At 31.4% G+C, this 60504-nt stretch overlaps 6 protein-coding genes across 8 annotated transcripts; 3 read left to right on the forward strand and 3 right to left on the reverse strand.

Moving 5' to 3' along the window:
• Positions 1–1774: 1774 nt before the first annotated feature.
• On the reverse strand, positions 1775–5469 carry LOC113874844. The gene is made up of 4 exons (XM_027513057.1): positions 5415–5469; positions 3530–3694; positions 2247–2921; positions 1775–2148 (listed from the first exon to the last, which is right to left on the reverse strand). The coding sequence occupies exons 1-4, from the start codon at positions 5467–5469 to the stop codon at positions 1775–1777; spliced, it is 1269 nt and encodes a 422-aa protein (XP_027368858.1).
• LOC113846874 (FKBP12-interacting protein of 37 kDa) lies at positions 5193–16879 on the forward strand. Of its 3 annotated transcripts, none has more exons than XM_027475590.1 (15): positions 5193–5372; positions 5504–5547; positions 5623–5662; positions 5748–5815; positions 5910–5977; positions 6087–6123; positions 6391–6478; positions 6604–6668; positions 6764–6841; positions 9688–9735; positions 13142–13195; positions 13930–14091; positions 14466–14535; positions 14814–14869; positions 16560–16879. In XM_027475590.1, the coding sequence occupies exons 2-15, from the start codon at positions 5521–5523 to the stop codon at positions 16713–16715; spliced, it is 1017 nt and encodes a 338-aa protein (XP_027331391.1). In that variant the 5' UTR covers positions 5193–5372; positions 5504–5520; the 3' UTR covers positions 16716–16879. The 3 variants fall into 3 exon arrangements, with proteins under 3 accessions (XP_027331391.1, XP_027331389.1, XP_027331390.1); XM_027475588.1 differs by having other exon boundaries at positions 5193–5336; positions 5476–5547; XM_027475589.1 differs by having other exon boundaries at positions 5193–5336.
• A 4954-nt stretch (positions 16880–21833) lies between these two features.
• LOC113874845 (galactinol--sucrose galactosyltransferase-like) lies at positions 21834–25279 on the forward strand. Its single transcript, XM_027513059.1, has 4 exons — positions 21834–23045; positions 23961–24138; positions 24241–24608; positions 24716–25279. The coding sequence occupies exons 1-4, from the start codon at positions 21834–21836 to the stop codon at positions 25277–25279; spliced, it is 2322 nt and encodes a 773-aa protein (XP_027368860.1).
• A 13394-nt stretch (positions 25280–38673) lies between these two features.
• On the forward strand, positions 38674–45292 carry LOC113874846 (tryptophan aminotransferase-related protein 2-like). The gene is made up of 6 exons (XM_027513060.1): positions 38674–39350; positions 39447–39725; positions 42948–43251; positions 44042–44322; positions 44709–45010; positions 45105–45292. Exons 2-6 carry the CDS (start codon positions 39475–39477, stop codon positions 45290–45292), a joined length of 1326 nt encoding a protein of 441 aa, XP_027368861.1. The 5' UTR covers positions 38674–39350; positions 39447–39474.
• A 768-nt stretch (positions 45293–46060) lies between these two features.
• On the reverse strand, positions 46061–46825 carry LOC113874847 (oleosin 18.2 kDa-like). The gene has a single exon (XM_027513061.1). The coding sequence runs from the start codon at positions 46823–46825 to the stop codon at positions 46061–46063; it is 765 nt and encodes a 254-aa protein (XP_027368862.1).
• A 7182-nt stretch (positions 46826–54007) lies between these two features.
• Positions 54008–54571, reverse strand: LOC113847879 (protein LATERAL ORGAN BOUNDARIES-like). Its single transcript, XM_027477179.1, has one exon. It carries the CDS (start codon positions 54569–54571, stop codon positions 54008–54010), a length of 564 nt encoding a protein of 187 aa, XP_027332980.1.
• Between the last annotated feature and the right edge of the window lie 5933 nt (positions 54572–60504).

Consider the following 60504-nt stretch of genomic DNA (forward strand, 5'->3'; position numbering starts at 1 on the left):
CTTATATGTTTTCAAGTATGTGAGTGGCACCAACTTGATAGAGTAATGCGTCAGTTTAGTATGGATCGACACATACCAAGGGCTCCTTATCAGCCTGACCAGCTACATGACCTAACCCTTAGAGGGAAGACTGGAGAAGATTGGTCAGTGAAGTTCAGTGTTATGTTAGAAATTTGGGACAATAGACGACTTTGGGTGATGACTAATGAGCTTCAATATGGTTTACTGAGCTCAAATTCAGAGTACATGCGGTGGTATGTTAGTCACACTCGTCGTTGGATGACCAGGAATGCAACATTATCAGCTTTATCAGTATGTTGATATAGTATTATAAATTTTGTTTACTATTAGTATTTTTTATATACAAAATTACACTACTTATTACATTTTGTTTTTTTTAGGATGATGTGATGGAGAGATTGCATTACTTGAGTACTGATGGACAAGATTATTTTGCCTTTAATGAATTAAAGGACTTGTTTGAGACTCTCCTGTCATTGAAGAAGGAGCAGGATCGCATATTAGAGCCTGTTTCATCTTCATATCCTCTAGTACAAAGTGGTAATCCCGTCGATCTAGACTTACACATAGACCAGCCGCGTCAACGAAGAGAAGGAAGAGGTTTGGCACGTCAACGAAGATAAGTGCAGGCAACAGAGTGGGCTGTCCCGACTATGCCAGAGCGACCTGATAGTGTCTTCCCTATACCATCACAGTTCCCTTTTCAGGCATCTCATTTAATTACTGTCCCGACTTATTTCCATTCATCACAGGGTACCCATCATCAATCACAACCCCCATCTTCACCATTTATAGGATCAGAAGATTACAGCCCACGACCTGATTTCTTTTTCACACCTCCTCACGAGCACCATTCCCTTTTCACTCCAGGTGCCCCATACATTCAAGATGAGCCTGGACCATCAGACATGCATCCTATAGAGTCTGGTATTGATCTTAATGCTGAGTTTGGTGCGGTTGCTGATTTAGGAGAGGTTCGTCAGAACCCTCATCGAGGAGCTCGAGATAGACAGAGGCAATGCATCTTGACTCCAGAGGATCATGATCATCAGGCACATATGGGAGGACAACAATGACACTTTTATGTGTAGTATTTTATTTTAGATCACATATGTATTGTTCATGACTTGTATGCTTTTTCTGGTTATTAATTTGAAAACAACCTTTGTCTTGATCATGAGTACTATGCTTTCTTTACAATAATTAATGACAATTAGGATAAACAACAATATCATTTAACAAATACATAAATTATGCATTAAAGAAAATAAAATATTACAAACCCTAACATGTATGAAATGCTTAACCAACATTGTTTTGTTGAGGACAGTGACGTCTATTATGACCTACTTCGTTACATTTAGAACACCTTTGTCTAGTTTGTGACTCAACCCAATCCATTTCATTCCTAATATGAGTTGACTTTGGTCGGCTTTTACCTCTTGCTTTGTCAACATCAGGTACTAACTTCCATTCAGTATTTGTAAGGATGTTGCATTCATTTCCAAGGGGGAACCACTGTGGGGAGTATGCATTTACAACATATTGCATTGAATAAACTGGGTCCACATATTGCCAAAAATCGATACTTACAACTATACAGGCTGCTATCACATGTGAACAAGGATATCGATAAGACTGAAATCTTTCACATTCACAGAATCTTCTATCTAATATAACTGTCTATTTGTGTCCACCCCTTTGTGTTATTGGATTAAAAGCTTCTTCAACCTCAAAACTTTTTCTCTGTATGTCATACCGACGAACTTGGTGTGATGAAACTTCTTGTTGATTTTTTTTGAATTTGCAACATCACTTTACGACAAAACATGCTTTCATTGTGAAGGTCAGAGATAGCCTCTTCTCCACGCTTCACAAAATATTCAACCAATCGTCCATAGGTGGCTTTAACTAGGGCATTTATGGGCAGGTTTCTAGCACCTTTCAACACCTTATTTACTGATTCTGAAAGATTTGTGGTCATGTGTCCATAACGTCGTCCTTCACCATCATAACATAATGCCCATTTCTCCTTTGCTATGCAGTCAATCCACCTTTGTATATCTTCAAATTCATTGTGAAATCTAGTTAACTTTTGCTGAAATATGACCTTCGATGGCGTATAACCTTCGTATACAATATTCAAAACATTAAAAGATAGATATATGGATTCAATGCCTATCTAATATTTTAACAATAATCTACATAAAAAGTCTAATATATACCTAATTTGATGAGCTCTTTCTTCAATGCTATATTTTTAAACCAGTGATTAAAGTTGCTGGCAATATGACGAATGCAATATACATGATACGCATTTGGAGGTTGCCAACCAATGTGTGGATTTGACACAACCCCTTTTATACTTTGATGTCTATTTGATATCAAACAAATTCCCGATCTATCGGTAACATGCAAACGAATCAATGCCAAAAACCATTCCCATGCTGACAAGGTTTTTCCTTCAACAATTGTAAAAGCTTTTGGAAGGACACAATTGTTTCCATCTTGAGTTGTTGCAATGAGCAATGTATGACGATACTTACCATATAAGAACGTTCCATCCACTTGTAATATAGGTTTGCAGAATTTAAAAGCCTGATGACATTGTTCGAATGACCAGAATAATCGTTCAAATACTCTACACTTGTTATCCACTTGATGACCAACCACATACTCTTTTGTTTCAATTTTATAAACAGATCCAGGAGAATATAGTTGCATGTATTCTAACCATCGAGGCAAGGTAGCGTATGATTCATCCCAATCACCAAATACTTTAACAATGGCTTTTTGCTTCGCCTTCCATGCTTTTTTATATGAAATTTTGTATCCAAACTGAACACATATTCGCTCTTGTATCAATGAAATATGTACCGATGACTCTTCGTTTACCATTCCTACATAAAAGAAATTTTCTCAAGTTAAGAACAATGTTATTGTAAAAAGGAAAAAACAAATGATATGTCTTACCAATAATGCATGAACAAATTAAATCGGAATCCAACTTTTGATGATATTGAGAAATTCTCATATTGACACATGTATGCGAACCACCCCACCTAGTAATTTTTCACTTGTTTGAATTCTTCAACAATGAAGCCCTCACTCTCCATGGACAACCAGAGGTATGATTTAAGCATTTAGCGTACAAACATGTTAGTTTAGACTCAGCCACAAAATAACTTTGATGAATCTTCATTGCGTAATGTTTTAACGCATTTTTCACATCTGCTTTACTGTCAAATAATAAACCAACAAATAAAGGATCTCCTTCAACCCATGAATTGATTTCTTGAAGATGTTCTTCATTCATTTCTTGATCAGGATATTCCCAATTAATATACTTATACTTTGGAGTAACATTTCAAAAAGGAATTACAGTATCTCCTGCATTATATTTAGCATGAATATATAAATATATAACTACAAAAAAAACACCTTATATTTAGCATGAATATATAAATATATAACTACAAATTTTTTTTTAATAATTATTCCACATTACCTGCTACATTTTCAACTACTTGTATATTTAAGTTGGAATGAAACTCGTCTTCAACATCAGTAGAAGAAGAACTGCCTAACGAAATTTCTGCTGCTTCATCATCTCTATCAGTGTAACTCTCATAATCTGAGTTTTCATTATCCTCATCAACATCATTCCTAACTCCTTTATTGCAACAAATTTATCAGTTATAATTCAATCAATTACATATATTACTTTAAAGATATTACAACATAAATAATTTTACCTTCATTATAATCACAACTCACAAGGGTCTTATCATTTTATTGTGAAAGTGATAAATTTACATTCATCGTCTGTAAAGGCACTGATGAACTTCCACCAACAACAATATCTACATATAACTCAATAATATTTCTACCTGATTGTTGTTGAAATGCACTTATCATGCAATCAATATCTTCATCATCACATATATCTAAAGCTGTATACTGTCTAATATTTTCATCAATCAAAAAATGAGAAATTAATCTAGAAATAACTTGATTATGGTTAAGATTAAGTTTCAAATGAATTTTTTTTTCAATGTTTCATAACTTATTCCTCGTTTTATCTGAATCACTTTCTTATTTCCTTCAAAACTCACTCCTTCAGTTCATTCATAGATTCTACCACTCCAATATATAATAATAAGAATTCCACTCATCCTGCATTTAAAAAAATAAACTTTATTTAATATTTACATTTTACAATAATTAACATAAATAAAAAAAACAGTACTCATTAATTAATTAATTTTACAATTTTTAATTAAAATTAACTAAATTCATATAATAAAAATTAAATAATAAAATTATTAAAATAAACATACCTGATTTTCTTCTAATTTGCTCGCCAACGGTGAAGGGATGAGAGGTGAGTTGGGGTATATATAAGGTTTAAATTTCGCCACTAAAATCGCGAAATTAAGCAAAATGTTGACAGATGTCAGGTTCCCATTTATTTCGTCAATTTTGTGGCAAAATTTATTTAAAATTAAATTCAGAAACATATTTTCGCCATCAAATATGCGAAATTCTTCTATTCGTGACACATGTCAAATTTTTATTAATTTTGCCAAGAGAGTTGCAAAATTTAATTAAGAATAATAATAAAAAAAATAATTTTGCCAGGAGAGTTGCGAAACTTAATTAGGATAATAAAAAAAAAACTTTTGCCAAATAATATGGTGAAACTTCCTGCCACGTAGCCCAAAAAATTCCAGACAAGTAAATTGTTTCAGATTATCTATAAATCAATAAATTGTTTTTTTATTTACAATATTAAAATAAATTTGCCAACATATAAAATCCTTAAGAGTTAAGATGCCAGTGACAATGACATTATAAAACTGTTCATCCTTTCCATTTCTTACCAAAATGTTTCAACATATATTGTTCTACTAGTTTGCTAACATGACAACTTAGGTAAAATAAGTCTATCATATTTTTTTCTCTCTTGGTTGATAGTCAATACTAATAGATATATATATTTTTTACAATTTATTACTTTAAATTTCTAATGATTAAAAATAATGTTATTAGTTTGCTAAAAAAATTAAAGGGTGATTTTTCCATTAAAATGAAACCCCAGAAATGGGTGTTTGGGCCGGAACCCAATATTTTCGTTACAGTATATTTGTTCAAAAGAGAGGAACAGGCCGCAACAAAAACAGTGATCTTATCGTCCAAGAGAGAAGCAAGGATCAACTAACGGGTTAGTAGCAAAGAAAACCGAGTGCTGTGTCTTAGCTTTCTTTCGCTTCGCCTTGCTGAGATTGCAGTGCTCTCTCACCTTTCAGATTAGGGTTCGGTCTTCTTTAGTTAAATTCGCAGATCTATTGGTCTGTTTGCTTGATTGTTCTTTGTAATTGCCCTGCGTGCACTTGCCCTCTCGCATTGCTGTGTTGTGCTTTTAGTAGCAGCCTGTTTCGTTCGCATTTGCGGCTACGCTTTGTTCACTCTTCATCCCTAGGGTTTCTAAAGTTCGCGATGGCTTCCCCTACTCATTTCGACGATGTAATTTCTAACATTATCATTCCTCGCCACTGACTTTCTCATGCGCACTTTGTTTAATTTTGTTTTCGAACGCAGGACTTTGATTTTGGAGGCGGTTTTGGCGGAACGCATTCAGGTTTTGCTTTTGTTTTTAAACACGCATGGTATTGTTCATATTTTTGCGATTGTTTTTGTTTTTTGAGTTGAAATTGATAGTGCAGGTAATAAGAGGTCCTCTCCTGACTATGACGATGAAGATTACGACAATGATCCTTTTGGACAGAAGAAGGTAACAGTTAACCAATCCTTGACACTTGCTCTATCAATTATTCGAGTGTTAAAAGTGAAAATCTAAACTGCAAGTTGTGCTGTTCCTCGTTCAGGCGAAATCAAAAGCTGAAGAAGCTGCTTCTGGTGTGACAACGGGAATGATTTTGTCTCTTCGCGAGAGGTAGCACTCAGTCTAGCTGGTTGAAGATAGATATTATACTCTTTTAAAATTGCGTGAAACTGTTTGAGCCAAAAATTTAAAAATTTTCCGTGGATTTTGTTTTTCGCAGTCTTCAGAACTGTAAGGATACGCTTGCTACATGCCAGGTATGTTTTACTCTCTATAATGTTGTTTGCTTCTGGTCAAAGAATTTGAACTTCTGTAATCAAGCAGTTAGAATTTTTTGTTTGTTAGCTCTATGAATGATGTAAGATAGAATGTTCATACAACCTGCCTTTTATTAGTTAGAGAGAATTCCCTTAGCTGATGGAGTTGAGTGTCTTACGCACACACCCTGGCACAAAGTTCCGTATATGGGTTGAGTTGTACTTTTTTCTGTCCTAAAACGTTTGCTGGATCATTGCATATTCCAGAATGAACTTGAGGCTGCAAAATCTGAGATTCAAAAGTGGCACTCTTCATTTCAAAATGAACCTTTTATACCTGCTGGGGCTACTCCAGGTTAGTTTATGTTTGGTTTTTTGCAAGGGACATGCGGGTTTATTATTCAAGATCAGGTTCTGTTTACAGTTGTTCTGTGTTTTGAATATACATCAAAGCATTTATTTCTTCTTTCTACTTTATAGCACCGAAACTGGTGATTAATTATCTTCAAGCTCTGAAATCATCTGAAGAGTCTTTAAGAGAGCAGGTTCAGAATCTAATTTTCCTTTTTTGTGTTTCAAAATGATTCATTATATGTTGATCGTACTTCATCGATCCTTTCACTTGTCTACTGGTTATCAGCTTGAAAAAGCAAAGAAAAAGGAGGCTGCATTCATTGTCACATTTGCAAAACGGGAACAAGAAATAGCAGAGTTGAAGGTTGGTAATAATATTCTGAAAATGAGGTTCTTATCCTTTACAACATATGTCTTTGTTATTTTATTTATTTTGTGTTTCCTAGAACATGGGAGTAAATTCCTTTTTTCCCTTAATATAAAATATATTTTGCTTGATATCTGCAATGCCTTTTCAACTGAAGTTACTGCAAAACTTTAGAAAACCTTGAATCATGAAGGTTTTTTATTTATCACTTATTGTTGTGCTTGGCTGTTAGAAAGTAGAAAGTATTTGCACTGCTGAAATTGAATTTTCTTTAGAAATTTGATCTTAGTAGTAAAATGAAAGCTTACCAATGTTATGAATATCAATGCTACTGTGAGTTTGGAAGGGTGGAGTGGTCTTGATTAGTTGATTCCGGGACGAACTTATTTATGCTTGGATCATGTTCAGATATCTTGCTTAGTCATGGATTGGTATGATCTTATGATCCTGCTGAACACCTTAGCCACAAGATGCACTTGGGTGAACTCTCAAATTTCAAAAAAGGCCTGTATCCCCCTGAAGATGGTGGCAAAAAGCAATCCTTGTCCTTGCTGCTGCTTGGCTTGCAGTGACCTTGGCTGCAACCAAAATCTACAATTAAAATTTGATATTGATTTTCTATAACGGGCTGTGGGTTTCTTACACAAAGCGGGATGGTGCTAGGCAATACAGAAACCTACAATTAAAACCAATGATGTCAAAAACCTTGCTGCAGCTGTATCTCTTGCTTTGTGGGTCCTGCTGGTGTTGACAATGGTGGGAAGTGACTTGGGAGAGATGAGAGATCCCTTGAATTTTAGTAAAAAACAAAAACAGTTTTTACCCTCTACATTCTTTCCCCCTGAAATACTAGACAATGGGTTACAGATCTTAACCAATTCTTATACTAAATATAAAAATATAAATGTACTAATATCTAACAGGTATAAAGTAAATTAGGGTATAGATGTGAAATAATACCCATAATATATTTTGAATAAGGGTTTATATGGGAGTTAATTGTGATTTAAAAGGGATTTTGCATATTTATGCTCAACATTTTATAGGTATATATATTTAATATAATTCAATGCTAAATGTAGGATCTTCTGTTCCTTGATTATCTACAGTTTGACAACCTTGATTATCTATGTTAGAATGTTTACTTAATTTTCAAGAATGAGTTCTTTACTTGACTAATGGTTGTTAGCAATGTGAAGATATCAGTAATTCTAGGCCTCAATATTTTATTAGTCCAGAGTTGCTCAGGCTCTAGAATGGGATATACCTTCTAGTACCCCATCCCATTGAGTTGGTAGTAACCAGCATGGGGTGATAAAGAAATACTTGGGAGTTGGGATGAATATATTGTAATGATAAAATTATAATGTACATAGGAAGATAGAACCTTTTTAAGATGAAAGTTAGTAGTGTTGAAAATCAAGTCTCCTATAAGTGTGTGGCCTAAAGGACATTTTAGCCTATGCAAAAAATGTTTGCTTTCATGCTATCTCTCTTGTAACTTGTGCAATGAATTTCCTATGGGTAAACCATACGCACCCTAAATTATTAGGTGAAGACTCAAATGGTTTTATATCTAATATCATAGTTATTGTTATTGATAGCTATACTCTGTACAATCATGGCAGTATGGGTAAACCATACGCACCCTAAATTATTAGGTGAAGACTCAAATGGTTTTATATCTAATATCATAGTTATTGATAGCTATACTCTGTACAATCATGGCAGTGTGGGTTGAAGTGTCCTTTCACCTTTGGCTTTAACAAATCTGCAATAGTGGATTTTGCCACTGTGGTGGTTTTGTGGCCCAAGAAAATGCATGTTTTGAAGAGTGAAAATGGACCAAATTCCTCTTTTCCCCTCAAAACAACACAATTTTGAGGGTTTTTTAAAGGCTAAAATAATAGACTCCCTTTTCAAAATGCTTGAAAAACCTATCCTGGCCCCAACACCTCCCCCCCCCCCCCCTTTTTCTCTTTTTCCCCCACATTTTCTCTTATCCCCTTCTCTGTTCAAGAATCCCTTCCTTATCATCTCTGTTCTGCTCGTTTGCTGTGGGACTTATTTCCAGTGGAGCGACCCACTACTGGTGGATTTTCTGGTGACATCCATCTCCTTTTTTTTCTGCCTTCTGTTGTTGCCTCTGTTCTGTTTTCTGTTGTTTTCTTCTCTGCAATAGTGGACAGCAAGCAGTGATATTATCTCAATTCTCAAGAGTGAAGACCATAGTTACTGGTTATGGCATACTCTCCAGTAAGTGGTACACCCGGGGTATGGGTATGTGACCTTCTAAGTATGTGGTACATGGGGAATATACATAGTTGGTATGCTATTTGGGTTCACACTTCACAGTACACTTTCATATCTTATGATATCTTTTTGTATATTAGAATATTGCAGAAAACCTTATAAAATCTTTTGAATATATCATGGAATCAATTAGTTTACCATTTTAAAAAAAAAATAGTGTTAGCTTGTTGTTTGATATGTTGTATATTTTTAAAAATACGTTTTAAATTATCAATTGTTTGACTGCAATTCAAGTACACTCAAACTAACGAATTGTGAATCAATATCTTTATTGGTTCAGTGATTAGTATGCTTTCTAAACTATTGGTATGAAGCACATGAAATGTCAAGAAAAGCTGGAAACTGATACATTCTGTTCTGATCATTTTAACCTTACCATATGATTGTTAGTCTTCTCTTGATCAGAAAGTTCAAAGCCACTGGCATTTTACAGATTTTAATAGTTTATTTATTAAAATTGTAAAATTTCATTTATTGTTATTATTAGTTTTAATTTTATTTTCTTTATTTTGCTGTCTTAATTTTTCCAGTCTGCTGTACGGGACCTGAAAGCTCAACTCAAGCCAGCATCAATGCAGGTATTGCTTACAATACAAGTGTTTTAAGTGTATCTCTAAAAAATGATTTTTATCAATTGATTTCAGAAGACCACTAGTTTTCTAACTTCTTTGAACCATTTAGAAGTTATTTGATTGCTTCCTTGCTTGTACTTCTGTTTTTTGTTAGATTTTATGTTGTATGCAATGTTATCAATGGCGGATGATGGCTCATGGTAGAAACCAAAAAAACTACCATAAAGTTATGGCAGCCACCATGGCGGGTTATGACAGATATAATAAAATATATAAAAGCTATTATAGTTTGCATATATAATATTTATGTATACAGAAATTTAATATAAATGCTCAAGAAATTCTCAAGATTACATTATCATCATTCCAAGTAACAGTAACAGTGTAAATGACAAAAACACTGCAGCATGGATGTTATATTTAACAAAAAATGCTAAAACAGAGCTTGAACAGCAAAACCAGCAAAACAGAGGATGAGCAGCAAAACAGATCTTGAACAGAAAAGCAAGAATGATCAGTGAATAGTGAAATAGAGCTCAAACTGAAAAGCAGAGGAGATGCCGGAAAAACTGATTTTTCCGGCGAAATGGAGTGGGTGAGTCAGTGAGGATGGGAGAAATTGCTAAGTTGAGGTTTCGACTTTTTGTGCAAAGAGGAAGAGTGTGGAGGAAGATGAAATATATGTTTTATTAATGATAAATGACCTATCTACCCTTAAAAATAATCAAAACAGTGTGTTTTAAGAAAAACAAAAAAGGGTTTTTTCCTTTCTCCAAAATTGCACAATAGCACCTGCGACTTCTCCCTATTTTGGCCGCAAACCACCCGCAACCACTGAGATGTGACAAATGCCGCACGATGTGGTGGCAGTGGCGGCCGATGGCTGCTCCTCACTAGCACGATAGCACTGCTATTAACAACTCAGCTCAAGGTTTTCCTGCGTGGGTCAACCTCTGGACTGGTTCAGGTTTGCAGTCCAACCCTGCCAAAACGCTGTTTTTCCTAATTTCCGCCATGGCTGCCGTTACCGCCATGCGCGTAACAGCGCCATGGCACCACCATGGAAAACACTAATGCTGTAACGGTGGGGTTAAAAACTGTCACCAAATGGCTGCCATTTAACAACACTGGTTGGGGGTCTCATCTTATTAGTAGAAATGTATACACTATATTATCAAATGCTGAATATAGATATCAAGTTAATAGTGTGGCTTTTGGACTTGCTCTGGTTATTCATTTGCAAAGTTTAATTATGTTCTGCTGTGAATAAACAGTGCAAAGCTTCCTTGGTTGTCATTCTGTAAATACTCATTTTCTTTGTGTCTTCCCTTATCTTTTGGACCTGCCTTTTTCACTTATCAAGATAACAGTGTAGCTTTTTGACCTGCACTGTGTATTTATTTGCAAAGTTTTTTATAACTGAATTGATTTATTCAACTTTAAATAGGGAAAGAATTGTATTTTTCCTCCCTGAAATTGAAGACATCATTCCTCAAGAAATTTTCCTGAGTTTAATTATGTTCTGTAGTAAATAAACAGTGCAAAGTTTCCTTGGTTGTCATTCTGTAAATACTCATTTTCTTTGCGTCTTCCCTTATCCTCTGGACCTGGCTTTTGCTACATCATATGCTACAACAACTGGGTTGTTTACAATCTTTTATATTACATAAAAAAAGCTTTAAGGTTGTTCATCTTTGTCTGTTGAACAATAAAATCCAGGAGGTCAATATTATCTGTAACTGTTCATTTTTTTGGGGTCTTTGGTCCAGTTATTTAGATGTTTATATCAGTAACTGTAACAAATGAGTAATATATTGATATTGAGTTTAATGAAGGCAGTGTTGTTAAATGGCGGCCATGGCGGAATTCGGTGGCTGTTTTTGACCCCGCCGTTACACCGTTACCGTTTTCTGACGTTTTTCAATGGCGGCGCCATGGCGGCCGTTACGCGCATAGCGGTAACAGCAGCCATGGCGGAAAATGTAAAAAAAATAGCGTTTTTGTGGGAAAAATTGAGTTGGGCCATTGATTGGACCTGCTCCAAAAAGATAATCCGTGAGCCCAAACCCTAAATCACATATTTTCTTCCTTTCTTCATTGATGTTGTGCCACTGTGGAGCATCGGTGGGCTATTGTGCCACTGTGGAGCAGTGGTTCGCCACCTGCTGCTGCTGTGAAGTATTTCTTCGTAGGGGTTAAGCCCTAGTTGTAGTGTTGAAGTGTAATAGAGAAAGAGAGCGAAATTCTAATCTTGCCCTTGTTTTATGTATTTTAGGGTTTTTTAAGGGAAAATAGATAGCGAAATTCCAATCTTGCCCTTGCTTTATGTATTTTAGGGTTTTTTAAGGGCAAAATAGACTTTTTCCACTTAAAATTTTTACCTTCTCTTTTCAAGCGGTAAATGTTCTGAAGGGTAAAATATTTAGGGTTCTCTACACTGTTTTTCTTCCTCCTTCTCTAAAGCCAATTTCTCCTTCACCATTTTCACCAGAGAAGACATCCTTTCTGGCTGTTTTTCGGCAATTGTGAGTGGAAGGCCCTGTTTTCCGACGTCCATTTTCTATTGTGTCTCTGGGCTCTGTCCCTCTTTCTTAGTTTTTTCCTCTCCTATTTTTTTTCAGTTCTGTTTTTCCCTCTCCCACTCTGTTTTACTCTCATTTTTTTCGTTTTTCCTTATTATTTTGTTTTCTTGTTTCTATTTTTCTGTTTTCACTTCCAAGTTTTTTTCTCCATATTTATTTTAATTCTCTACTTTTCTGTTATAACTTCAGCTTATTGTTCCCTCTTTCTTAGTTTTTCCCTCTCCTATTTTTTTTTTTTCAGTTATGTTTTTCCCTCTCCCATTCTGTTTTACTCTCCCATTTTTTTCGTTTTTCCTTATTATTTTGTTTTCTTGATTCTATTTTTCTGTTTTCACTTCCAAGTTTCCTTCTCCATATTTATTTTAATTCTCTACTTTTCTTTTATAACTTAAGTTTTTTTTCACTATTGTACAACCATTTTATTCTTTTTTTCTCAAAACCTTCTTTTTATATGTAGTTAGTTTTCTACTTTTATATCACATTTTGTAATATATATATATATGACCGCCATTATTCCGCCATAACCCGCCATGGCATCCGCCATAATTTTATGGCAGTTTTTGTTTTCCGCCGTAACCCGCCATCCGCCATTGATAACATTGAATGAAGGTGACTCTGCTATACTTTTACTGCTTAATTTATTGTCAATGTTCTTATATTTGTGGCATGTGTGTTAATATCTTCATTCCTCATGTGTATTAGATTAGTTGAAACTTTAAAATTAATGCTGCTGTGTAACTTACAAATCTATTGGGCTGTATTTCATTTTACTTTTTTGGCTCTCCCCAAAATGGTAGTGCTGTATTTCCTTTTGCTATTTTTTTTTGCAGGCAAGGAGGTTGTTACTAGATCCAGCAGTTCACGAAGAGTTCACACGGCTTAAGGTTTGTGATTAAACTTTGTTCTGATTTCTTTCTAATGTATCAAACTTGGTCTTCTGACACATAAGGAAGTGGGGATTGAGTCGTATCTCATGTTGTATTTGGAAAATATTAGTCCTAGTTGTAGATTTATCGTGACAGAGATGTGTGAAGATTTGTCATCCTTTTCATCCTCTATGAACATTGCTCTTTCTTTTATTTCCCCTTCTTAATTGTAGTTCCATTCTTTGTTCACTGGAAAACTTGCAAAGACATTTTACTACCTCAGAGCTCAGATAATCGGATGTAACAAAATGAAATGGAACTTATTTTTTTTATAAAATTTTGAATGGAAGAGGGTAAACATGCTTCCTAGTTTGAGCATGGGTTCAATTACAAACCATAAATGCTAACGTGTATAAATGGGGTTTTCAGCTGGCAATTATTAATACTCACTTTCAAATTTCAGTGATGAATCCAGAGGGAGCTAACTGAAGCTTCTGAAATGTGTGTACCTTATAGACATGTCTACTGTTGATATCTAATGGTTCAGATTTAGTATGTGTTGATGGCTTTCTCTTGTGGTTTAAGATAATATATTATTGTACATGTTTTATTTATTTCTAAAGTATTATATGATTTGCATATCCTCTTTTCTTGAATGTATTAGCAATTTATTTTAGTAGTTTATTGACGTTATTTACATTGGTGATTTACTCCTTTAAGTGTATCTTACAAGAGTTCCAATCTTAACATAGAATTTAGTTGAGGAAAAGGATAAAAAGGTAAAGGAGTTGCAAGATAACATTGCTGCTGTAAATTTTACACCCCAAAGCAAGATGGGGAAGATGCTGATGGCTAAGTGTAGAACCCTACAGGAGGAAAACGAGGAGATTGGGAATCAAGCTTCTGAGGGCAAGGTGACGAGGCTCTATTACTTGCTTTATGCTTCTAAGTTCCAACTGTTATTTGTTTCCTTTTTAATCTCATTCATTTGGGAGCTGGTTTTCTCCTTCCCTGATTTAGCAAGGGTCATAAACACATACACACAGGGAGAGAGAGCATACATTTGTATTAGTGAAATGCTTTACCATGTTTTTTTTATACAAATAACATGTGCAGATGGAAAAAAAAGTTCAGGGCATTTAGTGACTGGAAGTAATGTTACATGTGTTAACTATTAAACGCAATTAAGCTTAATTTACTTAATATTTTCTTCAAATATTGGCTGTTGCTTAATTGATGCTGACAGTCTTATTTTTTCTGCCATGTTTTTTATTCTCTTGGTGCACAGATGCATGAATTAGCTATGAAACTTTCGTTGCAGAAATACCAAAATGCAGAACTAAGAAGTCAATTTGAAGGTCTGTTGTTTGGTGATTTCATCACACTATGTTTTGGCATTTTAGTGCTTTGACCCTTTACCCTAGATTCTCAGTGTCTTCTAGTTTCCTGTCACTTTATCAGATTGATTAAAGTTTATTTATAATCATGTGTTAATATTCATTCCAAATGTCCTACCACAGATCAATAATATTATTGTGGGGGCTATAAAATAAGGCGTTCAAAGTAATAGAGATATCTATAATTATTTCTGTGCATTAGCAATTTGTGTAATCTTAATCCTTAAAATTGACTACAGGGTTGCAGAAGCATATGGATGGATTGACAAATGATGTGGAAAGATCCAATGAAATGGTTTCCCCTTATCCCTACCTTCACATTTTAATGTTATTTAAATATTTCACTGCATGTTTGCTTTGCCATTAGGCTTTATTTGTTTCTTACTAAACAATGTTTCTGAGAACTGTAGATTAGTGTTATTGTAGGAAAAAAACCTCAACAAAACTTGTGTTGGGAAAAAACATTTATATGGTATTCTTGCATCATGGGCAATTTAACAAACTAATGAAATAAATTTCATTTAGTTTCTAATGAGTGATATACAATTTTTTGGGTTTACATTTATGCAATCAAAGCTTTAATTTTTAAATTAATGAAAAAAATCATTCTAAAATTAAAGTCTTAGACGTGAAACAACTGAGTATAATTTTTCATGGATAATTTTTTACTTCAAATGTGAAATTTTAGCTGCTCATTTGTTTTTAAATTGTTGATAATAATATAATTAAAAATTTTCAATAATTGTTTTATTTAAAACACACATATTGGACATATCTAGTGAGTAGTTTTTTAATGGGAGATGATGGATAAATCTTGACCAACAACTATACATTAATGATCAAAGATTAAAAGATATTTGATGATCACTTTAAAATGTCACAGGACTTTTATGTTTTAGTCTGAACCATTTATGATTAGATTTATTGGTCAAGATTCATTATCTCACTTTCATATTAGAAATTCCTTTCATTTGATACGTTGCCTATATATGTGTCTTATTTTTTGCCATGTTGTCATTTTTTGAAGATTTTATGATCTTTCATTGGCAGCAAATTTTTGGTTTTCTATTGGAAAAGTTTGCGAAAGTTCAAATGCTTTTAAGTTTACCCTACTGAGAAAGTGTTTTCCAATGTAATATATTCTTTGGTCAAAGTACCAACTTGAAACCTATACTGCCCCTGAGCTTCATTAATCAGTTTTGGAATATGGGATTGTGTTTGCATGGGAGATGCATTTTGAATGTTTTCAGCTGGTTTGGGTACAAAATTGAAAAGGGCGTTTGCATATGTTGTAATTCAGAAACCCCTGTTTGAATGGAAATAACAATTGTTACTTTTGTTTGAAGTTCAATTGTAGACAATCCTCTTTTTGTACGGTTTTTCACTTTTTCTCCTATTTATAATGGTTAAACAATAGGGTCAACCGTTAGATTGAACTGGGTTGGTTTAATGGTCTTTGGGTTCGATTATTGCTGGTGTGTAAGTCATCTGTAGCTTAGTAAGGGTCAACCTATCCGCTTCTGTAATTTTATATATATATATATTTATAATTTTACATGGAAGAAGTAATTTTGCCCAATACTATAACCGAGACAATCTTTAATTACTTGGCTTAAGTATGTTTTTTCTTGAAGCTGGCTCAACTATTTTTTTGCTAGTGCCTATAAAAATTTTAATCATGAATTTTATAATTTTTGTAGACTACAAAATTTAAATAGGAACTAAATTTTAAAAACAGTACATTTTCAGGCATGAAAAATATATTTAAGTCAAATTACTTTTTAATAAATATATCTACGCATGATATCCATTCACCATTCTTTTAAAATCTCCCACTGTCTCAAAATTATATTTTTCTTGTGAAAGTAATTCCCATTTGATATCGAAGTATACGTTATGTTATTTGGGATTTACTCTGTTGAATTTTTGTTTACACGTTTGAGGAAATAACTTTAGTATCCCAACTTCAATGGGTTTGAATGCAGGTGTTTATGTTGCAAGATAAATTAGAAGAGAAGGATCAGGAGATCCAAAGACTGAAAGATGAGTTGCAACGAAAAAGCGTCGTGGAGGACGGGAGAACAGATCCATCATCTAATAGGAATGAAGATGAAGCTACACCTACGGAAGAGGCTAACTGATATCTCTTTTGACTTGAAGGTTTTGTCAGAGACAGTTAATTCTTTCTTTTGTATTCACTAATAGTTGTATATTGCGTTAAGTCCAATTTATAATTCGAAATTTTTCTTGGCGAATGACAATTTTATATACGCAAGAGGAATGATTTTCCTATTGCGCCGCAGTCCATATGGAATATGCTCGTGGTTCCTGTGGTACTCGTGACAATTAGATCTTTAGAAATTTATGGTGTTTTTTTTTATTTTTTTTTATTTTTTTTATTTTTTTTATGAAATAGAATATTATGTTAGAAACGATGGTGGTGTAGTCTCGTTTATCATTCAAATTGTCGAGAATTAATCCATCTCCAGTCTCAGTTCTAATGCGGGCGCACTGAAATAGCTGTCCGTGTCAATATACGCCATATGATGATGTTATAATGGTGCCATTGGGGATCAGCCAAAAATCAGTGTAATCTACCCACGAGGCAATTCCAGGTCAACGACAAAAAAAGGTTTAAGAATTACGATACTGGGGACGATTTCCATCAGCAATTATATTTTGTAACAATTGTGATGTTGCTGTGATCCGCCGGTTTGTACCCGCAAGATGAGAATATGATAATAAGAGGGTGTTTTGTCTGGAATAGAATATTAAATACTAATTTTGAAGTAAACATAATGCATGAACTTTTTAAACTAGTTCTAAGTCGATTTTTTTTTTTCCATTTTTGAGTTAAATTGTTCTACCAGTTTTTCAGTTCAACCAGCTAGTCCAGTTTGATTTATAAATTTGATAGTAACCTATCTCCCTCTAATTTGATGGAATATGATGATTTGCAAGAGCCGTTATCTGTTTAGACGGAGATACATGTGAATGAGTTTCAAGCTGGGTGCAATGCGGATTTAAAGATAGGAAAGTTAAACGCACAAGAAATAAAACTGGTTCGAGTAAAAAAAATATGGTAAAAATATTATTAGAAAAAAAATAATACATTTTTAAAAATAAAATAATAAATATAAAACTTTAAATATGTTTTTTTTTTTTTCTGTGAGCATGTCCCGTGTTAACATAAATCATGTATATCTTGAACGATTTGTATATTAAAATAAAAATGATGTATTTCAAGTTTTATATATTTTTTATTTTATTTCTAAAAAAATCCATAAAAATAGGTTAAATTAATCTGAACTTTATAAGTCTCAGCTTAAACCTATTTTGAAATTTGAAATTTGAAATTTAAGATTTAAATTTAATTCAATATAGGCATTTTTTAAGGTCTCACTTGAGTTTCCTAAATTTGACATAAAATTTATTTTAGAAAAAAATTATAATTTTTAAATAAATCTATAAATTACATCAAAATATTTTAATAAAATTAAATTTATATCAAGACAATAAAATAAAATCTTTAAATAGACTAACAAGTACAATTTTATAAACTATAACTACAATTTTCGTCAAATGTGGAATTTACTAACATACTTCCCTAAAAACGAGTGTATATTAACACTGTGTTGTTACCATACTTTCTTTTCGTTAAAAAAATTAACATATTATTATTTTATTTTTTAAATACATCCAAGGTATAAGTTGCTAAATTAATAAACAAAATATTCAAAACAATTAACATATTATTATTTTATTTTTTAAATACATCCAAGGTATAAGTTGCTAAATTAATAAACAAAATATTCAAAACTTATAAAAAAAATATAAACAAATTAATTAGTTAAGTTTAAATTTCAAAATTAATTGAGTTAATCTCAAACTTTAAATTTGACACATTTAAATACATAGTCAAGCTTGAACTTTTTTTTTTTCATAGGCTAAACTTAAATGTTAAACACTTGACTCACATTCGCTCGTTTGTACGTTACGTTACTGAGTGCTTCAAAGATATCAATTAAAATAAATATTAAATATCTTTTATGTTCTATCTTTCATTTATTATGTTTAATATTTTTTTATAAAAATAATATTCTCAATTTTATAAAATTCTAGTATTGTCTGTAATTTTATTTATAAAAGATAAATAAATAATTTATTAAAATTAATAAAAATAATTATATATCATAATATATATTATATTTAAAAAGCAAAATATTAAATACTTAAATGAATGATTTATTTATTAAATAAATAATTATATGCACTTATAGATGATAGGTGCAAATTTTATAAATATATATTTAATAATAAATAAATAGTATAAACATGTTTTAATAATTTATAAATTTAAAAATGAATTATCATTTTTTATCATTATAATAAATTTAATATTAATAGTTATTTCTTATAAATAAATAAAAAATAATCTACTTAATTTTTATTATACTCTTTATTTGTTAATATTTAATATCTACAAATTTACTTTAAAAATAAATATTGAATACATATTCTACTTAATATCTTTTTTTAATACTAAATTTATCAATTTATATATTAAATTTTGTATATTATATTAACAATTGTTTATTTTTAATTTTAAATAAATTAAATAATCATAGACATATAATTTTATTATTGACAAGACTTTCCTCATTTATTGTTTTTTCATTAAGAAATATTGATTACTAAAGGTACAGCTGTAAAGAAATTTATTTGTTTACTAATTTTATAAAATAATTATAATAAGTAAAGTTGCTAAATTATGGAAAATGAAAATAATATTTATAATACAATTTTCAACGTTTCTAAAACACACATATAAAGAATTAATAATTAATAAATGTTATAATATTTTAAAATATTATTATATTGAATTTTTTATATTTTTTAATTTTAAACAAAAATTTATATGCAATTTTTATTATGCACATTTAAACACACATTTAAAATCATTTTAATATAGCAAATAGAAATAAAATATTAAAATATATTTTAAAGTACATTAAAAATTATGAAAAGATGTGCATTTATAATATTTTAATTTTTTTATCTATTTTCTTGTTAGCATTTATCATATACTATTTAAAAAATTAAAAATAATATTTTAACAATTTTATAAAAATATTTCATAATTTTACATATAATTTATTGTTGAAAGAAAAATAATATTTAGCTTGGAACTTGTTCAGCAGAACTCTTACGTAATTTGTGAGGTGGCAAGCAAGCATGCTTTCGGTTTTACGCTTTCTTGTCTTTATGACACGTAACCCGTCACCGCACAGCTATATCGCTTATGTTTATCCTTTTTCTTTGTTTTATCCGTTACCTCATCAGTAAAATTTATTTCAAGTTCCAACACTATTCACTCATCTTATTCAACTTTCATCTTTGGATTTTTTTTTTTTTTGGTTTTTAGATCGTATATTTTAACAAAAATATAAATATTAGATATTATTTCATTAAATATTTTATTTATTGAATAATTTCTGTTATTTTAATAAGAAAATAAATATTAGATATTATTTCATTAAAAATTTTAATTATTTAACCAACTCATGTTCAATTGAGGAAAATATTTTATAATTATTAAAATGAAGTAACAACAAATTATTTCCTTTAACTATAAAAGATATTTATGAAATATACCTATATATAATAAAAATAAATTAAATATAAATTTAATTATATTTAATAACACGCGATGTTAATGTTTTGAGGTTTGGATATGTTAAATTAAATCCTTAACCTGTTCCTGAAGGTTCTGTCTCCCTTTTGGGATCACGGCCTCTTAAAATATCTGGAAGACAAACTTCAAAAACAATACAAGAAGATGAAACAGTCAATCGATATAACAACTCCCCAGTTAGACTTTTGCACCTTTTTGCAAATTTGTGATAGATCAGACTGTTCCTTTTTTCTCAGTTGTTTACACTATAAAGCTTCATAAGTTTCATGGTTCATGTATGTGAAATGAAAATAATCAAGTCACGTTAAGACACATTATTAATTAGCAATATTTAAACATTAATACTCAGATAATTATTTCTCATGTATGAAATCACATCAATTATATGAACAATATATTTTAGACCAAACCTGTACTGTAGCCTAATCTTTGCGAGCAGGGGTGCTACGGATAGCTAGCTATACCAAATATCAACTTAGACAGAGTCCATCTAATTTGAACCTAACTCAACCCTGTATAATCCCAATCGGGAACAAAACAGGAATGTAATTACATGATCAGGAACCCAAAAAATAGATGATTATAGGATCAAATAGCTAAGAATAACATAATAAAATTCGGCAAGTAATTAAATCAATCTCGTTATACAATCACCTTCAAACCTTTCTAAACGTTTACCTTGCCATTAATGTCCCCTTTTTTTTTTTTATAAAAATAATGAAGTCTACATCTTCAATTTTCATCGATTGGTTTAGGTAAAATCTGATCTGGCTTGCCCATTATAAGAAAAACTAGTGAGAATAATACCCTCATACTAATCAAATAATAGTTTACATACTAAAAATATGAGAATTTGTTTAAATTACTTCATAAAGTAAATTTTTTTTATCTTATTTAGATTGATAAGTTTTTGTTTATAAAAAGCATATATAATTTTAATTTCATTAACTGAAGTAAGATTATTGAATTATTTAAGCAGGAGTAAATAAACCCGTGGCTAGTTAAGAATTTTCTTGTATGGGTATTGAGAATAAAGATGCATGCATATTCATTGGTCCGGACAAGAGATTGAGGATTCAAAGGCCCGAGTTTTCTTGAGTTTCTAGGAGACTCTTGCAGGAAGTGTGATGTGAAGAATGGAAAGCAGTCACAAACGATACAGCTTATCGCAAAACGAGTTGAATGGGATTTCATTTATTAGAATGTAAGAGTCACTGAATCATTTAAATCTAGAAATAACGTTAGTTATAAGTTTTCAATTATACTTTCGTGTCATCCATTAACGATCTCGAAATGGTAATAAATTATTCTATTATTGAAACCTAAACTTTAAAAAAAAACGAAACAGATAGAATCACTGTCACTTAAATTAAACTACTGTATGTGCACGATCCTTTTAATATTAGGATAGTCCAGCTAAGAAGGGCATTAGATGCCCCTTCCACCAGCGCATTCACCTTTATATATTATCAACTCACTTTTCTTTTCATTGCCGAAACTTGAAACCTCCCTCTCTTAATTGTTCTCTATAGGAACACTCTCTCTACTGAATTGAAGACTCGCCATGGCGCCAAGGCTAACCACCCTTGAAGAAAAAGCGCTTCTCCAAGCTGATTCACATTTTTCCATAAAACTCGAAGCCTCAACTTTCTTTGCCAATGACCATCCAATCCTCACTGAAGTCCCACCAAACATAACAACCGCCACTCCACCGCCCCACGATTCTTCAACCACCACCGTGGGTTGCTTCGTGGGGTTCAACGCGGACACGGCACGAAGCCGCCACGTGGTTCCAATCGGGAAGCTGAGGGGAATAAAATTCACGAGCATATTCCGTTTCAAACTATGGTGGAGCACTCATTGGTCAGGAACCAATGGGCGTGACGTGGAACACGAAACCCAAATGATGATTCTAGAGAACGATATAGACAAGGGACGCCCCTATGTCCTCCTCTTGCCACTCCTGGAAGGACCCTTCAGAGCCTCTCTCCAAGCAGGACTCCATGATGACGTGGACATTTGCATGGAGAGCGGGTCCACACGTGTCACCGAGTCCACCTTCAGAAGCTCCTTGTACATTCACGTGCACCATGATCCCTTTAGTTTAATGAACGAAGCAATGAAAGTGATGCGAGTCCATCTTGGATCGTTCAAGCTTCTAGAAGAAAAAACCCCACCGGGTATTGTGGACAAGTTGGGGTGGTGCACTTGGGATGCGTTTTACCTCAAGGTGCACCCTCAAGGAGTGTGGGAAGGTGTGAAGGGCCTTGTGCAAGGTGGATGCCCTCCGGGTTTTGTAATCATCGATGATGGTTGGCAAACTTTTTGTCGTGATGATGAACCCGTTACGGACCAAGGAAGCTTGAATTGTTCCATTCCTGGGGAGCAAATGCTAAATAGGCTTATAAAATTTGAAGAAAATTGTAAGTTTAGGGAGTATCGGTCTCGTAGGGTGCCCTATGATGGAGGGATGGGTGCCTTTGTGAGGGACCTTAAAGAGGAGTTTAAGGCCTTGGAGTATGTGTATGTGTGGCATGCGCTTTGTGGGTATTGGGGTGGGCTTAGGCCCAACGTTGTAGGGATGCCTGAGTCGAAGGTGGTTGCTACTAAGTTGTCTGAAGGGGTTGAGATGACTATGAGGGATTTGGCGGTGGTGAAGATAGTGGAGAATGGGGTCGGGTTGGTGGCACCGCAAGAGGCGCACTTGTTGTATGAGGGTCTCCATTCTCATCTCGAATCTGTGGGAATTGACGGTGTCAAGATTGATGTCACACATGTGAGTCTTTCTCCAAATCCATTTCCTGTTTTATTATTGTTTGCCTACATTCTGTTGTTGCAACTTGCAAAGTTCTTGCCATTCAATTCGTACCATACTTCATCGGTTCAAAGCTAAAACATAAACAAATAAATTTATTATTTTTACTTGATGATTAATATGATTATTTCAAATAAATTGTAAGAACATATTATAACTATTTTTAAATATATCAAGCTAACATTGCAAAATTAATTACAGCCTTGTGGTACATAATTTGATCCATATGTAACAGATCCATATGTTACATATGAATAAAATTATGTTAGCTTTTTCCTTCTGCACATCCGAAAATGATACACACCTATGAGAAATGCTAATGATATTATCTTTAATATCATCATTTAAATACACTTTTTATTATCAATTAAAATTATTAAGATTAAAAAAAGGGTGTTATTAATCGGTAACTCGAAAGCATGTATTAAGAAATTTAAAGTAAAATATTTTTATTATAAGTTATATTAAAATGCATTGAGAAAAAAAAAACACCGAAAGTAGAAACATTAATAATAATAATAATAACAACATTTACTCTTGATTTCTTGGACTTTGATTAGCATTTGACTTTTAAAAAAAAAAGTCCCTAACTCTAATTCATGCTCATAAATTGTGATTTGAAATAAATTTTAACTAATATTTAAAAATTATAAAAAACAATATGATCATCCTCATGGTAGAGCTACATTTATGAAAGTTGTAAAAATTTTCTACTTCTCATTCCTTAGCGAGTATTTTAAGACATTGGTTATCATTTTCTTTAGTTTAATTAGTCTTCGAAAATTAATGGAGAAATTAAGATTGGAGTCCATAATGGTAGGAGTAAAAAATAGCAATGAATTCAGAGTGCAATTAGAATTTTCGCTTAAATGGCAGGTTCTAGAGATGCTATCGGAGGACTACGGTGGTCGTGTTGAACTCGCCAAAGCATATCACAAAGCACTCACTGCTTCCGTGAGGAAGCATTTCAAAGGCAATGGTGTCATTGCTAGCATGCAGCAGTGCAATGACTTCATGTTCCTTGGTACAGAAACCATATCCCTTGGACGCGTTGGTACGTACGTTATGAAACTTAAATCACACACACTATTGTAATCAAAATCAATGTTACTTTATAGTATAGATATTTATTCCTTGTAATACATTCATTATGCAGGTGATGATTTTTGGTGTACGGATCCTGCTGGAGATCCAAACGGTACGTATTGGCTACAAGGATGTCACATGGTGCACTGTGCTTACAACAGTTTGTGGATGGGAAATTTTATACACCCAGATTGGGACATGTTCCAATCAGATCATGCTTGTGCTGAATTCCATGCTGCTTCTCGTGCCATCTCTGGTGGACCAGTTTATGTAAGCGATTCTGTTGGAAACCACAACTTCAAGTTGCTTAAGAAGCTTGTTCTACCTGATGGCTCCATTTTGCGTTGTCAACATTATGCACTTCCCACCCGAGACTGCTTATTCGTTGACCCTTTACATGACGGCAAAACAATGCTGAAAATTTGGAACCTTAATAAAGTAAGACTCAGACATTGACATAATTAACATGTGTTCCTTTTCATGCTATTGTGTATCAGTTTCCACAAGAATGTGTGTGCCATTACTCTTTCTTTTTGTGTTTACAGTATTCCGGGGTTTTGGGTCTGTTCAATTGCCAAGGAGGAGGGTGGTGCCCTATTACCAGGAGAAACAAGAGTGCCTCTGACTATTCACACTCTGTGACTTGCTCTGCAAGTCCTAAAGACATTGAATGGAGCAAAGGGAACCACCCAATCTGCATCAAAGGGGTAGAAGTATTTGCTGTGTACATGTTTAAGGATGATAAGTTGAAGCTGATGAAGTATGCAGAGAGTGTTGAGGTTTCACTTGAGCCTTTTAGTTTTGAGCTTTTGACAGTTTCTCCCGTGGTTGTCTTACCCACAAAATCAATCCAATTTGCTCCAATTGGGTTGGTAAATATGCTTAACTCTGGGGGCTCAATTCTGTCGACAGAATTTGATAAACAGGAAATTTTGACAAGGATTGAGGTAAGAGGGCATGGGGAAATGAGGGTATTTGCATCAGAGAAGCCGGTAAGTTGTAAGATTGATGGAGAACCTGTGGAATTTTATTATGTTGATAGCATGGTGAGGCTCCAAGTGTCATGGCCTGGCTCTTCAAGATTGTCTGTGGTCGAGTATTTGTTCTGAACCATGATTCATGTTTACATAAATTGAGTGCATTAAGGTAATCGACATTCAATAATAGTGCTAAACTTGGTGATTCTGGCTGGTGATATATGTAAATCCCTGAACAACTAAAAATAGGAGTTCGTATAAATAATTATGGCCTTTCCTTGTCCTGCACATATGAGATTAATTAGCTGATTAATGTGATTTGGGGTTCCTTTGGGTTGGGTTACCACAATACTTAGTCATTCTGCATGATGGTCAAGAGAATGAATCCTTGTAGATTGGAATTCCTCTCCGGCCTATGATGTATAGCTGATGCCATTTTCAAGAAAATTGACAAGGTGAAAAATGTGGCTAGGGAGAAGAAAATCGAGAATTCAGTTTTTCATGTTAATGTATTACGTGCCATCTATTTTTCATTGGTCTGGCATGGTCTCACCACCTGCAATTTTAAGGGGTTTCTATCCACAAATAATCTGCCCAGGTTATTTTTGGATTTATAAAAAATGATGGATGGAATGAAGATAGGTGACGCTAATTGCCATTATTTATATTGTTTAAAATTGTATGAAATGAAATTACTAGATGTATTTTTTTTTTCTTTTCGAAAACTTGAAGGTATGAAATGAAATAAAGTGAATTTACCTTTTTTTTTTATTGAAAATTTTATCATTTCATCAACTTATAAAAAAAAAACGCAACTTTATTTTAATGTGAATATTCAAGTAAGGATGCAATATATGTATATATTTTTTATCTTGTTTTAGTTCATTCAATCTGTGATATAATTTCAAAGTTTTCCATGCAGCATTTAGAAACATACATTCTCGAGATCTGTTAAAGATGTAACATGAACTGTTTAAAACTTTCGAAACTGCATCAACTTTTGATTCCCAGGTAATTGCTGCTTTTGGTCTCCTGTTCGAAAGCTGAACGAGAATGAGCATTCAATAGAACTTTAGGACGTGGTCTTATTTATTAACTGATAAATAATGTGATTTTCTTAAAAATCTGAGATAGTGAGAAAATTTGGTTTGTTATGATAATCATATTATATAATATATAAACTCTCAGGACGTGTTTGTTTTTATACGATATTTTGGTCTTGTGATATTTATTTTGACATCTGATATGTGATGGGATAAGAAGAAAGAGAGTAAAAATGGGGTAAAATATGTAGAGATACAGGATGTAAATATCAATGAGGATTGTTTATGGTTATATTGTTTTTGAAGATAAAAAATATGAGCTGGTTCTAATTTAGAATTGGTCATTATTAAAGCTGGTGGCCAAGTAAATGAGACATGACTGTACAGTACTATCGTGAGCTAATCACATGGAAATGTTAATTTATTGGTTTTTGGTTGCAATCATAGGGTGTTAAGACCTGTTTGGCAGTGGGGATCGTTATCTTAACATTGGAGTGCCCATAAAGACAATTATAACGTTCTCAAGGTTATAGCCCATGTTTAGTTCAGTGAATAGTGAATAGTCACGCTAACAATAATTTTAAAAAATTGCAGATATTTTTACTGTTAAGCGTTTGAATTATTATTAGTTTGTTGGGAGATAATTGCTATTAAACTCAATCAGCACTTGTATCAGTGGATGCAAAATAGACATGTCCTCACAGATTGCAGTGTTGTGCTGAACACATGAAAGGCAACCAGTGGACCGACCTTGCTGCCCACAACGTTTAAGTGGGCACAAACAAAACACAAGCTTTGGTTCCTTTTAATGTTGAAGAGGAAGTATCATGTGTTGCTTCCTTATTCCTGGAAAAAAGTTGGCCTGTAGTGGATGGCATTCATCAAAATTTGGGAAGTGGCAAAAAAACAATGACCAAACTTTGTTCCTTTCAAGCATCCTTTGTGCTGTTCTGGAAATCTATGGTCTATTCTTGCCACTTTGACTCCAGAAAGTACTTGGATCTTGATCACTGCTTTACACTTAGTAGAAATTGACTGTAACATGTCATTTTGATATATTGATATCATGGGCCCCCATAAATTAGGCACTCGAAGTTAAGTCGTCTTTACTCTTCACAATTTACCTAGTCGCCTGTGTAAGCCAGAGGGGCTGACCGGCGGTACTGATTATGCTTAAAATATATATTTATATTTCTAATAAAGTTACCACTCATTCATCAGAGATTCAATGTGGTTGTCTTTGTCAATGGCAGCTCAAGGTCATCCCTTGTTAATAGGAGAGGAAACATTAGATTTACGTTGGGACTGGACTATTCATGTATAACATGCCCAAACTTATATATATGTATATAGGTGACACTAAACTTCAGATAAATATGCAGATTTTTGTTCCCCTTATGACTTTGGTATTCATATTCTAAATGCAAACAAAGTGGATCGTGTAGTTTGTTAGTATAATTGATGATCAATATGAAGATTTAGAACATTTCACATTGTTGGAACCGAAAAAACTGATCAACATACGTAGTGCTCAATGGAACATTAGCAATTTCGGATTTTCTTCGTAATGTATTCCTAACAAGTGGCTACAAAAATCTCATGATGCAAAGTCTAACTAATGCACGTTCCACTGAAAAAAAAGAAAACTGTACATCATATTCTAAAGAAAGTAGTTGTGGAAGAAGGAATATTCTTATGATATTTTGAAGTTTCTGAACGCAAAGTTCAGTAAACTAATCATAAAATGAGTACTATGATTCAAGTTCATGAACTCTACGCCACTTTTATGTGTTCTCATTTCCTTTATTAATTAGAAGAGGAGAATGGTTATGCTCATGCCATGTGTACATGGCACGTGAGATTTACCCATTAAACTAATAAAGCACCATTAGTTGATGCTGATCAAAATAAAAAAGGCACCATTAGTTGGCAGGACAATGAGGACATTCCCAACTCAATGAAGCCATGATTGCGTAGTGTCGTTTGTGACCAACACCACATGTCCACCTCTAATTTCCATACTTTCCTCTTTGCATCTCCACATTCTTTCCGGTTTTATATGTTTGTTGGTTGTCATTAGTTTGCCTTTTGTAGAAGATTTTTAATAGACGATTTGTCAACTTATATAATAAATAACGGGACAAGTCACATATATTTTATGTAAGAAATTTAACATAGATTTCACATTTAAAACAAAGAATTTAACTTCGATATCAGTATAAAGATTTTTACATTATTAATCATTATTACAAGACAATATAAAATAGTGTATTTCAATTACATTCTAAAATTACGTAATTTAATTGACTTCATATATACTCGCACTATGGAAAATTATTCAAATGCCCTTTAAAAAACCCCAAATAATAAAGTTTGAGACCCACAATGAAAGAAGTGACATCTCGCCATGTTGGATCCCAACGTGTGATCATGGGATTGAAAACGTATATACTTATAATGAAGGCATGTGCAGCTTGACAGGGACCATGATAATGGTTAAACGAAGAAACACCAAATGAAAGGGGTTGTTATGTTAAAAGTTTAATTTGTTGTCCAAGATGTATAGTGGACCACCAGTTAAGGGTGTAGAAGGAAGACAGTGACCGGGCTTGATTGGAGCAAATTGAGGCTAAAACCAAATGAAATTAACAGGTTTGATTGAAAATAGTGAATGGGTGAGGTTGCAGTATTGATTCGTGGCCATATATAATAAAATTGGTCCCGGCTACTGTGCGCCTGATTCTGCTACTTTCAGAGGGCTGATTTCATGGACCCTAAATCTGGCATAGGTCCAGGCCCTTTGTTCTCTAGGAATGCAGTTGTCTTATCTCTTTCACCATAATTCCTGAGAGCGAAGTGAAGGAAGTGGAATGATGGGTGGATTAATTAGACAGCAAAAGTGTAAACTCTCATTTGATGCCCCAAGATGGACCTCACTGGGCCAACTTCTACAACATGCGTCTAAATTCTTAAATTCTTTTTGGGTGAGTAGTAGTTTGTTTCTACTACACTTTACATACATTTGTTCATTTTAATTTTGTTAACTTGTAGTATTTATTAATGACTCGGTACTTAAGAATTTACTCTATTTTTATGTGAATGTTCTCTTGAGTAGTGAAAAAATTCAAGCAAGTTGTTGGATTTGATAAAGAAACATTTATATGCTCAAGTGATAAAGGGTTCAAGAAAGGTTCTTTATGTAAGCTAAAGATGATTAGCATACCTTAAACATGGATTTCTCATTTACTTATATAGACATTCATCCTTACTTATTTAAGATTGTCATCATTGCTTAACGTGGGTAATTGAATAGAGGTTGCATAGCAATGAGTTTGACATTCGTAGCAGACTTTATATATGCAAATTGTGTGACAAAAACTGTAAGGCCGAGTTCTTCTTGAGTATGTGTAACTTACTTTTTTTTTTACTGCAATATATTACAATGGTGGAGATGTTGACTTTTGACCACAATTGTCTGCACAATTTGAGTAAATTATAAAAAAAAAAAATTTATACTAATTTTTTTTTACAAAGACTTCTCTAAAAATTTATCCAAACTAAATTTATATAAAATATTAACTGCATTTCATTTGACAATATATTTTTAAATGAAAGGTTATCCCTTACTTACTTGAAGAATAGTCTTTAAATTTATATTCAATTAATTACAAAGTTTCATTTTCATCTAATGATTCGAGATTATTTGTTTGAATCACCACAACAGAATGGAGATCTGAGAGCAATTCTGTTTTAAATTAGAGAGCGTTTAGAACTGTTCTAAAATCTTGCGCTATCTGATATGTTATATTTAAGAGAGTGATTAAACAAACGCAAATTTGAAAATTGAAATTAGTTTTTTTTTTTAGTTTTCTGCTGCAAAGTAAAATTAATTTATTATTACGTTTAAATCAAAATTTAAAATTAATTTTTTTGTGAGTTTTCTTTATTTTTATCACAAATTAAATCCTGAGTTTATGCGTTTGGTGTTAATCAATCAGTCTACATCTGCATGAACCAAACAAAAAAAAAAAAAGAACAAATTAGTAGGATAATTTTTAACGTTAATAGAGAGAAAAGTATAGATCTCTTTTATTGATACATTGGAGAGCAGTTAATAATGAGTATTTTTTACTAAAGTCTTTAAAGTATAGAAAAAACATCATTTAGAAAAAAGTATAGATCTGAGAGCAGTTAACAGAGAACTGCTTTATAAATATATAATTACAAAACGATTTTTACTAACCGCTGTCTAAGTTAACGCTTCAAAAACTCATTTTTGAGATAGTGAATGATTGACTCTAATAACTAAATTAGAAGTATTTAAGTCAATATTCAATATAATTACTAGATATTTAGTAAGAGATTCTATATTTAAATTATATGGTATATAATTTTTTTGAATCAACAAGTATGAAATAAAAACGGATTAATTTTAGACTCTGTAAATTTAAAAATATTTCGTAATATGTACCTTTTTTATTATACATAAACTCTAATTTTTAATTTAAAAGTATTATTGAATAATTTATTTTGACAAATAATTTTAAAATATTTACATTCGTATTTGATTCATACAATGTTTATATTAATTTATTGTTCTTAAACGTTTATACTATTATTATAATGTATTAATTAGTTAAACAATATAATTTTTAAGATATTATTCTATAATTATTTTTTTATTCTACAATTATATGAATTTTTTAATTAATGATTTTGAGATGGTATACAGTTCAAATAATCAAAATCATATTATTTTATTACACATTCAAAGTTATAACGTTCGACAATTAAGGTAGATCCATATCTTTGAATCATTATGGTTTTTTAAATTAACTATTATAATTATAATTTAAATATCTCTCCTCAATAATTTTCACTCACTTCTATTATTGATTTAAGAGTGCTTTTATTCTTGTTTGTTTATAAAATTATTGATAAACAATTATTTTATCAGGTTTTTATAAGGAAAATGAATTTAGAAGAATTTATTTTATTTGCTAATAGTAGCTCTTAAAATTTTTTTTTTTATAGATTGATGGACATTATACCTAATTTTCTAAATATATATAAAAAAAACTTATTGTTGGAATAAGTGTAGCAATCAGGCGTAATTTGGAGGAGAGGAACCTTTATCAAAGCTTTTGAAGGTGCTATGTGGTATGATTGAAATTCAAAGACATGCATGGGGGTGTAGATAGCAGACATGAATATGCTACTAAGAATAGCACGTCCATACAAATGCTGCATGCTTCATTGTCTTTATCATTTTTACATGGTCTTGTAGTTTTTAGCACTGTCATGCAAGTAACTACATGCATGTGAAACTTAGGTGTCACATTTGTATAACTTTTTTGACAAATGCAAGACTTAATTAGGATTCTCCCTTTTGTGTAATAATACTCTTTTAAAGGGTTGTAAGAAGAAATCACCATTTTCAAGTCCATTTGTGACAGTTTTACACTGTTATCTCTCTCGTGAAGTTTTCACTATACCTTTCCTGAGAGTTGCCAAGATGTTTGCGAGTGAGGAGCGTTAAGGCCTTGCTTGTGCATTGAGCTTTTCTCTGTAGATAGGGTCTTTTTTCCCTTCTTTTTTTTTTCTATATGGTTATGAATCCTTAGTTAATGATATGTATTTTTTTTTTTTAATCAATATGAGTGCCTAAATTCATAATTAATGCTATAACAAATACTATATAGTTATTATTATTATTGGATTTGTCTTGTTAATTTACTTGACTTGTTGAGATCTAATCAATCTTGACAATCACTAATTGTTTATTGATGATTGTATCATACTTAGTTAATGAACCTAGAAGATAGACTGGAATTACGGTTTAAATGACTAAACTTATCAATGCATTAATTGTCTTACATTAATTATTAAATTAATAAATTTATCGATAAATAATAAGATAAAAACTAAATTTAACTAAATTTTAAAAACTAAAAATATATCTAAGTTTAAAGTTATTGTTCTCATTTAATATAAAACTCAAAAAATATGAAAATAAATTTATTTATTTTTCTACCCTAAGCATAATCTTGGTTATATATGAAAGCATTAAACACGACGGTACTTGGATATTAAAGGGTGTAGGGACGAGATGAATTGACCTCATTTTAAGGTGGATGCAAAATGGGGAAAGTTGGAAAAATACATGGTGAGATGAAATTGCCAAGTCCATTTATAAGAGAGAAAACGTTACAAATCAACCGACATCTTCATTAATCTTAGCAATTGATAAGAGTCAACTTGTTGATCTTATTAAGAGAAATGCTAATAATATACAGTTTTTTAATATATTTTTTATTATTGACTAAAATTTATATATAAAAAATGAATATCAAATTATGAAAAAGTGAAACTTGTATAAATTGTCACAAATTTTAATTATTTGTGTTTAGCAGGTTAGGGTATGTTTGGTCATTATTTGAGAGTTAAATGTTAAGCAAGTGTAATGAATATTTTTTTTATTACTACCTCTGGTCCTATTTATTAGAAATAAGTATAGAATGCATTAAAATTAATAAAAAAAAGTAATTATATATATCATATTTATATTTTATTCTAAAAATATTCATAATATTAATTGATCAAATTAATATGTTATATATTAAATGAACAAATATATTAACTTTTATAAGTAAGGAATAAGTATTTTGTTAATATAAATCTTACAATAAATAAAAATATTAAAAAAACTTACAATTAATGAATTAAAATAAAATCAGAGATAGTATTTTATGAAAGTTTATCCATCTAACTTAACTAAAAGGAAATGATTGATTAACCCCATCAAATCATTTTCTCTGCATGAAAAATTTTAAATATGTTGATTTGCAAAGTCATCATAAAATGAAGTGAGTTGAGCCTTTTAATTGTCGAAGTAAAAATATTTGGCAAATCCATTGATTTGGGATGAATTCATCCATTTTGACATCTTTAAATTCGTTGATCTCATAATATCAATTTAATACATTTAAATTTACCATACTATCAATTAGAAAAGAAAAAGACTTGCTTCATATGATGTATCACATCATTTAATGAGTTCAACACATCTAATAGTCGTTAATATATTAAAATTAATTAAATAAAATGTCAATGCAAGATCTTATAAGAGTATAAAAATAATTTACATTAAAAGTAATTATTTTTTTAGAAATGATGACTAAATACCCATAATTCTTTTGTTTGATGGTAATCTGTTGACAGGGCGTGTGAGGATGAGCTCCCTCTAGAAGCTAGATGGAAAGTGATAAATAATTATTCATCCATTTATTTGCTACAAAATTTGGTCATTTAAGATATATTTTTTATAACCTTTAATCAATAGTGTCACCAATTTTTTTCTAGCAAATGTGATGATTGGGAATGCTACCATCAAAATTGAGTGGCAAGGGTAAATTACTAAGAAAAGGTTAAATTATAAATTTCGGACTATATATGATCTTACATACAATTGCACAACCCCATATGCAAACTCATGTATGATCATGCCCAATTAAGCACGAGCTAGCATTGATAGGTTGCACAACCATGTAACTTAACATGTTCTGTATAACTTACCTGGTATATTTCAATAAAGGAGGCAAGAGAAGTTAACCTAAACACACATCGCTTTTATGTAGTTTTAGGAATTCTTTTACCACTGAAAAATCTTCTTCTTCCTTTCTAGATCTATATATCAAGAGCACGTTTGAGAGTTATTGTTACTCTGTTCCAGAGCCAACAAGGTAAAGGAGGCTATTGGTGACGAATTAACGCCCTTTCCTACATGCAATGTTTTGTGATGATATTTCTTATTTTATATTTATTTAAATTTATCTATATAATTAGCTTTATGTCTTATTAATTTGTTTGTTGTAGGTGTATCATGCTCAATTAACTGACTTAATTATAAGTCAAATTAGATTTGAGAGTATTTGTTGGATTAACTTAGTTATAAGTTTTGAATTAATTATTGAATAAATAAGTTTGTTTAGTCTTAATATTCTTCTTTCTTTTTTATAATTACATTGAAGATGATGAATTTAGCAAAATAGTGTATTAGTATTGTATAATTACTCAAATTTTTTTTAATAAAATGTTGTTGTTTAAAAAAAAGACATTATATAATTACTAGTTGTTAATAATAAAAAAAATAATAAAGTAAACATAAGTCATAAAGAACTTTAGTGAAACTTTAGAAAATACATATAGGTAAAGCGAGACACTCTTAAGTTTTCTATAATTGACTCATTGCTTCTAAAGCTCTGACTTGTTATTTTTTTTTATTTTCTACATTATAATTTTAATATATTGGCTTGTCTAAATAAATAAGGATTCCATTATCTTCATATTTGAGAGCAATTTTCATGGGACGCTACGAGGAATGAATACTTTAAAATTGCTAATGTAATTGTATCCTACTTATATTGAATATTAATCGCGACATGTGAATTATACAAATATCTCGGTACATTAAAGCTTGACATTAGATTTAAATATCTTAATATGCATGTTTTCTTTAGATGAAAAAGAGATTAGTATCAAAACATGAATATAATGTTTCATTTACATTTAATTGTGATTACACTTTTTAAAAAAAAAAAATTAAGAGATTAAAGAACATTAGTAATATGATGATGGTGGAAAATCAATATAAGCGTCAGCTGTATTAAAAAAAGTGAAGAAAAAAATTAAATTAATAAAGTATAAGTAATTTTAAAAAAATGTACTTAATATATATACATATACTTGTACACACTATTATTATTATTATTATTTAAGTATTATGTTTATATGTAGTACTCATATCCGTATCCATACATTAAAGATACAATGACATCTTAGTCTCTAAATATTTATATTTATTTATTATAAATAATTCCATTTGCCCTACAATAGAAAAAGTGAGTCATTTTCAATCCTAACATTAAAAAGAACTTGATCTCAAGCTATATTTTAGCAGTGAGAATCCTCTAAAATATTTTAATGATAACGATGGTTGATCCCAAGTTTCATGAAAAACCAAAGGAGCAAGGCGCCTAATGTTATCTCACGAGTTACCCCACATGTGTGAGCTTCACTTCACTGTTGAGAACTATCCATCCACATTAAATTTAGCCCAAGTCCTAAAAATGACTTTTGCATCGTAATATGCTAATATGGAAGGTCAAATGTAACCCGTAAATAAGAATGGCAACGAACAAAAATTACGTAGCATACTATGGTGTTTATTTTCATATTTGCACTTAAAAAAATTCCTTTTATCATGTATCATCTTCATTAATGAAATATTAATGCTATTATATCATTTTTTGTATTTTTTTCAAACAAATAAAATATTAATTCTATTATAAAATAAATAATATTAACTGAAAATACATTACATGTGATAAGAAAATTACAAAATGGCTCAATTTAAATAATTTTTTCAATAAGAACTTATAAGAGTAAAAAATTAAGTAATAACATGAATCAAACTATTTTTATAAGTTAAAATTAACTTAAAATTTTTTATTATTTAAAATTATTTTTATTAATTTATTTAAATTTTGAAAAAATAAATTATTTTTATTTATAAGATAAATTTTATACTATTTTTTACCTTTTAAAAAAATTTAGTCATAAAGTCACATAAATTGAGCCAAATTTCAAAAGTACAAGTATAAAAAAAAATTACTAAAGCCAAACGGTTTAAATTACACTATAATGCGTCTAAAGTTAAATGTAAGTAACACACCAATATAAATATATATATTACTTAAATAAGAATGAACACTATTTTATTGCTACAATTTTGTAGTATTTATCCATCGTCATAACTAAACTCACCATAGGAATATTTACTTCATTCATTATAAATATTTTTGAAAAAAAATTGATAAATATAGTGCCCGTTACCACTTACCATTACCATCTCTATTCTGAAAGAACTTTAATTTTATATATAGCTATATAACATTATTTTTCTTATTTTAAACATATCATCGAATATAAAACATATTTACTTCATAATATATTTTTTTAATACAATTGTTTAAATTTGAATAACTTATCTTATATAAATTACCAAAATGTTTAGTTGTTAACTCACGCTTGATAATTTAAAGGATGTTAAATATAAGTACGATGATTGGTGTGAAAAATGTTAAAAACATTCTCAATCATTAGATTAAAAAATAACAAATAGAATTAAAATAATTAACAATAACCTTATTCAAAATATAAATATATGCAACATTGAATTTAATATTTTTTATCATTATGATTTTTCACCCTAAACCTAAAGTATAACTACGGTAATTTATAATATTTATCATTATTTCCTCTGTACTCTAAATTTATATATTTTTTAACTTTAGATAAATTATACTATAATTTAAGCTTAAACAATGTTTTAATCTTTTAAAAGAAATATATATATATATATATATATTATTTAATCCTTTTTTTAAATAAGGTCTTTAAAAATTATTTTATATAATTTTTCTATTAATAATTTATTATTTTTCTCAAATATTTACTTATTTAACATCTAACTTAACCTATATAATATAATATAAAATGAATATAGATAATGATGTCACATTTATATTTTTTTCATATATTTTATTCTCAAATTTAAAATTCCAACGTTATAGCCTAAAATTTTATTCAAAATATGAAAGATATAGTGTTATTTATAACATATCTCATTCAGTTGAATCATATGAATTAATTAAGATGTTATTTAAATAAATAACGAAACAAGTTAATAAATTATTAATAAAAATCAAATAATTTTTTTTTTGGTAAAACTATATTAGAAATAAGAAAATAACAAATTTTTAAACGATGAAAACTTTATTTAAAGTTATAATTTATAATATTTGACTTAAATAATTTAGTGTTAAAATTTCATATTGTAATTTTATTTTTTGTATTTATTATATTTTTTTACAATATTTTTTTAATTGATGTTTTTTTTGTTAAATCATAAAAGTATAAAAATATATTTTATTTAATTAACTAAGTTGTAACTGATATATTTAAAAATACCTAACAAGTATACAGATAAAATAAAATAAAGTAATTATTTAACAAATATATAAATTATTATGAATATTTTTAATGATATATAACTATATATCACATGCAAATTTATTCAAAATTTCTACTTTTATTTTATTTTACATTTTAAACATTTTTTTAAACTATGTATCCTCAACTGAAACTATATAAAATTATTATAAACAATTTTATCGATTATTTAACACAGTTACATTCATTAAATAACATGAATATATTTAATTTTTATATTAAAACTAAATTTTTATTTTTAAAAATATAATATAATTTATATTATTTTTTATTTTTAAAAATAAAAATCAATTTTTAATACATAAATCAAGCAGGGCTTTATATCTTTATTTGTGTTTTACTTTATATTTTTAACTTTTTCTGTTATATATATATATATATATGTCATATAAAGTATTGAAAATACGTTAAGAATATTTTATTTTTAAGTGTTTATTTATAAACAACAACAAAAAATAGCTCTTTTTTAAAGTGTTTATTGTAATATTTGTAAATTTTAGAGTAATGTATTTTATATTCTTTATTTATTAATGGTTATAATTTCTTTAAAAAATAAAAGGACATTAACATTTTTTTAAATTAAATTATTAATTTTATTATCTATCAATTTAAAATTAATTGTCAATATTATTTTATGTGTAAGAGTAAATATCAAACCCTTCCAATTACACAGAATATCATAGATTTTATCTTTTTTAAGTGATATTTCAATAATCTTAACTTGACATTACTTAAAATATATATTTTTATGTTATATTTTAAATTTCTTTGAAAAATTTATTTAAATTTATAGAATTCTTATTATTTTAGTTTTTTAATTTTATATTTAAATAATTTTTTTTAAGATATACTATTTTAAATTTCACATCACACGCAAAAATACTATATAACCCAAATATATAATTTTTTGTAAAATTCTTCACTAATTTATTTTCTTATATTTTCCAGGTAAAAAATTGTCTAACATAAATATATTATTTTATTCAACCAAATAAATGACATTTAAAGAAAATTATAGAGTAAAATATACTTTTTATCTCTCAAAATACGTTACATTGTGATTTTATTCTTTATAAAATTACTTCTAAATTTTAACAGTTATTAATTTTATTTTTTAATATTATTATATTAATTTTTGTGTTGCATTTTACTTCTAGATAAATTGACGTTAGGAAGAAGAATAGAAATTAATAGTTTTTGAAAGTATAAGAACTAAAATAATAATAATAATAAATTTATAATGACTAAAATTAAAATACGATATGTTTTAAAGAATAAAAATATGTTTAACTGTTTGTTATTAATTTTAAAAAATGTAAAGAATTTAAAAATGCATTTATTTTCTTCTAATCTTCTTCTCTATTCTCCATGTTCTTTCTACTATATTTCTCTTTCTCGTATGCAAAGAAAGTGTTAATGTCGAAACCTTTTACTCTAGCTTGAATAATATCAAGCATGTATATCTTCCTCCTTTTTCCTGGTGTTATACATAGCTTGACACTACAACACTGTCAAATTTTTTTTCTTCTATCTGTGATACTGGTGCTACACAGTCAATTCAGGATAAGCATGGCTTTACTGTTTTCAAGATCTGCCATCCAAAAGCTCTGAATTTTCTGGTAAAGCTAACTTAGGATTTTTTGATTAGTGTGATAATATGCTTTGAGACTGAACTATCTTCTTCCCTTCATTCTCACTTCACAGCCATATCTCCAATTCCAAAGACCACAACCTCCTCATTTAATTTTTAGAATATTTCTAATATCAAAATACATTCTGAAGTGCCTTTTATTTACTACTTTGCTTTGGTCTTATTATTTATATTATTTTTTCCTTTGTCCATTGTCACTTAAGTCCGTTCAACCCGGGGAGTGGACTCAAATTCAAACGCTCATTCTTTATCTTTGATTCTTGCTCTGTTTTTTAGGCTTTTTATTATTGGAGACTTTCCGTTTCACAATCGTTTCTTCAATTTTTTATCCCGACTATAACCGTTTTATAGCGGGATTTAAGCCCTCACCGACCGAACCTCGAATTTTAACCTCTTTATCAAACACTTGTCACCAAATTTCTTGTATTGTTAAAGGGTAAGTTGTTTCAAAAGCAATATAAATATAGAGCAGACCCCTGTTCAGTTCAAGCTGCTATCTCATAAGTGTTCTGTTTTGGACTTTTGGTTTCAGTTTTCTAGAGCTCTGTGTGTAGTGTTGGATGATGGCAAAGCTTCCAACTATGTTTACCTTAAGGCACTTTCTTGTGCTGTCGTTGGCTCTGAACGTGAGCTTGATTCTGAGAATGGTGTATGAGAGTGAAGAAGGAGACAACAGTAAAGGGATGGAACCTAAGAGGGAAGGGCATGTTGCTCAAAAATCACGTTTATCCATATCCTCTACTTCTTATCTGGTTAATTCTACTCGCGCGGATCATGGTGGAGGAAGGGATAAAGTGATCGACCTGGACCAGTAAGTGCGAACTACTAAGCTATGATTGATTGTTTGTTTTTGTTTCCTTGATCATGTCAAAATGTCTGCATTAAGGTTGCCGTGTTAGCTAATTTAAGTGTTGTTTGGGTGAGCAAGTAATTTTTGAAGATTATTTGCACATCATTCACAACCCTTTGAGTATTCCTTTTGATCTTCTCTTTTCGTTCTTAACTTAGTGACCTGGTTGTCTTTTTTTGGAGGGAGGGGGAGTTAATTTACCGGTAACAAAAGCTTAGAAAACCAAGGTTAAGGTGATGTCACTGATTATTATTATTATTATTATTATTATTTTCTCACCAAAATAATACTGAATGTATAAAAACATTTCTTAATTTTTAAATAAAGTTCTTAGATATTTCTTAAAATAGTTAAAATATGAAGCCTTGTATTTTACGATTAAAATCTTCATGTTCTTGTTTGTGAGAGGGAGTTGCCCCCTGCAACTTTTTCTCACAGGGGTCTATTGCTTACGTCGTTCGCTGTGCTTTGCTTCCTGCTCTAGTTCCTGGGAAAGACAGGGACAAGTCGTATTCTCTAACAGGATTTTCTTTTCAAAATTTGTCAGAGCATATAAAAGAAAGGATATTATTCAGGAAGCCCCTCTATTTAAGTTGTAGTTAAGAACAATGCTCTGTAAAGTATTTTTAAAATGAATAAAAATAAGCATTTACGAATTTTTAGTTTAATTTAAAATATATCACGAATTTAAGTCATCAAATATAAATATATTTTTATTCAATTAAAAATATTTATAATACATTTTTTAATTTAATAGTTTTCCCCTTATCTAATGTGGAGGTATTCTTTAATATTTTTTTAAAAGAAATCGTTTATTTTTCTTGGGAATCCACAATATATATATATATATATATATATATATATATATATATCAAAAGAAAAACTGAATTGATTGGTTGCATTTAATTGTTGATTTAAGAGAGCTTCGGTTTTCAACTTTTTTACATTTTATATAAAAATATTGCTCCTCTTGGGAATGTATGGAGGTTTTGAGGGGAGGGCGTTTAACATTTATAAATGTAAAAACAAAAACTTGAGTTACTTTTAGATGTATATATTATATTAATATGATTTTACAATCCTACATATTGTTGATTACATTCACATATAAAATAGTTCTTTTCATCTCTATAAATAAAATACTACCAACACATTTTTTTAACACCTCTTTTGATTGATGAGTTTTGAAAAAAGAACTTATTTTTGAAAGACAAATAATTTGTTTTGATTTTCTAAAACAGAAATGAATTTATATAAAAAATGTTTAATTTGAATATTTTTCGTGCATATTGGTACTTGGTCAGTTATGCAAATAGACCATAACCAGTGCACACAGTCCGCCATCGAGTTCAATGATGGTTTTTGTCAGCTCTCTGTTCCCGAGTTGGAGGGTCGGGAGATTTGTTGTGGGGAATGAAGGAAGGTGATTGCTGTTCAACGGGGATTGGATAATTAAAAGTGACATTTTGAGTGTTTTCTGAAATAAAAAAATATAAATTTTCTTCATCCTTGACAGAAATATCTTAAAATAAATTAAAAGAATAAAACAAGTTCGAGTAATTATCTATTTTAATACTTTAAAATATAATTATTGATCACTCAATTTTTAATTTTATATAAAAAAGTATTATATTTTTAACATTATAAATGTGTTTATAACAAACAAATACAATTTGAAAATGGTTGAAACAGGGTGGTGTGGATAATGTTTTAGCAGCACTAGACAGCAGAAAGTAGTACACTAGTGCTGTGGCATATAGAGTCTAGCGTAGCACCATGGGCGGTTCTAATTTATATTTGACCAACAACATTATTATTGTGTTGGTTAAGGTAGTCGCATGCCCTATTTTTGTAATTTAATTATGATCGACGTTAGTCGAGGAGCTGAAACTCTTGAGATGGTAGACTGGGGCTTTAGGAATAGGAGTAGCATAACAGTTCTTGGAAGAAGAACTCCCCATTACCAAAGAAGATGGTGGAGCCCATGTGCCTGATGCGCACACAGCATCTCTATGACCTAAAGACTAATATCAAAGTGCGCCTTCGGTTGTGAATTGTGATCAAGAAGAGATCTTTATAACTTTTGGCCGCCCCAATTGTGACTCACCAAATGTTGCTGCTTATTTTTTATGGGGTGTCTTTCATACATCTTATAAATAAAATTTTAATTAATGACTTTTTTTTGTTAATCTCAATTCTTAGGGTATAAGTAATATAACTAGTCAATATTTTCATAATAATTTTTTATTTATGGTTACTTAAATTTACTCTTTAAGACTAGGGTTAACAAAATTCAAAAATAATTTATGATTTTTTATAAATTTAATTATTTGAAATTTTTTTTATTTTTTATTTTGTTAATAAATTCTTTATAAACTAACAATTTGTTAAGTAAACACTTGATTAAACTACTATTTATACACATTCACACACTATCTGTATCTTCTTTTGCTTTTTCGTGTTTCTATATGGGTCGTCTGGATCACCTTCTTCGTGGGCCCTTTGTAATTGGAAGTCCATGTTTAACGTATTTTATCTTTCCTTAGCTTAGCATGGCACTGGCACAGCCCATTGGTCTGATGAAAAATGCAAACGAAATCATCTACCTGTCTTTCTATCGTTCCATGTAATCATTCTTCGGCTGATATAGATGGACCCAACATTTTTCTTACACTACCCATGCTCCATGCAGTCCTTATGGCTGTTTCTTCAACGACTTCATTGCTCCTTCTATCTTTTCTTACCTGCCCCACTGTGCTTTCACTGTTCTTCCAATCTACCCTCCTTATATCATATATACTTTTCCGGGGTAAAGAAAAGATTGTTCTAGGCCATTCATAGCGTCACGTTGTTTCAGATTTCAGATATCAGATCATGCCCTACATCTACATGGGTCGATTATATTATATTATTGGGAACTTTGCAATAAGGAATGGCACATGCAGCATGGTAGATTCAAGATGGAATAAAGAAAAAGCACGTGCAATCATAATCAACTTTACTTTTAATACTAATACAAAATGATAAACAAAATATAATTATGAAAAATGTTAGTACTTCTTTTAATACTTGGGTTTTATATTTTCCCTTCATAGCAATGAATTTTAAATAATCAATGGCATTGATACATTTGTTTAAATAGATTAAATATGTTAATTAATTTTTAATGTTGATGTTATGTAGTGGAGATCCTACAATGTATGAAAGATTTTGGCGACAAATGGGTGACAAGACTACAATCGTAATTCCAGGATGGCAATCCATGAGCTATTTTTCTGATGTGTCAAACATTTGCTGGTTTCTTGAGCCTGAGTTTGCGAAGGAGGTTGTAAGGTTGCACAATGTGGTGGGAAATGCTGTCACAGAAGGTCGCCATATTGTGGTAGGGACAGGTTCCTCTCAGCTAATTCTGGCTGCTCTTTTCGCTCTGTCTTCGCCTGACGCTGCTGAACCAATCAGCGTGGTATCTGCCGTACCCTATTACTCGGTGAGTCATGCATGATCAAAAGTATACTAATTGTATGGTTGTTTAATAGAATTTAATATTTCTATACTCTTCACTTGTTTGATTTTTTAGGGATTCTCTAATGTGCTCACTAACCAAAGTAGTATGTAATAAAAAAAGACATGAGCATTTAATATTTTGAAAGGTTAAAGTGTATATTTCTTTTGTTTAATTGGTTAGTGTGAAGAAGCGTTTGAGAGAATCTAGTATTTGGTCATTTCGAATTGTTTGGTTGTAAAAGAATTATTTCATGTGCTCATTACCGAATCTGCTTCTTCTTTTGGTCCTTCTCGATCGTTGTTTGTCTTCATCAATGTTCTCTCCTTTCTCTCATATGCCTGAACCTGATCACATGAACACTTGTGAACAGTTGCATGTGCTAAGCAGAAAAGGAGTAGAAAATTTATGAGTGGAAAATTTAGATGCATTTAATATTTGAACAACATAAAGAATTTGATATTTCTTTTATTTATAAGTAGGAGAATGGTTGCGATGGTTGGTGATCACCATTTAAAATTATTCTTTGTAGTCGTACGTGGATCTCACTTTGCATGACACTTGAAGAATAATAGATAGTATGAAATACTTTTATGTTTTTAACATATCAATTAAATATTTGCATGTTTAATTTTAGGATAATTATTAGTTAGGAAGACATAAAGAAACTCCTTTGAGAGTCCAAAGTGCGTGTGTTCGATGCTAAAAAATAAAGATGCCTATTTTTGGTTTGATCAGTTCATGGTTTAATGTTGATTTGACGAATTACTTGCAGTCCTACCCAGCATTGGCAAATTACCAAAAGTCTGGCCTATACAAATGGGCTGGGGATGCAGTGAGTTATGACAAAGATGGTCCATACATTGAGCTGGTTACTTCTCCCAATAACCCTGATGGATATACAAGGCGATCAGTGGTCAACCAAAGCCAGGGACTACTGATTCATGACCTTGCCTATTATTGGCCGCAATACACTCCAATATCATTCCCTTCAGATCATGATCTTACTCTTTTCACTGCCTCAAAAAGCACTGGTCATGCGGGAATGCGCATAGGGTAAGCTAATAATAATACGTTATCCCCCTCATTTGGCTTAAGCTTAATAACATGAAACAAAATATGGAAATCCATCTGGCCATGATTAGGATCTGGTGGAAATTAGGGTGAAAATGGTAAGTTCCACTACACCTTAGTACCTTACGATGTAAGATCAAATATGTTTTCACACAATTATATAATCATGTGTGTTATTACATCATTAAAATATTTATGATTTAAAACCTTTTTGACTTGATAATGTTAAAGAGTTAGGTGTTATACTATTTAATGATGATGAAATACAGGATTGAATAATAGAGCAAAACATTTTATCAAAATTAAACTCAAAAATAATATAATAGATCGTATATATTTCTGACAGTTTTCACACATAATTTTTGTAGGTGGGCTCTTGTGAAAGACAAAGAGGTAGCAAAGAAAATGACTAAATTCATAGAGCTAAATACAATTGGTGTCTCAAAGGATTCTCAACTGAGAGCTGCCAAGGTTTTAAAGGCAGTTTCAGATAGCTGCGAAGAAGAAAACTCCCAAGACGTGGAATCATTTTTCAAGTACAGCTACATGCACATGGAGCAAAGGTGGAAGCAACTGAGAGAAGTAGTTGGGGCCAGCGGTTTGTTCAGTTTGCCCCATTTTTCTCCTGCATTCTGCACCTTCTTTGGTAAGGAGATGGAGCCTCAACCAGGTTCGTAAATAACCGATTATCAATTTTGATTGGGGAACTTTTTCATGCTAGATATGATATTTTACCCCTTTCTAATATTATACTCACCTTGCAGCTTTCGTGTGGTTGAAGTGTGAGGGAGATATAGAAGACTGCGAAAGCTTCTTAAGGGGACACAAAATTGTAACAAGAGGAGGGAGAAACTTCGGGGCAAGCCCAAAATTCGTAAGAATTAGCATGCTGGATACAGATGAAACTTATGTACAGTTAATAGATAGACTATCCGCCATACAGCGAAAATAAAAATTTGTCACTCATGTTATTTGTATGTAAAGTAATAATAAAAAGTCATAGTTCAGGTATAAATCATATTTGCGCAGTGAGTAATGGCCGTTACCCAATTTTGCTGATCCATGCATAACAAGATATTCTACGTAACAAAAGGGTCTTGAATTGTAGACACAGGGATGCTGAACGAATCGAAAACCATCGTAACAACATATAGCGATTATTGGCCCGATAAGAAGCCTACGCAAATTTCCAGACCTTGAACGCATATTCTTGTGTCACGCTATGGCTTTGAAACCAACAATGGGTGATACATTTGATTTGTTGAATTGGTTATATATTCATCTGTAATAAATTGGTCTATGTTATAAAGTTATCGTATAAAATATTAAAATGTGCAAGCTCTAGCTAAAATTGAAATTGCAGTGTAATAGACCTTATAAAATACATTTACTTTAATTAAGAGTTTATGAATTCGTGAGATCTTAAGCCACCAAAATAAATTTAATATAGGCATTTTTATACTGGTGATTTGCGTCCACAAAGAGAAATTCGTCAACATAAAGTAATAATTGGAAAGCATTGAATTGGGGCCTAATCAAGCACGTGGCTCGGAAATTTATTTGCAGAAGCATACTACAAACAGGTTTTACCACTAAACACTTCACACATCACAATGAAATGAAAAGGTACTGAAGAACCCTCTCACTAGGAGGAACGAGCCGTGAGAGTCTCTTCACGGCTATATTTGATGGTCATAACAACCATAAAATCCAACCAAATTCATGACGATTTTTGGTTTTCTTTGGGGTCTTCCTTTGTTCCACCGGATTTTTGGGCCCTCTTGCCCGTTTCCTGATCTTTTGGTGCACTTTCTTTTTGGGCCTCCTCCTGGCCCGTTTCCTGGTCCTTTCGTGCACTTTCTTTTTGGGCCCCCTTGCCCGTTTCCTGATCCTTTGGTGCACTTTCTTTTTGGGCCTCCTGGCTCGTTTCCTGGTCCTTTCGTGGAGTTTCTTTTTGGGCCATTTCCTGGTCCTTTTCTGAACTTTCTTTTTGGGCTTGCTTATCAGATTCCTGGGCCTTGCGTTCAGCTTCTTTTTGGGTCTGCTGGCCCGTTTCCTGGGTATTTCGTACTACACTACCTCCGGCTTCCTCAGTTTTCTGGGGCACGGTATCCGGCGCAGGAGACTTTGCATGTTGCCGCTGTGCCGGCGAGCGTGAGCGGCGGAGACAGGTGGCTAGCCAAGCAAAGGAAGAGAGTGAGGTGACGCCGAAGGCTCCAGATGTGAGAAAGCCGGCGATTGCCAAACCAATGACTAAGACGGCGGGGACCAAGACAGGGCTGAAGATGACAAACAGTGGGGTGGCGACGGTGAGGCCAATGACGGTGACGGTGAGGATGAGGCAGGCGAAGACGAGAAGAGTGGCACCAAAAGGCACGAGGGTGGCGAGCGCTAGAACCTGTGAAGTGGAAGAACTTGCTTTGGTGGTTTGGGATTGTGTGCGTGTTTGTGTTTGGTAGTAGCCATGTTGCTGGGGCTCAGCCATGGAATTCTGAACTTGAATTGGAGGATGAAAGTGTGTGTGATATTAATTGTGGTATTTGCAATGAGATTATAAAGAAAGAAAGGTGAGGAGAATATTTAGAATGAAAGTTATGATGACACGTGGCGAGGGAGACGAACACTTGGTGGAGGGGTTGCATGGGAGTGTAGTAGATGTCGTCTAATAGTGGGGAAAGGTGTTGGCGTTTCAGTGTTTCATCAGTGAATGGAATGGCCATAGCTCTCTCCATCGGTGCAAATTCACACCATTCTATCAACATTCCTCAACGTCTGTTCGTTTCATCAGTTCTTATATGTTAATCATCACTTTCAACGGATACAGACTCAACTGCCTATTTTATAAAATCTACTTCTCTATTATGTTCATATATAGTAAATGGTTAATTACTTACCTAATTTGATTAGATTTATATATGGGTAGATTATATGATTAACGGTCAATGCATCCAGAACTATTAAATATTTCAAAAAAGAACTGGGGTATAATTAATGAATAAATATATTAAATTACTACTCTTATGCGTACGTAATTTTATGTTTACATTTTTTATAACTTTGTTGAGTTTAAAAGTTTGAATAGCTTGTAATTACTTTATAACATTAGAAGAGTGAAACAAGACAAATTGTTGAATCACTGTCCGACAGATTGCAAGTTGTCTAATAATTTTTCTTGTCTCAGAACGAATCACTGTCCCATCCTCTAAAAATCTGAAAAAAAAAAAACACTTTGAGAAAATGTTTGGGAAGAGAGATTTTAGATAGGGAAAAAAGAAAACAATTTTTTATGTTAAATAAATATATTTAAAATTAATATTTTTTAAAATAAAAAATATATAATTTTTTAATTTTAAATTAAAAATTATAATCTCCCTTCCTTGTAAGAAAAAGTCCTCTGTCAAACAGTAAGTATATTTTTTAGGGTGGATTGTGGAATAGTTTCTACGTTCAATGCATTTGGGCCAAATCTCATATACTTTCACATTCAAGTTTTGTGAGAGACGGTATTCAGGAAAACTTCTGTTTGGACAGATATTTATAACAGGTCCTCTATTAATTTTTTTCCTTCAAAATAAGTAATTCAAATAAATAATAAACCTAAATAAAGTTATTATTTTGAAACTTTATACTAAAAATAATAAAATATAATTGTATTATTTCTCAAATTTTCTTTTGTTAGAGAAGGAGGCGTTTTTTTTGTCCTGTTAGGATAAGTTTTATTTGGAGATCGAGAGGATGTGGTGCAGGGGTTAGGTTCATCTCTGGATGTACATTTCAGGACACTAGACTGTATTTCTTTCAGTACCACTACTATTCGATCCAATTAATATTTATATGTTATTGTTTGTTGAAATTTTTTATAATTTAATATTTTATATGGATTATTAAACTATTTTGTTAGAACTTTTTAAAAATATGTTTAATTTTTAAAACAATTATTGTTTTTAGCTTTCTTCATCCTATTACCCGTTTAATCAACTATTTTTATTTTTTCTAAATTAAAACAAAAATATAATTTTTTAAATATGAAAATAGCATTTCTCTTAGATATTAACCTCATTTGTCTAAATACGTCACGACCCTCTCATGGACCTCGGTTCATGCTAGTACTCTTTCTTCTGAAGTCAGGGCCCATCATGGATTTTACTACCGTTAGGGTTGAAAGTGTGCATTTGGTAGATTGAGTTAATTTTTGTAAAATTTAAGTTTGACCTGAATTTTAAAACATATAAGGATGATTTATTACTTGATTTGATTTATTTTTAATGTTTAATTTAAGCTTTTTTAAAGTTTAAAATAATTTATAACCTTATTTAAAAGTTTTCTTTGCATTAAAACTTTTTAAATAGGTAAGAAATCTTATTCCTAAATAAGCTAGTATTATCCCTAAACTTTTATATAGATAAACGATTTAAATTTTTAAATAAAGTAAACATATAATTTTAAAAGGTTATATAAATCAAATATTCCATACGTCGAAATGATGCGATTGCTAGTTAAATAAACCAATTTGCTAAGATCAAATTAAGGCTAGTAACTTAATTTTTTTAATTGAATAATCTTTTAAATTTTGTAACTTATTTAATAATAAATTTGACCTAATTTAAATTTAATATAAATTACACAGTAAAACTCACAATAAATAGTTTGACCTATCTTTACTCCAACCTTTTTTGGTCAGTTCTTCTAGTCAATTTGACGAGTGGAGTATGAAGTCCATGAGTCCAAAGTCCTAATTACTTGGGTGCTTGAACAAATTAGCCAATATTGAGAATGTGACGGAGCCTAATGATTTCAAATTGAATATACTATACGTGGTGGAAGTTGGAATAATGTCTGATCATGGCAGAAGCATATCTTACAATTACATATTCCAACAGTTTCATTCTCTTATAATATTCAGTATATGTAAAGAAATTGGATACTAAATAAACGACTGTTATTGAAAAGTAGAATAAGAATATCTGGTAATGTTTCAGAATGAAAACCACGGGAGAGAAATGGAAAGCATGTGTTGGATTCATCAAGAAAAAGGATTGAAAGAATGAGATGAGAGCATCTCTTTTTTCGTTAGTCATGGTTTGTTTTAACGCTGTAGTGGCAATCACATGGCCATGATGGTCATTAGCAAATCTTGATGAACAACTTTTAGCATCAAATGTTGTAATACGAAGCTCATATCTATCAATAAAAGAATTGGATAAAAGCAGACAGTGGTCCTCGTACGCAAACCAGCTTTAATTTCTAGATCTCTTCCACGTACTACAGCAATTTCTCCCCCTAATGAACACACCTATCTTTCCCTAAACATAACTTTGTTTGGATTGAAAATTTATAATTATTTTAGCTTATACATATACGTTTATAACTTAAACCTTAAATTAAACATATATTACCTATATTAAACTATTTGTTTATATGTACGACTATTTATCAACATATAAAAGAGTTCAATTTTTTTTTTTTAAAATGAGGTGCTTAAATTTTGAAATTTACGAGTAAAGAAAATATCAAAATATATAACATTGCATCTCTCTAAGTAGCGCCTAACTCGTGGCATTTAATTGCCTAGTTCCCCATTTCCCCACAGTGTCAGTTAGGTGTATACAAACGTATGAGTCCACAAATTTATACCAAATGTTTAGCGATATTTACGTTTGTTCTTCAGGGAAAATTTAGATCAACTGTTTTATAATTAACATTATAATTAAAAGTAAATAAATTATAAGTAAAAATATTACAGGTTTACTTTAACAAAATGATAAATTAATCTTTATATCAATTTTTTATATTAACATAATTATTAGCTAGTATGACACACGCGCATGTATACACATAACAACAGGTCAGTTATTCACTATTTTTTTCGTTAGTATAAGAAATTTGTTAAAATATTTTGTTGAATATGCATCATTTTGAAGAGAAAATTATCCAATGTAATTTTATTATCTATTGAGTTCGGTTCTAAATTTAAATTTGCTTCAATATAATTAAATTTATGTATTTGGAATGATTTATGTGTTTACATATCGTCGCTTATTTTCCATAAAGGAATTCAATTCACTTATATCCATATATGTTCGATCATAGATGCTTCTAGTTTCACGTATGGGCTTGATCCTCACATGAAATGCATTAGTTACTTCTTATGAGGTAACATGTTTTGATGTTAATCTGAAAATGAACCCAAGACCGCTGCCAGTAAATTAATAATATATTTTTTAATCTGTATAATATTGTACATGAATAATTTTTTATCATAAAGTAAAATTAGTATTAATATATTTAGTTATATAGTTTTTCAATAAAATTAATTACACACAACTTTTTTAATACTTAACATTCTTGCATAGTTTAAAAAAAAATAAAAGAACACTTAGACTCTCGTTTGATACATTGCAAGTTCAATATTTAAATGATTTAGACAATCAATGCTATACACGGGTGTTGGAGAGGAAGATCAAGAGGGGAAATGAAAGTGAAAGAAGGGCTTCTGGGTCAAATGGATTTTTGACTTCGAAGGCAGCTAGAGATTACTGTAGCAGCATAATAATTCACATATTTGAAACGGATGGCAAGAGATTGGAGAGCGTAACGGTGGATGGGAGTCAAATGAAGATGGAAAGAGAAATAATAGTGAGTGGTGATACGTTGTTATCAAGACTTAGAGTTACCTCATGAATGATGACCGATGACATTAGCAGCTGAGTTATGCTTTTCAGACTTCGGAATATTTTCGGTACACACAATTGAAATTGACACATCACATGTGCACGTATACTTGTCTCAATGACTGTCTGTAAATACTATTAGAGTGACAATAGACTCGTTTGTCTCTCTTGACCATAATGTGACGAATGATGCAAGTACATTAGTACATGTTTGGGGTCTGTGAGTCTATGTAGAAAGAGAGAGAGTGGAAATTAAACCACATAACGCGAAAGATACAAGTCCCGGGACCCATTGTGGGCTTTTCTTGGGTGCACGAGGACATAAAGAATTTGTTGTGGGGGCTTAAATAGGGATAGGACCCCCCACATGCTTGTCCTTTCTAATAACTTCACCCTGCCAATTTTCACCTGCTCTTTGCTTCTTTTCCACGTCTTAGAGCAGAGTGAAGAAGATTGATGGGTTTGATGGATTCTGAAATTATAACTATTGCATTCATTCAGAGAAACAACAAGTTCAGAAAGCCATACTCACTTTTTCTCTGAGCCACCACAGTGTATATATATCACACCCTTAATTTCCTTCGGTTATTTATTTGCAACATCAAAATAAACTATATATATTTTTAGTTCCAATGCTAATTATACCAATTAAAAGGGACTTGATGGTATAAGAGAGATATTCCGAGGGATAGTTGATCAGGGATTAGATTTGGTTCACCAAAAATTCCAAGAAAGAAAAGGTCGTTCCCTTTGGTGATCTCGAGGAGGAAGCGGGGTCAGGGTGACTCTCATGGTCATTGAGTGAGGACGATGAATCGGAGGTCTTAATATGGACGTGACTCTCTCTCTCTCTCCCCCTGCGAGCGAAGGCCCTCGATCGTGTCCCTCATATACATATTCTTTGAGAGAGTGTGTGATATATCGAGGGAAGAGTGTTCTGACTATTCTTGATTTTAATGACTGTAACAGTGTCTCTGTGCTGTGTGCTGAGAGAGGGAGTAGATAAAAGTGACTGACAAAACTGAAGGGAGAAACAGAAGATGTTTTCAGCATGTAGCCCTGTACTTACTAAGATTGCAAATACACATGAATATTATTCAAAAATTAGAGAGAGAAATAAATAATTGAAGTATACAAAGATTATTTCATTATTTGTATATAATACTATATACAATTAGGTTTAGTATTTAATTTGATTATTTATAATAACACGTATATATGGTATAAAATGAATGACGGCTTTCTTTCTTTTGGAAGATGAAAGGTTTCATTGTTTTTTTCTTCAGGATTGATCGGGAAATTTAAAAAAAAAACCCTAACCCTATCCGTAATATATACTTGGATTAAGATTTTTTTTTTCAACGCTGCAACTTCTGGGATTCTGATCTCACCAGGATCGGATCAGAAATTTACCTGTCAAATTGCAAACCAACATTTGCCTAGATAAAGAAAATCCAAACAAAAAGATGTATGAAGACTTTATTCGAGGGTTTCTTTTTAATTCTATTCGCTTAGTAAATGAAGCTACCTTGTAAGTAAAAATAATTGATATTAATTCGAATGCATGCAAGTTAATGTCAATGTAGCTGCAGTATGAGAGAGAGAGAGAGAGAGGATGAGTGAGAGGGGGTCATTCATACTGTTTCACAGTATTGTCTGGAGGTGAGTGTTGGTGGTTGACAGTAACAGTTTCAAAGGGGACTCCTGCAGGGTACATCTTCGAAGGGTAGAGAAGAAAGAGAGATAGAAAGAAACAAAATAAGAAAAGCTAAAAACCCTAAGGATGAATGAACTACTACTATTACTTTATGTATTGGATCCAACAAGGACAGCGACTGTGGCTCACTATTTCAGATATTATATGATTAAAGAAAAGAGGGGGTGGAACTAACCCACAGTCTCACGGGAACACTGGTTTAGACCGAGATTCATCATCACCTTTTTCTCAGTACGTGATGAAAACTACAATTCAAACTAGTTTGGATTGCAGCAGAGACACAAGTTCAGAAAAACACTGCTCGTTTTTCCTGTTAGTTGAGTTCATCGAACACCATACCCAATGCCAATTGCATCTCTCAAAAAATCTAAAACACATTGCTAGCAACATGATGTGGTTGGTTTATGATCAGGTAAGACAGACTTTTACATGAAAAGTCCACAACTCTACATGCTAATTAAGTAGCTGAACTGAAGCTTAATATTTAGCCTTTGTGGCTGTGACTGTGCCATTTTTACATTACCAGTAATTAACTCGATTTCCTCACACTTGTTTATTTTTTTAGTGACTTCATGTTTTGGGAAACTATATTTATTAATATAAGGCAAAATTTATTATGAGATCTGTTTAATTGCTGGAGGTTGGTGTAGTAAATTCACAACGGATAGTTTAAGGGAAAATTATTCGAATTTGTAGTTTAGAATCAGGTATATAAACTAGGGTAATTACTAGAGTAAAAATAACATAATCAAAAGGGTGGTCCACAATTAAGACTAGGAGCAAAGAGGGAAAAACGAGCAGGAATATATAGCCAGAGTAGGAGCAAGCGTCTAAACCATAGAGTTATTAGGCTTTACAACCAATTAATGTTATCGCTTACTCATTCTTAATCATAAAGAATGACGGAGAAATATGTCAATTCCGCTTCACATTGCACATGCCTAGAGTTGCACTGAATACACACAATAAGAGGTCTAGTAGTCATACATTACTATGCATGTTCTACCAACTTAATTATTTTAGGCTCTAAAGAAAAGACTACCTAAGTTCCTGGCTATAAGTTTTAAACAATACATGCTCATCATCTAGAGAAGAAAAAGCAGCAAATAAAATTAAGAGACACAGTAGAGGTTCAGTCACCTAGCTAGAAGAGTCCAACTAAGGCTACGCAACCAAGAGTCCATAATAGATATATATAATATCATCACGCCATCAGAACATTGCAGGCCATGCCTCAAAAAGTATAAACCCTAGAAAGGGTTAATACTGCAAACTTAATTCACAAATTACCTCCTCCTCCACCTCCTCCCTCACTGATGTCCTCCGAAGAGGTATCAGTCCAAGGAAGAGAATAAGGAAAAGAATAAGCAGTAGTAGGAGATTGTCGATAAAATCCGCTTCCTTCATTACCAATTCTTGCAGTAAAATGCCTTTGGGGCATTTGTTGAAGTGAAGCAAGTCCTGGTGGCACAGAAAGAGATGCTGGAGGGATGTCAGTGAAGGAATAGCGTAGCAGATCAGCGTTTGCAGCATCAAGCTCCTTTTGGAGCCTTTGAACTTGTCTCTGGAGGAAAGAGATGGCTCCTACACAGCCATAAACTGGGTCCCTCACTCGTGCCTCTGCTTCATAGGCAAGGGAGTTCACTGCATCTTCCCTCTGGTGAGGAAGGAGTTCGTTAAGGAGTTTTGTCACGTTGCTAGCACCGAAAATTTTGTGTACGTTTGCAAATTTTTGAGGCTCCTCGGGTGGGAAGTAAGGTGCAAAGATGCATCCTGGCATGCATTTCCTCCTCAAGAATTTGCAGGCAGCACACGGAGAATTGTAAGAGCTGGATGATGCCATTTTCCCTGCACTAGAAAGATTGTAATAAAACCAATAAACAAACTTCACATTGAGTCAGTTCTTCAGTAAGCAGTTTTAGATTCAAGTTGCACCCCTTACTATATTCTACTGTCCTTTGTTCTTGGATCTTTATTATTATGGTTGCAGAATTATATACATATCAGTAACACTACCAATCAGAAAAAGCCTTTCTAAGGGTTTAGAATTGGAATAGTATTACTCGGATCTATAGACGCTTAAGGCTTTTATTCATCGATCCCTCTTAAATCTCTCCACACACAGACAACCCTTAACTCCCACCCTTCCCTAAGATACCCGTACATGCAACTTAATTATGCTGGCTGGCTTAAATTTAAAGATTCGTTGTCACTTTCAAGTATAATATTATATACGATTATCTTTATCCTTGTTTTCTAATATCCTTTTCTGAAAAGATGTATTTTTTCTTTCCTCTTTTTCTTTTCTTTTTTCTGTTCATGAATAAAAAAAATATTAGTGAAGTGTTCTTAGTTTTAAGCATGAAACTCTCTGCAAAGTGTCGATCTGAATTTCTCCTTATGTTTATGGGTTTGTTTTCCTCTTTGTCTTCATTTTCTCCATATCAGGAAAACTATGTTGATACACTTGCTGAGACAAAAACACTTTATCTGTATAATTCTTTCTTCGGTTTAAGAATTAATTCAGCTGCATGACCAAGTAGCAAGTCATAATTTCCTTCTGAAAATATTAAATCAGTTGAGCCAGCTAGGGATCTGGCTGATGCAACAAGCCATGATTACATTTCATGACTGCATATGAAAACAACATAAAAATGGAAAAGCCCTAAAAAAGCATCGTTTTTGTTATCAACCGTTACTTTACTTGAAAGAAACAAAAACAGAAAATAACTATATATGAATAAAGAGAAGGAGCAAAGGAGAAAACTACACACGAACGAACATGATTTTACCTGTTTTTGATATAGGTTTCTTTGATATCAGATGAACTAAAAGGGAAGTACCTTTTTCTCCCTTGTTAGAGGTCCTTCAGAAGCTGTTCTCTTTTTTCCTCCCGAGACAAAGTAGCCTAAGCCAACGTGAGGTATAAGCCTCAGATTTGTTATCGGAAGGAGCACTCCTAAAGAGGAAACCCTAATTGAAAGAGATACACAAGGGAAGAGCGACAAACAGGTATAGCGAGAGAGAGAGAGAGAGAGAGAGAGAGAGAGAGAAAAGAGAGAGAGGGTGGTGAAAGCTGATAATTAAGTGGCAAAAGGTCATAGAAGAGGGGTGAAGGCAAACAGCATTGAGTGGATGGAGAAGGAATGGATGCAAAAGACAAAGGTAATAAATGGAGATAGACTAGAAAGAATAACTATGACCTTGCATCCAATAATAATATCTATCAGGAATGTGGGTGGGGATGTCTTACATTCTCCATCCTTCTCCAACTCATGCACTGAACAGACTATGACTTATATTTTTGGTAAAACATCAAACCTGATTTTTGAGCACAGGCAAAGTGCATTCAGAAAATGGGCCTAAAATGGTATTTGTAAATCAAATGAATAGGAAAAGTTAATAAGTTGCTATTAAAAAAATTAACATCGCAAAAAAGACATAAAAGGGAATGGTCATATATTGTTGAGGATCAACTTGATAATTATTAACACCGTGACCAACAAATTTTGATACCTATCGAAATGCTTAGTGGTTTTCTTTTCTATCTTGTTGTACAAGGACATAAAGGGTAACAACTAACAATGATGTGTGTGTGTATGTACGATCATCTTTCGCACCAGGAGCAGAGATGGTTGGACTTTTGTGTATCAATAGATCATAATCCTCCCTAGACTCTAAACAATGATGATGCAGTTGTTATTGTATTTGCAAAATAAGCATAATATATACATTGTGATATTTTAAGTACACTGTATCCAACTGCCCTCATTATTTAAGTATACAATGACAGGAAGTAGCTTAATTTCATAGCTTACTACAGTAGCTGGGAAGTGGATTGACCGAGGATAAAGTTTTAGAATATATAGTATAGTTTTTGTTCATTTCTAGTTTATTTATATGTCACCTTTGACTGTGCCGTGTTATGTTAAGTTTGATAATAAAATATTGGATAGAAAGAAAAAGAAACATTCAGCAGTTGATTTAGTTTGCAAACCTTATATAATTAGACATTTTAAAGTGTGCATATTGGTTTTGACTCGATTGATAAAGCGTTTAAATTAATGTCTATATATATATATATATATAAACTTCGAGCTACCTAGTGTCTCTTTCATTAATACTTTGGAGTAAATTACAAAGAAAAAAGGGATTTAAATTTCATATTGAAGTAGTTATGAAACATAATTTACGTTGATGGTCGAATTTTGAGAGAACATGACACTAAAGAAGCTGCTCCTGTCAATTTAAGGCACTATTGTCTGTAGGCAGTCTAGTGATGCCACGAAATCTCTCTCCATATCAGAGTGATGAATCATTTCGTAAATATGTTAATAAATGCTGCTGGAGTCGAAGCTTTAGGTCAAATTTCATTGACTGCGGCTACTCCTTTCTGCTTCATGTCCTAGCTGCAGATGTAACGTTTTGCTGTTGTTTTTGTGTGTATATACATACCCGTTTCATTATTTTGATATTAAATAATTGACTATATATTTCACATCATATGTCCAATTCGCTTCATATATGTAATCAGTTTTATTTCTTATGAATTATACTTTATTTTTTATATACCACTTTAAAAACTTTCTCTAAAATTGAAACAAATTAAACAACAAATTGTCTCATTTTACTTATAAAACACATTATTTTACAACATTAATTTTCTTTAATTTGAATAAGCTTATGACGCAATTTACTTTTGCCTGCGAAGATCACTTTGATTAACGGAGGTTAAACTGGAAATATCTGTGTGTAAAAGTATATTATGCACTTACTACAAGAAAAAAAAGTGTTTCCTTCGACGTCCACATTGATTCAACCACAATAGGCTCAGAGTGAAGAAATCACTCTTCCGATTCACTTTTGTTTTATGCTGCCCTTGTTTGTTTACGTGTCAGGTCACAATTTCAACACAAACATATATACACTTTAATGTATCATTTTACAATTTTTATTTTATTTTTAATAATTCTCCTCTTATTTTAACACACACGCCTATATCATTCACATTTAATGAATGAAATATTTTTTCAATACATATTTTCATTGAAATAGCAATAAAGTAATGATTTTATTATTTGAATAATTAGATTTAATATAGTACATTATTTATATATTATTTTCTATACATATTTTAAAAACAATAAAAATAAATAAAATTGTTCCGAAAATTGTATATAGAATAATTTCGGAAAATTAAATCCATTCTTAGATGGACCTTTTCCCTATCATGATAGTGCACATCACCGTCTTTGACTCCTTTTGGATTTCTAATTTTTTATTTAAATAATTCAAAATCAAATTATTTATAATAACATATATAATTATTCTCAAAGTGATTTTGTGATTAAAAAAATTAAATCTTACTAAAAAAAATTGTTCCAACATGATCTTGTGGTTGATTAAATGCTATTTTAATAGAGATCACTTTTCCATGTTTTTAATATTGTGTGAAAATTTTTATATTAAATTTTACTTTGACAAAGGTTTTAAAATAGAATTATTCTATTTTGACTTTTTTTTATAAAATTTAATTTATTTAAAATCAAGTTCATAAATAATTTCTTAAATCCATATTTAATATAGTATTTAATAGTGAAAAATGGCTTGTTAAAGAGAATTCAGAATAAAAAAAAGGAAGTTCTTTTTTTTTTCCCATTAAAACAGAAAATATTGTTTCTGGCATGATCAGTGACACGTACTCTCAAAGAGGTAAATTTATTTTTTTATTTCGGTTATTTAATGTAGTAAATTTTATATTTAGTTGTAGTATGTGCCTTCCTATACTTTTTTCTTATTCTTGAAATATGAAAAGTGTGCAACTCATACGATCCTTCAATTTTTATATATATTATTCCATACATGCATATTCTTTAATTTTATCGAGAAAGAAACAGAAAGAGAGAGAATTATTAAAGTTTCTTTATTGTTAGTAAAAATATGAATAAAGTTATAATATTATATTATAGCATAAACACATTTTAGAAGACTTTAGTTTAAATTTTGCAAACTCATTTTAACTCACGTGAACCAAGAGATGCATATAGAGCTTGAACCGAAGTTTTTAAATTATATTTATTTAGTATTTTGAAAATTGGATCAATTACATTGGCTGGTTCGATCTGTTAAATTGAAAATCAGTTAGTTGTTAAGTCTGTTCAATTCAAAAAATCAATTTGACTAGAATTGAAACATTAACTATTGAATTGGTACTTCTATAAGTTTAATGATCAATCTGATTCTTAAGATATTGGTATTTATAGTTCATATAATATAATATATTGTAAAAAATTAAAGTGTGAAAATTTAATTATTAAAAAATATGCCCTCGTATATTCTTAATGGCTGGGGACTTCAAAATTCTCACACTCCATGAAAACTAGAAAACCACTTGGTTGTGTTAGGAACACAAATTAGGCACTAAACAAACATGACCTACACTAGTTCTAAGCATCGTTCAAGGAAGCTTTTCCTTTTCCATATGCCCCACCAGGCCCTTTTCCCATGCCTCCCCACTGGCCACTGAAAGGCCCAAAAATAAAACCTTCTGTTAATGTAAAACCTCAAATATAATATATACTTGTATTGTAATTAATCAATAACCTAGCTAGGATGGTAGGTATATTGAAAATTAATCAGAATGGTTCCTGTTGTTACATTTTGATTTTACACTTACCTTGTTATGTTGGTATGGCTTGCTCTCGAAATCTTTTTAAGCTGTTAAAATAAAGAGCAAACAGCTGTTTTTTTATTTTTTATTCCCCGCAATCACCAATAAGATCCTAATTCGAAAGAGGTGAGGGACAATAAATAAACTCATTATTTATGACCCCTAGAATTTAGAAGTGCCTACTATACCTACATATAAACATATGACATATATATAAAAACCTCTATTCATTCCTATACGCATTAAAAACTATTTTCTCTTTCCTCATATATATAGGCAAAAGATGGTTAACTACTAATTTACTGTGATATAAAGTGAAGAAAATACTAGAGGAAAGAAAAACGTTACACTGCGGAAAGGCAAGGGCACAAGGCATAACACAAGATTGAGAGTAGAACTAAAATAGAATGACGCTTGAGTGAGAAGGAAAAAGAGATTGTAGAAAATAAGAGAAGTGGTCCACGAGTGATGTAGCTGCACTGAGTCCTTATCACTTTCACAGCCTTTTGTTATCATCGTTTTCAGTCCCCATCCTCCCCCGACCACATCTTTGAATAGTCCTTCCCCAATGTTTGGACCCATCTGTGTCGCAGTTGCAGAGGCTGACCAAAGGATGAGACTCGGTTTTCTTCACCTGCTTACCCCATCTTGATTTGGACACACTGCACTGCCACTCACAATTTGTGATCATCTGCTTGTGCTATAACTTACGTTATTTTTCAACCCCAAAAACAATAATACTATTTTCTTCATTTTTTATTTTTTTATTTAAAGTTAGAGTCCTGCATATTTTAATTCTTGAAATTATATAAATATTTATCAATTTATTTTATTCTAAAATTAAAAATTTTATTAAAATTAATTAATTCTTATGCTCTCTAAAATTATAAATATACCTCAAGTTAGTCTTTAAGATTATAAAAAAAATAATTCCTAAAAATATAAATATCATTCATTTTATTCCTTCAAATTATAAATAATATTCAATTTATTATAAACATGGATGATTGGTAAATACCATGATAACACTTAATTTATAACATATATCATGTTGCTAGAAAAATTTGACCAAAAAAAAAGTCAAATAGACCAAGATTTTAAATTTT

This window comes from Abrus precatorius, unplaced genomic scaffold (assembly GCF_003935025.1).
Source record: "Abrus precatorius isolate BTA unplaced genomic scaffold, Abrus_2018 Scaffold8, whole genome shotgun sequence".
Lineage (NCBI taxonomy): Eukaryota > Viridiplantae > Streptophyta > Magnoliopsida > Fabales > Fabaceae > Abrus > Abrus precatorius.

Excerpts from the sequence above, each read along its gene's own strand:
- LOC113846874 (XM_027475590.1), top strand. The coding sequence starts at position 5,521 with ATGGCTTCCCCTACTCATTTCGACGAT. Across the intron at positions 14,092-14,465 it reads ATCAAGCTTCTGAGGGCAAG|ATGCATGAATTAGCTATGAA; the intron begins GTGACGAGGCTC and ends CTTGGTGCACAG. Across the intron at positions 14,536-14,813 it reads ACTAAGAAGTCAATTTGAAG|GGTTGCAGAAGCATATGGAT; the intron begins GTCTGTTGTTTG and ends AATTGACTACAG.
- LOC113847879 (XM_027477179.1), bottom strand. The coding sequence starts at position 54,571 with ATGGCATCATCCAGCTCTTACAATTCTCCGTGTGCTGCCTGCAAATTC.
- LOC113874847 (XM_027513061.1), bottom strand. The coding sequence starts at position 46,825 with ATGGCTGAGCCCCAGCAACATGGCTACTACCAAACACAAACACGCACA.
- LOC113874846 (XM_027513060.1), top strand. The coding sequence starts at position 39,475 with ATGATGGCAAAGCTTCCAACTATGTTTACCTTAAGGCACTTTCTTGTG. Across the intron at positions 43,252-44,041 it reads CTGCCGTACCCTATTACTCG|TCCTACCCAGCATTGGCAAA; the intron begins GTGAGTCATGCA and ends AATTACTTGCAG. Across the intron at positions 44,323-44,708 it reads CATGCGGGAATGCGCATAGG|GTGGGCTCTTGTGAAAGACA; the intron begins GTAAGCTAATAA and ends TAATTTTTGTAG.
- LOC113874845 (XM_027513059.1), top strand. The coding sequence starts at position 21,834 with ATGGCGCCAAGGCTAACCACCCTTGAAGAAAAAGCGCTTCTCCAAGCT. Across the intron at positions 24,139-24,240 it reads CATATCCCTTGGACGCGTTG|GTGATGATTTTTGGTGTACG; the intron begins GTACGTACGTTA and ends TTCATTATGCAG. Across the intron at positions 24,609-24,715 it reads AAATTTGGAACCTTAATAAA|TATTCCGGGGTTTTGGGTCT; the intron begins GTAAGACTCAGA and ends TTGTGTTTACAG.
- LOC113874844 (XM_027513057.1), bottom strand. The coding sequence starts at position 5,469 with ATGCGAACGAAACAGGCTGCTACTAAAAGCACAACACAGCAATGCGAG. Across the intron at positions 3,695-5,414 it reads ACAGCAATGCGAGAGGGCAA|GAGTTAGGAATGATGTTGAT; the intron begins GTGCACGCAGGG and ends GTTGCAATAAAG. Across the intron at positions 2,922-3,529 it reads AGTAGTTGAAAATGTAGCAG|GAATGGTAAACGAAGAGTCA; the intron begins GTAATGTGGAAT and ends TCTTTTATGTAG.